Source organism: Silene latifolia, chromosome X (assembly GCF_048544455.1).
Source record: "Silene latifolia isolate original U9 population chromosome X, ASM4854445v1, whole genome shotgun sequence".
Taxonomy (NCBI): Eukaryota; Viridiplantae; Streptophyta; class Magnoliopsida; order Caryophyllales; family Caryophyllaceae; genus Silene; species Silene latifolia.
This window is the reverse complement of record NC_133537.1, coordinates 338,518,102-338,590,190: the sequence shown is the minus strand read 5'-3', so window position 1 is coordinate 338,590,190 and position 72,089 is coordinate 338,518,102. Positions and strand designations below refer to the sequence as shown.

The following is a 72,089-nucleotide window of genomic DNA, read 5'->3' as shown; positions in this document are numbered from 1 at the left end:
TCCTTTATAAAATACAATACCAATAACCATCATCTCAGCATTGTCTAACTTAATGGTAGAACAAGTTTTGTTAGGTATAAAGATTGTACACAAAGCTTTACAATTCTTGAATTACAAATGACACCTACATAACATATATTAAGCTGAAGCATAAATATATAAAACAAATCAACAACCACCAAACTATAACTAAAAACTATCTAAAAAAACACAAAAACATTTCACCAATTTGTTAAAGAAACATCATTAACCAAACAAACAAAAAAAAATACAATAATCAACAATTAAACGATTACCATTCTGCTCATATTTGGATCAAAGGCCCCCTTGTTGCTTCTGGATTTGAGAACTACATTAGTATCCTACTATTCTTAGTATAGTCTAGAAGATTTCAAAGAATATATTAGATTTACTTATACTTTACATAATTAAAGCTAATTTGACTGAAATTGTTGACGATAAAAGCTACTGTAATTGGAAATCAAGGAAATAATAACTCTCTCATTTGTCCAGATTTCACGATAAAAGCTAATTGGGGTTACAACAACCAACAAGTTTTCAATTGACAATTTATTATCTCCTATGCATATTTACTAGTATAATAAGCTATTTATATGAATAATGCATTAGCCTATTAAACCAATTACCCCATAAATAACCCTAATTCATCTACCAAAAATTCTCAATCAAATATAAACCCTAACACAAGTGATATTATCACTTTATGTAAAATCATACTGCATTCAATCAATTAAGGGATAACAAGAGCAAAATCGAAAAAAAAAGGAACTCACCTGATTGGAAAACGCAATAATTAACGAGTAGAGCGAACGAACAGCAAAAGGAGAGCCGGTGGTAGTTTGGCGGCGACAAATGGTGGGTTGGCGGGTTGCAGGTGAAGGAGCAAGTAGACGAATTGGGATTTTAGGGTTGAACTGTAGAAGGTGCTAGAGATGAGAGGGTAAATACTGAGTTGGTGAAATAAAAAATAACTTTTATTAATTTATATTTGGCTGATTGGGTTTTGTGTATCTTGTTTATTTCTTACCATTTATTTTAAAAAAAATGAAAGTATCTCAATGGCGCCACTTTTTTATATAAATAACCATTTTTCACTAAGATGGTTTCTTTGTTATTTCATGTTAGTGGGCCATACCATACATAAGAAATCAATTTTCTCTACAAGATGATTATTATAATCTAAGACACCATTGAACTACTTATATGGTTACTTATTAATGATTCCTTATCTATATTTTCTAGTAGTGCATTTATATTCAATGGTACATGAGGAAATTCTATAAAGTTGAACCTTTGACGTTTCCGAGTTTGGCCGATCTGATCCGGAAATATGGTCAGCCTGCCTTGGAATATTTTAACAAGATTAATAAGGTTTGTTTCCTCGCGCTATTATTATTATTATTATTTCTCCTTTATTTCAATGACTCGGGGTGTTTGTTCGCCATAATTGTTACTGATTTCTAATGAATTTAATATTTGTTTGAATGAATATGGCCCTAGTGTGATTACGAATATGTGAGGGATGTGGCATTAAATGAATGCGGTTTATCCTATCATCTGAACTTCTATGGTCGCCTCAAAGTCTCTTCATCAAGACCGGAATCAGAAGCACCTGAAATACTCTTTTTTGCTGATGGAGTTTTGGAGTGTTGTATTCTTGATTCTCATGAATTCGGTATGTTCTTCAAAGTTTACCCTTTTTTTATCTACCCTTCCGATTGATTTCCCCGGGTGAGCAAATTTAGGTCCGGACCGGAAAAATGGACCGGACCGGACCAAACCTGGACCGAATTATTTTGGTCCGGTCCTCGGTCTTCATTCTCCAAGGTTTGGCCTGCGGTCCGGACCGGCCCGGTCCAAGACCGGTTAATTTAGGTGCGGACCGAATGGCCAAATTTCATGTTTTTAATGGCTCAACATTAAAATATTATGAATCAAATTAATATTTTATCTTCAAAATACATTATAAATTAGTATTTTCAATGATTTTCATAAAAAGAGTCGTCTAATTATTTAAATGCATTTTATTTAACGGAATTAAAATGTAATTATCGTATACGAAATAATAAAAAAACTAATTTTACGTCCATTTCGGTCCAATACCGGACCGGACCAAATATTTCGGGTTTGGTCCAGTCCAATACCAAAAGTTTTAGGTCCGGTCTAGTTCGGTCTGGTCTTGAACCGATTCTTAGCCCTGTTGTAAATAGTAAGCTTATATCAGTATTTGTTGTTGTATTTGTTGCGAGTATTCTACACGCTAACTTGATTTGGTGGTGCACTTGGTTGCGTTCCTCTTTTGCAGGTGATGCAACAGTACTACACCCTCCACATTTCCGCTGTAGTGACCATTGTGCTCCAATCTACTAAGTGTTATGAAAGATGAAGATCTGGATTGTATTTAGTTATTGGGGAAGAATGTTTCATTCCACCAACTTTCGTACACATTGTTTCTCGTCGTGGGTGTAAAAATTTTTAACTTATAGAACTCCTCTAATGTTGTCTATTTGACTCCTCTCCTCTTCCTCAAGTGTGTGTTTGGATTCCGAAATCACAAATTTTCATTTATGACGGGCATATTTGTCTCAAGTTTGCGACTAGTCAAGTACTACCCATGTAGGGTACTATAGCCCTTGATTTGAAATTTTGCATGATCAACCTAAGAATACATCGATTTGAAATAGACTAGAAAATTCAATAGAGTTATCTCTGACTAATCTACTTTTGCTATCCAAGCACACCCTATTGTGGAGAGATTTTGATAGCGAAAGTGAAGGGAAAGGAAGGGGAGGGGGAAGGAGGGAAGGGAAAGGGAGAGAAGGGGAGGGGAGGGGGAATGGAGTGTGGGTGTTTGGATACAATTCCCTTCAGATCTTGCCTATTGTGGAGAGATTTTGATCAGGCTTTGACGAGGAAAATTGGATCCCTCCAAATCTCTCCCCCTCCATTTCCCTCCACCCTTATTCCCTATCCAAATAAGGGATTTTAAATCCCCTACTCTCCCTCCCTTTCTTTTCCTTCCAAATCACTCCATCCAAACACACCCCAAAAGTGGAGGGGAAAGAAGGGGAGGGGGAAGGAGGGAAGGGAAAGGGAGAGAAGGGAAGGGGAGGGGGAATGAGATGTGGGTGTTTGGATACAATTTCCCTCCAAATCTTGCCTATTGTGGAGAAATTTTGATTAGGCTTGGAAGAGAGAAATTAGATCCCTCCAAATCTCTCCCCCTCCATTTCCCTCCACCCTCATTTGATATCCAAACAAAGGATTTTAAATCCCCTACTCTCCCTCCCTTTCTTTTCCCTCCAAATCTTTCAATTCAAACACACCCTATGGGTATGAGATTCTTTTTCCCTACCTCACTTAAGAATCACCTATGTTATAACCCACTACCAGTGTGCCTGCCACCACTATTACCGACACCTTCCACCTCCGCTGCTACAACCGCTGCGACTTGTCATTTCAACCCTTTGAAATTCCTACCCCACCAACATAAACACCACCAAATCAACCCACCAAAACCGAAAACCCTTCCACTATCCCTGAAAACATCTGGGGTGGTGGAGGGGTTTTGAGGTTTGGTGGTGTCTATGTTGGTGGGGTAACTCACTGCCGGTGGTAGGCGACGACAAGGGTGTTCGCTACTGTGGTATATGTGGTGGTTGCTGATGAGTGGTGGGTTTTGGTTCTTGCTTGTGAGTATTGATGGTGGTTGTTTATGGTGAGTTACTGTTTCATGGGCATTAATATTGGGAATAGTTAAATTACGGCTCTAATACTTGAATATATATTATGACATTAATTAATTTTCAAGGGCCTTTAACCATAGAAGTGTCATCTCAGTGTCCATAAAATAGGTGAAGAGACTTCATTGACCGTGTTCTGGTATCGCAAAAAATAGACATGGAGTGTACGACACCTCGACCTCGTCCGCTTATATCTTGTGAGGGTATTCTGCATGCTAACTTGATTTGGTTGTGCACTACTGCACTTGTTGCATTTCCCCTTTTGCAGGTGATGCAACAGTACTACACCCTCCAGATACCTACTGCCCAGTTTGCAGCGGCCGTTGTGCTCCACTTGAAGTGTAATGAATGGTGACAATCTCGATTTTTTTTTTTTTTAATTGGGGAAGGTTTTGAACCGTAAAAAAGTAAACATTTGCTGATAAAAAGTTATCATCAGTCTGTTAGAAAATGACTTCTTTTATTAAATGGCAACTTTTTTCTCATCATAAGAAATAAGTTAAAACTGTCTGAAATAAGAATTTAAGCGTAAAATCAGACTAGTATACTAATTGAAATGCTACTTGTTGCAAATTGAAACTAATGCAACAAAAGTATATTGTACGTTCACGAACCATTATAACCAACATTTTTATGTGGAAAAATTAATGCACAACAAGCCTTTAAGAGTAATTGACCCGTTAATTGAAGTCTCTCTTCTATAGTGTTGCTCAACACTCCCTACTTCGCAATTAAACCTCTATATAAAGGACGATTTAAAGGACTTCTAATTATCAATCAAATATTTCATTAACAATTTGTCTGAGTTTCGACATGGCTAGCCATTGTTGTGTTTCGGTTCTCGTTACCATGGTGGTCTTGGCATTATTGTTAACATTTGCCCTACACTCGGCAGGTATATAATTTATATCTTTATTGATCGGTGTCGAACAAATAAATTTCAAAATACGGAGTCCTTTATTACTCCGCAAATTATTGTAATTATGTACACTGAACTATGTAAAATAAATACGATTTGTATATAATCAAAGTTTCAATCTTAATCGATTCTCTCTAAACAACCTACATTTACCATTAGTCTTTACTCGCAAGTCTAGTTCATTTAATTTGTCGCGTATCATTTTTGAATGTATGTGTCATATACTCGCAAGTCCTTTTAAACTTTCGATAGGTGAACTACTACGTAAAATCAGTTTTGTTCAAAACACAGTATACCTTGTTAGCTAGGTACATATAATAAAAATTTCAATCTTAATCGGTTCTCTTTAAACAATTATGTAATACCCACCATTTATGGAACCCGTACTTAGACTTTGGAACGCGTGAGAGGAAGGAAAAGACGGCCTTACGCTTGACCTGCCCTAAAATCATTTCCACCTTCCTTCTTATCTCTCCAAACTCCGTCCTCTCTCTCTAAAATGCTTCCAATGCTCTTCCTTTGGCTTTCAAGCTTGGATTAATGGAGGAACATGCCTCCTATGCCCCGATCTACCTTTGTAAGTAGAAATCTCTGTAACACCCCCTCATACCAAGGTGCCTTACCAGGACCACCCTACCATGAGAGTGCATTACCATCTCGGTTGCCCGAGGTTAGTACATATCAAAAGCGTCTGAACTGAGCACATTTATTAAGGTAATGTAAAAAGCGAAGTTTACAATATCCGAAACCAAATACTGTCTAATGAATTACAACTTCAAAGTCTTAATAATAAAAGAAAACTCGCTAAGAACTCAGACAGTGATGCTATGACTCGTGGTGGCAATTCTCCCAAGATAATCCCCAAGCTCTCACTAGCAAAACTCGTCAAGCCCGCTCACCATCCCCGAATGGATCACCGCATTCCACAAACAACAACGGGTCGGATTATGCAACAAACAAGACAAACAAATGCAATACTCGTCTGATCATCATCAACTCCCAATCACCCTGTCTCACATAGTAACCGACTACACACTAAAGTGTGTAGCCCTGCCAGATTACCCATCGCAACAGGTAATCCTCGCCGCCAGTGGGTGACCGCAGCCGATCCCACCTAGTCCAGCTCCTCACGAGCGACAACGATCCCTGTCCCTTAATGTGCACATCCCCTCCCGTGGCGGGTTCCACGGAGGGCGAACTAGGGTGTGAAGCCACTCCCGCAAGTGACTCCACCATAATCACAATCACATGACATTACTGTCATCTCAATCCCCTCACACCAACACTGTCACAACAATCTCCATATTACGATGATCAACAGACAACGATAATTACAACAACATGTCATGTAAAGCACGATGAACTCGAGTAGGAAACCCTACCTTAGCAATCACAAAGATAAAGCAACACGGACAATCAAAAAGGCTCCTCTACGAAGTCTTCTCCTATACAAAGATCATACAACACAATTACACTTTGTACAATTCCCAACATCCCCTTCCATATAAATGTATAGCAACCCGAAACGATGCAATAATTACAAAGATGTACTTACCAACAATTGCAACGAGAACTTATACGCAAGAATCACCGCAATTATCCACACAAAGATGCTACGAAATGCTCAAAGGAATGATTAGGGAATGATTTGGGTATGATTAGGGTAACGTAGAAATGATAACGCTGTGAAAAGTGATATTAGAAACTGACGCGGAAATATAAAATACCCTAATCACTCCTTAATCAAACCGTCGAAATATAACTTCGCCAAACCGGACACTCGGTCGAGTGCAACAACACTCGGCCGAGTGTCCAATACTCGGTCGAGTATTCGCTATACTCGGCCGAGTATTCCTCGGCAGAACCGAAATAACACGCACTAAGAGCACTACTCGGCCGAGTAGGCTCTACTCGGTCGAGTAGGCTCCAAAGAAGATCCGTATTGTTACAATCTTTCCCCCTAAAAAGAACTTCGTCCCGAAGTTCACACTCTACTACACACAAGCACAACACCACGACACAAGACTCTAACAATCACATGAGACAACTCCAAGGAACTACACAAAACGCATCTCCCGACACGAATCAAACAAAGCAAAGAAAACACAAAACACTATCGCGACCAATCGCGACCAACTCCTACCCCCCTAAAAAGACAACGGTTACGTCCCCGTAACCAAACATACCTGATCAAAAAGGTTAGGAAAGCGATCTCGCATAGCTTCCTCGGGTTCCCATGTGGCTTCCTCCACATTATGATTAGACCAAAGGACCTTGAGTAAGACCGTCTCACCATTCCGGGTCTTACGAACCTTGCGATCAAGAATCTCCTTAGGAATCTCGGCATAGGACAAGGATTCATCAAGTTCGATGTTCTCCATCTCGAGGATGTGCGACGGATCACTCACATATTTCCGGAGTTGAGACACATGAAAAACATTGTGCACTCTATCCAAAGCTGGTGGTAAAGCTAACCTGTAGGCTACCTCGCCAACACGGTCCAGAATTTCATAAGGACCTATAAACTTTTGGCTTAGCTTACCCTTTTTCCCAAACCTCATAACACCTCGCATAGGTGACACTTTCAAAAGCACCTTGTCACCTACCGCGAACTCAATGTCCCTGCGGTGTAAGTCGGCGTAGCTCTTTTGACGATCTTGAGCTGCTCTCATCTTTTGGCGAATCCACTGGATTTGCTCAACCATATCTTGAACCAATTGTGGCCCTAAGACCACTGTCTCGGAACTATCATCCCAACAAACTGGACTTCGGCATTTCCGGCCATACAAAGCTTCAAAAGGTGCCATCCTAATGCTTGTATGATAACTATTATTGTATGAAAACTCGATCAAATCAAGTCTGTCTTCCCAACTGCCTCCAAAGTCCATAACACATGCCCTTAGCATGTCTTCTAAGGTCTTGATGGTCCGTTACGTCGACCATCGGTTGCTTGGATGAAAAGTCTGTACTCATCTTCAATGTTGTACCCATCAACTCTTGCAGTTCTTGCCAAAACTTTGACATGAACCTCGCATCACGATCGGAAACAATATCTTTCGGAATACCATGTAACCGAACCACATGCTTTCGGTAACCCAATGCAAGCTGCATCTTAGACCAAGTATCCTTCATGGGGACGAAATGGGCTGATTTGGTTAGCCGATCCACAATCACCCAAATCATGTTGTTACCTTGCTGTGACCTAGGTAACCCCACAATAAAGTCCATGGAGATCGACTCCCACTTCCACTCAGGCACTGTCAGAGACTGAATCTTACCTTGAGGTCTCCTTTGTTCACCTTTGACCCTTTGACAGGTCAAACATCTAGCCACAAACTCAGCTACGTCTCTCTTCATGTTCGGCCACCAAAAAGTCTTCTTAAGGTCTCTGTAAAGCTTGTCACCACCCGGGTGAACTGAATAAGGAGTGCAATGAGCCTCAGACAAGATCATTCTCCTTAACTCGCATCGTCAGAACACACCATCTCCCATCAAAACGAACACTCCCATCCGGATGTATAGAGAACCCGGAAGCGCTCCACTCTCTACCTTTGACTTCCACTCCTGGATCTTAGGATCAAGCTCTTGCTTACTTTTGATGTTTTCATACAACTCGCTCGATCGTCAAATCCCCGATGGTACTCCCTCTCGAATCATAAATATCCCCAAACCGGACATCTCATCTCTCAACTTCAAAGAAGGACATAGCTGTACATAGCGAATGAACGCTCTTCCTACTCAAAGCATCTGCGACAACATTAGCTTTACCCTCGTGATAGACGATCTCCATATCATAATCTCCAATCAGCTCCATCCACCGCCTCTGTCGCATGTTAAGCTCCTTCTGAGTGTAGATATACTTTAGACTCTTATGATCAGAGAACACCTTAAAAGTTGCGCCGTAAAGGTAGTGCCTCCAAATTTTAAGTGCGAACACAACTGCACCCAGCTCCAAATCATGAGTAGGGTAGTTCTCCTCATATTGCTTCAGCTGTCTCGAAGCATAAGCTATCACTCTCCCTCCTTGCATCAAGACACAACCCAAACCGTTCTTTGAAGCGTCGGTATAGACCTCAAAGTTCTCACAACCCTCTGGCAAGGCTAGGATAGGAGCTGTGGTCAAGCGTTCTTTTAAGGTCTGAAACGCCGTTTCACAACTCTCATCCCAAACAAATCTGACTTCTTTCCTCATCAAGGATGTCATAGGCCGTGCTATGGTAGAGAAATCCTTCACAAATCTCCGGTAGTAGCCGGCAAGGCCTAAGAATCTCAGCAACATTCTTCGGCGATTCCCACTTGGTAACGGCCTCAATTTTACTAGGATCCACAGATACCCCCTTCTTGGATATTACATGGCCTAGAAAAGCCACTTCCTCTAACCAGAACTCACACTTGGATAATTTGGCATAGAGCTGATTTTCTCTCAAAGTCTGCAAAACTATCCTCAAGTGCTCTTCGTGCTCTTCTTTGGTCTTGGAATAAACTAGGATATCGTCGATGAAAACAACCACAAACTTATCCAAAAACGGTGTGAAGATCCGGTTCATCAAATCCATAAAAGCTGATGGCGCATTGGTCAACCCAAAAGGCATCACTACGTACTCGTAGTGACCATAACGAGATCGGAACGCTGTTTTAGGAATATCTTCGTCTGCTATCCTCAGCTGATGATACACCGACCTCAGATCAATCTTAGAGAATACACCAGCTTCACTTAACTGATCGAACAAATCATCAATCCTCGGCAACGGATACTTGTTCTTCACTGTAACCCGATTGAGCTCTCTGTAGTCAATGCACAATCTCATACTCCCATCTTTCTTCTTTACAAAAAGAACTGGAGCTCCCCACGGTGACACGCTAGGCCTGATATAACCCTTGTCTAACAACTCATGTAACTGCTTCTTCAACTCAGCCAACTCTTTAGGTGCCATACGATAAGGTGCTTTAGATATAGGACCCGTTCCCGGCTTAAGCTCCACGCTGAAATCGACATCCCTCTTGGGAGGCAAACTCGGTATTTCCTCCGGAAATACATCTTCAAATTCTTTCACCACAGAAATCTCAGAAGTTGTCGGCGGCTCTACTCGGTGATCTCTCACATGACAAAGGATTAAGGGACACTTTTTCCTTAAACATGACTTTAAAGTCATAACCGCTATAAACCTACACTTAGGCTTTACCACAAACCCTCTATAGGACACCTTAACACCCTTGGGACTCTTTAAAGACACTCTCTTCTGTCTACAATCTATCCTGGCATCATACCTACCTAGCCAATCCATCCCGACAATCACTTCAAACCCATCCTTAGGAAACTCTAACAAGTTTACTGGTAAATCTACCCCTCCAATCACCATAGATATACCCTTATATAACTTGAGACACGACACAGACTCCCCCGAAGGTATGAACACATCATCTTTTACAACCTCAAACTTACCCAAACCCATAGACACAGCATGACTTTTAGACACAAAAGAATGTGTAGCCCCGGAATCAAACAAAATAAAGGACGGTACATTATTAACAAGAAAGGTACCGGTAACTACATGAGCATCATCCTGTGCTTCCTGCTTATCCATCATGAAGAGCTTTCCACTATTCTTCTGTCCTCCACCCCGAATCAAGCATTGGAGGTACTAGGCTTAGCGCCAATCCTGGGTGACACTTTGTTATTCGCGCTGGTAAGATCCACCACCACCGCGGTTGTAACCGCCCGGTTACCCCCGTCCACCTCTGTTGCCCCATGAACCTCCCGGTCGGCTACTAGCAAAACTCGAGTCGGCCCCCGAGAGAAATTTCCCGATCGAGCTCTGAACCATTGCGGGCTTGTAGCTCGTGCATTCCCGCCTTTTGTGGCCTATACCACCACAAATTGAAGCACGTAAGGTTGGTGTTGTCACTTACGACCCGACCTCCATTCTTTCCCCACCACGAGAACCTCCCGAGAAACCACTCCACTAGAGAAAGCTTTAGCATGGTTGAAATTCCCTTTCTTGTTGGTTGGGCGATTGTTGTTCCCACTATCGGCCTTCCTCTTTTCTCGTGATCCTCTCTCCTCGATCTCCCTTGAGAGTTCCACCATTCTCTCAGCTTGACCCGCTCTCAGATACACTTCCTTGAGGTCAGTAGCAACCCCAGCCGGCATACGACTCACAATCTTAGCAGACAAACCCCTCTCAAAACGGAGAGCCAAACCTCTTTGTCCGAGCTGTAAATCTTCCACATAACGAGATAGCTCCATAAATCGATGATAGTAATCAGTGACTGTCATCTCCTCAGACATAGTGAAAGATTCAAAGTCGGATCTCATCTTGTGTCGGATATGCTCCGGCACAAACTGCTCTCTCATAGCACTCTTCAATCCAGACCACGGAATAGCCCCTTCCTCCTGGTAGTAAGCTCTAGCATCATCCTTGACGTTCTGCCACCAAACTGCAGCTTCTCCTCTAAGGTAGTATACAACCTGTTCAACAATCATATCCTCGGGGCACTTAACCATTTCCATGAGAGCTTCAATCTCACGGTGCCACTTCTCGAGCAGCTTTGGTTCGCCTACCCCGTCATATGTGGGAGGGTGGAAAAGAGCAATGTTGATGCTAAGCTGGGTTGCATCCATCGTCTTCTCGTTTCCTTTTCCCACATTTTTGAGAGCTTCAAGGAGAGCCTCTTGTTGCTCAATCATGCGAGCAATCTCATCAATAGACATCTCCGAAGCTTGGATCTGAGCAGGAGTTCTTTTGGGCGGCATTTTGAGCTGATAAGAAAGAAAGAAACGTAAACACATGCTCAAAATTTAACATCCCTCTGCCATAAGAACACTCGGCCGAGTGTACATCATACTCGGTCGAGTATTGATAACTCGGTCTAGTACCTTTGCAGATACTCGGTCGAGTATCGACTCCAGAGACAAACGCCAAAACACCTAAAAGAACACTCGGTCGAGTGTAACAACACTTGGCCGAGTGGCCTATACTCGGTCGAGTACACTCTCATACTCGGTCGAGTAATCACAAACAGTAACAACTGCTACTTCTTATCAAACAACACTCGGTCGAGTCTTGTCCACTCGGCCGAGTAGACCATACTCGGTCGAGTGTCTACCCTGCTCGGCCGAGTTACGCTATAAAAAGATTTACAGAATACGATTTCCCTATCATGCTCACTATTCCGCAGCAAATACTTAAGGATTTTAAAACCATGTTATAATCACGTCAGCATGCAATGCTTATATTAAAACTTTAGCACCATAATGCATATATTAAAACTTTAACACCATATTGTAACCATATCAACATCCAATTTGCACATACGCTAGATCCAACGTTGAAATCACAACCCGTTTCATCAACTACTTCTCCCATCACAACAGTTAAGAATTTCATCACACATATATACAACTATCGACTTTTACCAACATGTATCTTCACATACGTGCACATACAAGGCCTAGTCCTCATCACACTTTCCCCCAAGTTACCGGCTCGAGTTAGTAAGGGCCAAGGTGCGACTCCGGGACGTCTCCCGAGTCTTTGCGGTAGCTCCAAACAACTCTCCCCGGGTTCATTTTAGTTAGACTCCCTAGGTTCATTAAATTCATTTGTTTAGGTGCCGGAATCTTCGGCTCTGATACCACTTTGTAACACCCCCTCATACCAAGGTGCCTTACCAGGACCACCCTACCATGAGAGTGCATTACCATCTCGGTTGCCCGAGGTTAGTACATATCAAAAGCGTCTGAACTGAGCACATTTATTAAGATAATGTAAAAAGCGAAGTTTACAATATCCGAAACCAAATACTGTCTAATGAATTACAACTTCAAAGTCTTAATAATAAAAGAAAACTCGCTAAGAACTCAGACAGTGATGCTATGACTCGTGGTGGCAATTCTCCCAAGATAATCCCCAAGCTCTCACTAGCCAAACCTGTCAAGCCTGCTCACCATCCCCGAATGGATCACCGCAGATTCCACAAACAACAACGGGGTCAGTATTATGCAACAAACAAGACAAACAAATGCAATACTCGTCCGATCATCATCAACTCCCAATCACCCCCGTCTCACATAGTAACCGACTACACACTAAAGTGTGTAGCCCCCGCCATTACCCATCGCAACAGGTAATCCTCGCCGCCAGTGGGTGACCGCAGCCGATCCCACCTAGTCCAGCTCCTCACGAGCGACAACGATCCCTGTCCCTTAATGTGCACATCCCCTCCCGTGGCGGGTTCCACGGAGGGCGAACTAGGGTGTGAAGCCACTCCCGCAAGTGACTCCACCATAATCACAATCACATGACATTACTGTCATCTCAATCCCCTCACACCAACACCCTCACAACAATCTCCATATTACGATGATCAACAGACAACGATAATTACAACAACATGTCATGTAAAGCACAGTAAACTGAGTAGGGAAACCCTACCTTAGCAATCACAGCAGTAAGCAACACGGACAATCAAAAAGGCTCCTCTACGAAGTCTTCTCCTATACAAAGATCATACAACACAATTACACTTTGTACAATTCCCAACATCCCCTTCCATATAAATGTATAGCAACCCGAAACGATGCAATAATTACAAAGATGTACTTACCAACAGTGCAACGAGAACTTATACGCAAGAATCACCGCAATTATCCACACAAAGATGCTACGAAATGCTCAAAGGAATGATTAGGGAATGATTTGGGTATGATTAGGGTAACGTAAAAATGATAACGCTGTGAAAAGTGATATTAGAAACTGACGCGGAAATATAAAATACCCTAATCACTCCTTAATCAAACCGTCGAAATATAACTTCGCCAAACCGGACACTCGGTCGAGTGCAACAACACTCGGCCGAGTGTCCAATACTCGGTCGAGTATTCGCTATACTCGGCCGAGTATTCCTCGGCAGAACCGAAATAACACGCACTAAGAGCACTACTCGGCCGAGTAGGCTCTACTCGGTCGAGTAGGCTCCAAAGAAGATTCGTATTGTTACAATCTCACCTTTTCCTCCTTGTCTTATGAGTAAATTCGAGTTAGGGTTTACTAAGAAAGATTTATTAGTAATTAGTTATGAAAAGTAAGTAGTTAATGACTAATAATAATGGGTTTTATGTTGTATTATAGTATAGAGTGAATTGTGATAGTTACTACATGATTTATGTAGGATAAGACGATTTTGTGAGATGGATACTTGGTGATTTCGATTAGTTTGAGGATTATGCTTAAAGGTAGCTTATCCTACTCGGTTTCAATGTTGTATAAGCATCTTTGTATGTCTTCCTTTGTCATATGCATCCATAAATTGGTTAGTATGTCATGTGGATATTGGAAGGGTTTTTGCTCATAACATGGGGGATGAAATTCATGAATTGGTCATATGCTTAATGTGGTTCTCCATTTTCTATGTATAGTTGTGAATGTATTATGTTGGAGGATTTGTGGATGTTGTTTTTTATTGTGTTGGTGTAATACCCCGTATTTTATATAATCAATTAAACGGATATTATTATATATTAGTTATTATACATTTTATATTACTAATTAAGTCGGGTTATTTGGTGAGTCGATAATTACGTTAAGTTATCGTAAGTTAATTGAGACGGGTTTATAAGGAATACGAAATATGAGCTAACCCATTTAAGTTGGCCCAATAACATGTTCAGCCCATTTAACCCTAAACCCTAACCCTAATTATAACCTAAACTCTACCCAAACCCTTCCCTCAACCCGCCTCCCTCACGCCTCCCTCCTTTCAGCAGCTCCAACTTCAACCCTCACACTTAGAGAGAGAGAGAGAGTGGTCGTGTGTGTTGGCGGCACAGCAGGGATGAGCTAGGGGCTATTGTCGACGACCGTGGGTGGCCCTGGTGGCTGTTGTGGTGGCGGAAAGGTAAGCATTCAACCCCCCTCCTCTGTTTTTCGCATTGATGTCGGGTTTTCTTAATCGTATAATTCGTTTAATCTTTTAATTATCATATTGGTTATTCAATTTAATTCCGAGTCAGTTAAATAATTCAAGTCGAGTTTCGAGTCGAGATGGTTAAATGGAAAACTGCTATATCGGGGAAGTTTCCATTTAAGGAAACTTTCCATTTAGGGAGTTCTATTTTTAGTAACTTTCTATTTTGGGAACAGGAATAGTTAAGTGATTGTTTATCATTTAATTATCTTTCAGAGGGCGAATTGTTGTGGAATATTACTGGACACCCGACTAATTGACTGCAGTACTGAGGTAGGGAAATACACTTGACTTATTATCGTTGTTGTTGAATTGTGTTGACTTGATTCATGGTTGTTGATTTACGTTATGATTCATATACAGGAAGGTGATTGACTGAATTGATCGTATTGAGTATGATGTCACAACATTTGGTAACCGACATGATTTTTATGATTTAACAGTTCAATGATATATATATATTGTGTTGCATTAATTTCTTTTGAGCATTCATATGCATTGGAGATGGAGGATGTTGTGGTGATGTGGTGTGGTGATGATGATGTTGTGATAAGGCCCAGGCGGGTTCTGCAGGACTTGCCCTGGTGTCCTCAGCTGCGAGCTGGCAGATCGACTACGGTCGATATATATATAGTCTACCGGGGATCGGTATGGCTAGGCGTTCCGGGTTATGAGTTATGAGAAGTGAGATATGAGATATGAGTTGAGATGGAGATGGAGGTGAGGGAGGATCATGCATATCATATTTTGTTGTTTAATTGTTTTCCCTACTCAACCTCGTGGTTGACCCTGTGTATTCGTGAACACCTGTGATGACCCAAATATTGGCGAGCAGACTTGACAGGTTTAAGAGATAGAACGGGAGCTTGGTGGGCGTGAGACACTGGATCAGAAGACTTAGTAGCTAGATCATCATTTAGAAGACTTTCACTTTTATTTATGTTAGTTCTTTGTAATTTGATGTAGAAGAGGTTTTGTAATTATTAAGTTAAAACAATTATATAATTTTGCCTTGGAGTTTAATTTGTTATTCACTACCTCGGGAAACCGAGATGGTAACAGTCCGGTTTATTAGGGAATGTCTTGCTAAAGGCTCCTTCATAAACCGGGGTGTTACAAAGTGGTATCAGAGCGAACGATCCTCAGGCCTAAACCAATGAACTCAATGAACGTAGGAAGTGTCTAAATAAAATGAACCCCTGGGAATAAACTGTTAGGAGCTCACAGTGCGGTTAAGAAGGCGCCCTTAATACGTGCTCTTTTGCCCTCTCAGTTTTGAACCAGGTAACCCGAGATAAATTGAGTGAATGGGGTAGTTAGAAGGAAAACCTTGGATATAATCGAGTTGATGTACACCTCGAGACCCATATATTCTAACCATGCTACAGGGCAACATTACGGTAAGTATTTTGTATGAATGATGACGTGATTCTATGATGTTGTAGAGATGAGAATAAATTTTCGTGTTCAGTTTAATAATCAATGAAGTGTTGGATTGTGGTAATCGTGAGCGTGAAAATAATTGCGAATTGATGATAATTATCTGGATAGATGTTGAATGATGTGTTGATAGTACTACTATGTCTAGTAATATGCGGTTATGTGATCCCGAAACCATGCTAGTATAGTATTGTGATAGTAATTAGAAACACTATTGAATTGCTTGTTTATAGTCATAGCAATCGTGATTTAGATGTAAGGAATAGATCGAGATGCGAAGGGATTCTATGCGGTAGATGTTACGAAGTACACAGTGTGAGATTTCAGTTAGAATGGGTTAGTCTCGATAGTATGGTTGTAAGAGTTTGGGACATAGAAAATGAAAGACTTAGTGCTGAAACTCGTTTTGTTGATGTTACTCTTTAATTGACCTTACTGCCATTTCTTTTCTGTTTATTACCTATGGATGAAAATTTTATGAGAGATAGGCTCGTGAGTTAGTGTTCATTTGGCGTTGGTTTCATACTGATATGATATACGGGTTAGAAGTAATAAATATTTTAGTGGGCTGTGGTCAGGGAATTCCTGTGCAGTGATGTTTTGACAAACGATTTTGAAAAAAAAAAAAATCCTCATTTAAATTGTGTTAATAATTTTTGCATAATTCCAACTCCATCGATCAGAAAATTCGCATACGTTTTCAAATTGATAAGCCACGAAAGTTCTTGATGTCTCTATATTAAATGGTAAGTTTTGCAAACTGACCCAAGTTTCAGACCAATTGCTGTCACATACTTGTTTGGACCAACTGAGTTGTAAAATTCTTTAAAAATGGAATTCTTGTGCTTTAGACCTAACTCTTTTTCCCCTGTGTTTTTAGCTCTCCGTATTTTATAAAAGTAATATGAATCAAGTTTTAATCGAACGATTATTTATTCGTGATCTTTAAAAGTTACAACGTGAATCATGACTTGTAAAATGTGTGTTCTAGGTTGAGTTTTCATACAGTTGTTTGATTAATTCATGAGCTTTAGTAATGTGAATTTATAATGTCCTTATATGATGATAGTAGCAGGCATGTTCAGTAGTTATGTATCTTAACCAGTGATAAAATTAAAGTTTAGTTGATAACATTGTTGGCATGATAGTATGAGTAAAATTGAATAGCTTAATTTGATTCTTAATCAAGGGTGAAATATTTTATACGAGTCCAGTTGTTTGCATATTTTATATATGTTTGGCATGTTGTAATATCTCTGGTGTGTTCATCATATTTGCATAGTGGTCGGATATATATAAATATAAAACTACATTGTCATATCTTGGTAAAGTTGATGGCGTTAAATGATAATTTAATTGTTCTAATATACTCGCATGAATATTTACAATAATTATGTTTAAATGTTTACACATGGATGGTATTAAGGATTATGTCTAAATGTTCCCACATGTAGGATGTCATCTGAGTTCTAAGGTCCTTTATGTGAGTCTGTGTGCCTATAGTTATACTTATTGCTTTCATTGCATTAAATTATTTCAGTTGAACCTAAAACCTATAACATGATAATAAACAGTGTCGTTATTCCTTATTGAATATGTTCGTTATTATATTGTCATAAAACGCTAAAGTGATTCTTGCAATTGTAGCACGGCATTTGACATATCTATATTCTCGAGTCGTTACTATCAATTATATTATAATAAAGATTGTTTATGATAACTATGTTGGCAATTATAATGGGATAACCCTTTGATGATTCACATGATATGCATTAGTTTAAATGATAGTCGTTATAGTTACGTTTAATTGAGCCTACGAGTTGCCTAATTATTCAAATCGTGCAAATCAGAGAAGTTGTTCAAGTTGCTAATTTTTTTTTCATAGCTAGTGTTTTACAAAGTATATGATGGCAAATGTATATGTTTAAGCTATTTATACGATATCTTTTGTTTTGCTGAAAATGAGTATACTAAGTTGCTAGGCACAATTGAATGATATGGTTGCTAAAATGTGAAAAATATGTGTGTTATGGAAGTAATGTTGTCGTTGTCATAGATCATATGTAGTTACTTTTATGGGGAAACATGTTTTCAGAATTGATATCGTGCAAACAATTTTGATAATTTAAAATATGAATTATGAGTATGTTGTTGATTGCTTAAATTCATCGGCCTAATTCGTGACCTAAACCAGTGAGTGAGTAAATGGTGGTACGAACATGTCAATAAGATCCTGTGATTGTGATGAATAGTAGTGGTAGATCTATTTTCGGTGATATGTTTACAAATGTGAGAAGTTTCTTAAATTGTTTTGTTGATTTTACTCTCGCTTGTTCATGGTCTGTAATTGATCATCAAATTTGTTTAGTTGTGAAACCGTGTAAACCTTGGTTCCTTTCTTGTTGTTCTTTTAGTTTGATGTTGTGTTTTTAAGTTAAACATGAGCTAAGTAATAAATGTTACTTGTTGACAATCAGTTAATTCCATAATAAAACCTTGTTTCGACTTTAATGTTAATACGCAATCTCTTATTATGTGTTCTTTCCTGTTACATGTGGTTGATAGTAATTTTGTTGCATATGTATATGAAAGTTGAAAAGAGGTTACGAGGACGTAACCATGTTTCTAGTTGGGGAGGATTGTAAAATCTTAATGTTTATGTTGCACTTGTTTGTCGATTGTAGTTTTGATCAAGTTGATGTTTCGTTGTGGGGTACCTATGCAAATGAGTTCTATACGTTTTGTTCCTACTTCTGTTAGTTGGTTGATGTGTAAAAGGAGAGTGTAGTTAAACTACTGGTATTGAGTTATGAGTTAGCCTATGAGCCGAGTTATGTTACGGGAGTTATGTTTACGGTCCAGTGTGACCATGGTTATTGGGTTATTTGAGTTGAGATCGGAATTTAAATGGAAGATGACGGTATTCTCAGGTGATTATTTAGTTGTTCTTCATTTGTGTTCTCAGGTAGTTATTAGTTGTAGTTAGTTGGGTTAAGTGAAGATGAGTTAAACTTCGGGACGAATTTTATTTTTAGGAGGGCAGAATGTAACATTTCGTGTCTGTTATGTTTAATTGATGTGTCAAAAGTGTGTGTTAACTGTGTTAGAAATGCGTGACGTCCGTATGTACGATATACAATACCCTTCTGAGGTTTGAGTACGGGAGCGAACTTCGGGACGAAGTTCATTTTAAGGGGGGAAGACTGTAATACCCCGTATTTTATATAATCAATTAAACGGATATTATTATATATTAGTTATTATACATTTTATATAAGTCGGGTTATTTGGTGAGTCGATAATTACGTTAAGCTATCGTAAGTTAATTGAGACGGGTTTATAAGGAATACGAAATGTGAGCTAACCCATTTAAGTTGGCCCAATAACATGTTCAGCCCATTACCCTAACCCTAATTATAACCTAAACTCTACCCAAACCCTTCCCTCAACCCGCCTCCCTCACGCCTCCCTCCTTTCAGCAGCTCCAACTTCAACCCTCACACTTAGAGAGAGAGAGAGAGAGAGTGGTCGTGTGTGTTGGCGGCACAGCAGGGATGAGCTAGGGGCTATTGTTGACGACCGTGGGTGGCCCTGGTGGCTTTTGTGGTGGCGAAAAGGTAAGCATTCAACCCCCCTCCTCTTTTTTTCGCATTGATGTCGGGTTTTGGGTGTTGTTTCGTGTCTTAGGGAGGGGATGCTGGTGGTTGTTGACGGGGTATATGAGTAGTCTGGTGTGTGGCGAGTAACGTGGTGGTTTTTGGGGTGGTTGTAAGTGGTTAGGGTGGCAGAGGTAGGCAATATCGATTAAGGGGGCAAAACGGGTTTGGTTACGGGTTTTCAGGTGGGTTTAGAATGCTAGGTTTTGGGTGGCGCCACCGTGGACTCGGGGGAGGTCGAACCGGCGGCGCCACGATACCTGGGTACGCTGTTCGACGGCGAGCAAGGTCGTGGTGGTTTGGCAGGGGTAAGGTGAGGGCTACGGTGGTTGTGAGTCGAGGACAGGGGACGTTTGGTGAGGCTTGGCGGTGAACCAGGCCAAATGGCAGCCCTGGTTCGACTCGCCGGTGGCAGTCGACCAGGCTGGTGGTGGTTGTTGGTGGTGGGGTCGAAGTGGGGAGCTGGCCTGGTGGTTGTCGGGGTGGTTCAGGCGGCGCGTGAGGGGTGTGGGCGAGAGTGAAGGCGTGGGTTGTAAGAGTCGGGTTATTCGAATTGTTTTGAAACGGGTTTTCATAGTTTAATCGTTATAATTCGTTAATTGGTCGTATTCTTAATTAATTAATTTAATTCCCGAGTTTTTTTAATTAATTAAAGACGGGTTTTGAGTCGGGTTGTTGAGTTGTTCAAAGGTTTGATTCGGGTTTTCTTAATCGTATAATTCGTTTAATCTTTTAATTATCATATTGGTTATTCAATTTAATTCCGAGTCAGTTAAATAATTCAAGTCGGGTTTCGAGTCGAGATGGTTAAATGGAAAACTGCTATATCGGGGAAGTTTCCATTTAAGGAAACTTTCCATTTAGGGAGTTCTATTTTTAATAACTTTCTATTTTGGGAACGGGAATAGTTAAGTGATTGTTTATCATTTAATTATCTTTCAGAGGGCGAATTGTTGTGGAATATTACTGGACACCCGACTAATTGACTGCAGTACTGAGGTAGGGAAATACACTTGACTTATTATCGTTGTTGTTGAATTGTGTTGACTTGATTCATGGTTGTTGATTTACGTTATGATTCATATACGGGAAGGTGATTGACTGAATTGATCGTATTGAGTATGATGTCACAACATTTGGTAACCGGCATGATTTTTATGATTTAACAGTTCAATGATATATATATATATATATATATATATTGTGTTGCATTAATTTCTTTTGAGCATTCATATGCATTGGAGATGGAGGATGTTGTGGTGATGTGGTGTGGTGATGATGATGTTGTGATAAGGCCCAGGCGGGTTCTGCAGGACTTGCCCTGGTGTCCTCAGCTGCGAGCTGGCAGATCGACTACGGTCGATATATATATAGTCTACCGGGGATCGGTATGGCTGGGCGTTCCGGGTTATGAGTTATGAGAAGTGAGATATGAGATATGAGTTGAGATGGAGATGGAGGTGACGGAGGATCATGCATATCATATTTTGTTGTTTAATTGTTTTCCCTACTTAACCTCGTGGTTGACCCTGTGTATTCGTGAACACCTGTGATGACCCAAATATTGGCGAGCAGACTTGACAGGTTTAAGAGATAGAACGGGAGCTTGGTGGGTGTGAGATACTGGATCAGAAGACTTAGTAGCTAGATCATCATTTAGAAGACTTTCACTTTTATTTATGTTAGTTCTTTGTAATTTGATGTAGAAGAGGTTTTGTAATAATTAAGTTAAAGTAATTATATAATTTTGCCTTGGAGTTTAATTTGTTATTCACTACCTCGGGAAATCGAGATGGTAACAGTCCGGTTTATTAGGGAATGTCTTGCTAAAGGCTCCTTCATAAACCGGGGTGTTACAAAGTGGTATCAGAGCGAACGATCCTCAGGCCTAAACCAATGAACTCAATGAACGTAGGAAGTGTCTAAATAAAATGAACCCCTGGGAATAAACTGTAGGAGTTTAATTACCTAGCTCTCCCTAGGTAATTGCAAACTCCTCCATCTTATCTCTCTAAATTTACCTATTTACCCTTAATAAAAATTTGAGGCTAGTAATATTATTGAGGGATATATTGGTATTTAGAAATTAAAATCGGGTGAATTACATAGTTTAACCAAACAAACCATTGGAGTTTAATTCATGGGAAAAACAAACTCCTCCAAGGCAACCAAACATGTTTTTGCCATTTCATGTGAATTGGATATGGGAATTGAAATCCAGTGAATTGTAAACTAACACAGGAGTTCAATTCCTGTATGAACCAAACGAGCACTTAATTATGTTAATCGTTTCTCAATTGCGACTCCGATTTCACTAACATCTCCCAATTACCTTGACCGGGTAAAAGGGGGTGTTACAAATTCGTAAGTCTAACTCACTTGTCGCATAAACTTTTGGTTTGTGTAATATACTCGTAAGTTATTCGGGTGAACTACGTAAAATCTATAGTCAGTTTAAAATACGGAACAGTTAGAAAAATGTTTCCTTAATACTAACTGAATGATTATTATTATTATTGTATGCAGAAGCGGCCTTGTGGAAAATTTATGGTAGGATCTCAAGTGTTTCGGAAACAAATTTGTGTTAGCCACAAGCGATGAGACGGTCAGATCAACCAATCTATACTACACATTAAGGACATTAAGGTTGTACTTGGCTAGCTCCTTGACGTCCTTGTACTTGTCCATGACGCTTATCATGCACACAGTCTGAACACAGCAAAGACATCAGAAAGTGGGGTTCGTGACTGCATGTACCACTTTGTGTGATGAAGGGACACAGCAAATAATGAAGTACACTTTTTTGGGGTACGCAGAATGGCAAGTACAAAAACGTACTTCGTCGGATCAATCAAATGGCACATGATCATGATTAGTCCGCTTTACAGCCAAACGTGAACACTATTAAAACACAAATGGTCATATATGCCATTATGCCTGTTTAAAGTTTCAGACGAAAAGCAATTGTCTGAAACAAGAATTTGCGTTTAGAAAAATTAGTCAAAGATTAACTGTATTGAATTTTCTAGTCTGTTTCAAATCGTCAGATGATTCTACTCACTTTCGCTCTAGTCAATCGATGTATTCTTAGGTTGATCATGCAAAATTTCAAATCAATGGTACACTCTACTTTTGTCTAATCTACCCTACATAGTAGTACTTGATTCGCCCTATCACTGTCCATAACTAAATACAATCTAGATATTCATCATTCATAACACTTAGATTGGAGCACAATGGCCACTACAGTAGAAATGTGGAGGGTGTAGTACTGTTGCATCACCTGCAAAAGGGGAACGCAACCAAGTGCACCACCAAATCAAGTTAGCGTGTAGAATACTCACAACAAAAACAACAACAAATACTGATATAAGCTTACTTTGAAGAACATACCGAATTCATGAGAATCAAGAATACAGCACTCCAAAACTCCATGATCAAAGTGCACATCAGCAAAAAAGAGTATTTCAGGTGCTTCTGATTCCGGTCTTGGTGAAGAGACTTTGAGGCGACCATAGAAGTTCAGATGATAGGATAAACCGCATTCATTTAATGCCACGTCCCTCACGTATTCGTAATCACACTAGCGCCATATTATTCATTCAAAAAAATATTAAATTCATTAGAAATCAGTAACAATTATGGCGAACAAACACCCCGAGTCATTGAAATAAAGGAGAAATAATAATAAGAGTAATTTGATAATTTATACCTTAAATAATTCACTTTTTCAAATTTTATACCTAAGATAACTTTCTTTAAAATCTTATACCTAAAATAACATTTTCTTCCAAACTTGATACCAAATCTGAAAAAAAGTTTTGAATTGACAATCTTACCCTTACTTATTAAACATTGTCATCCTTTGACTCACCTATTAAGACACATATCTACCATTATCATCACTAAAACCATCAAATTAGTAAGGGCAAAATCGTTAATTTAGGGATTTTTTTAAGATTTGGTATCAAGTTTGGAAGAAAATGTTATTTTAGATATAAGATTTTTAAAAAAATTATATTAGGTATAAGATTTGAAAAATTGAGTTATTTAAGGTATATATTATCAAATTACCCTAATAATAATAATAATAGCGCTCGGAAACAAACCTTATTAATCTTGTTAAAATATTCCAAGGCAGGCTGACCATATTTCTGGATCAGTTCGGCCGAACTCGGAAACTTCATAGGATCAGCTTTATTGAATTTCATCACGTACCATTGAGTATAAAAGTAAGGATGTAAGAAGTCTGCCTTAACCTCAGTTCCTAATGTCATGAACCATTCACCATAATATCCCGGCCACAAGATATCATTTTCATTAGCTTCTAATGACATGAACCACTCAACATAAACTTTCGGGAGTATGTCTTCAGCGTCTATTTTCTTTAATTCTTTAAGCCTGATTTTCTCAAATTCTTGACTGAATGTTGGGAAATACTCAAATACAAGCAAAATTTAGAAACTTCAGATACATGTTATCTTTTAATCAAATAAAAAGAAAACAACAATGTTGCAGGCGGACAATCGAATTAGACAATTAAATTATTAATACAGAAGGATATACATAACAGTATGTAAACGATATCGAAATATGAGCACAACGTTGTTATAGTTAATATTTAGTTTTTGTGAAAGGTTTGCAATTGTGATCGCCCATGAATTGAACTCCCTCTGTCTCGGTCATTTGCTGTCCTTTTTCATATTTGGGTGTCTATTTTAAGAATGAACTTGATGAGCAATTTGACCATTCACACTTAATTTGTTCCACTTGTCATTTAGTAATTAGCCTCTTACTCTTTCCTTGGTTTTTGTGCCAAAACCAAAGGATAACAATTAACCGAGATGGAGTGAGTAATATTTTAGCTTATTACTCCTGGGCAAAAAAAAAAAAAAAAAAAAAGAAAAAGAAAAAAACTTACATGCATGTCATTATTGTATTTTTATGTTATTGATAGAGAAATAAATATTTTTATTTTGGTGTTGGTCTCACCTGAAACGTCTCAAGCCAAATTTTCGCTCAAATCTCAAATCCCTTTAATAGGAGATGAATTGAGATGTGGTAAAAATTTGAATCGTGTAGAGTATAGACAAACATTAGCACTACCGCCATCACCGCAACAACAATAATACTCCAATAATTAAATAAAAAAGAACTCACGTAGTAAAAACGAGAGCTCGACGAGGTCGCTTGTGGGGAGGAGAACCAGAAGAGCTGCAAAAAAAAAAAGAAAAATAATAAGAAAAGGAAAGTGAATTTCAAATGGATATGAAGGAGATAGAGAAGTAGGAGGATTAAGAAGTATACTCGGTGCTGGAAATCGAATGTCTGCTTGAATTATCTTCCTCCTCCGAAAGCATATTCTTGTATTTTTCCCTGATTTATTAAAATTTAAATTAAATTACGACATCTATACAAATAAATAAATAATAATTATGAAAGATGAAGCAGAAGAATACACAACGAAACGAGAGCAGGAGATTAGATATTCGTCACCGATCTCCATCGACGACATCTTCTCCAATTGTTAGGGTTTAGTTACCGAGAGAAAGAGAGAAAAAGAGAGTGTATTGTAAATTAGTTATGTATGCGGCAAATTTCGGTTTTGTTTAAATTTGGGATTTGGCAAAAGCCTTTATATATAGACCAGTAAGTCTGATGTACTATCTCCAATTCTATAGTTTTTTAGCATTATAATAAAGTTTTTGAGTTTTATTTTAAAGTTTCTGAGTTTCACTATAAAGTTTTTGATTTTATTCACTTAAAAACTAAGCTCTAAAAAATTACAATAAAACTCAAAAATATTAAATATAAGTTTAGTTAACTTTTAGTTTTGACGGAAAAAATATTAAAATCTAACTTATAAACTTTAATATGCTAAAAAAAATACACATATGCTTAAAAACAAATAAAGTTTGAGGTAATAAGCTCAAAAAAAATACATATATGCTCAAAAAACAAAAAGTTAGAGGTAGTTAGGGATGGCAACAGAATCCAGATCCTGCCCAGATCCTGGGATCCAGATCCTATGGACCGGATATGGATCGCAATACTTGAGATCCAGTGGATAAGGATATGGATATGGATCGTATGGTCGAGATCCAGATCCTACCCTTAGATCCATTTTTATTTCATTTTCTTAAACAATAAGTTAAGTTAAACAAATAGTAAAACTATATGTTTTGTCTTTTAATGTTTTTTCATAAATCAAACCATGATTTTTCTCTGATTAACATTTTTCAGTTAAAAAAAGATACCTTTTTAGTGTTATTGTAATTTCATAAGACTTTATTTTTATGTTTTAGAATTTTAGCTTTATTATTTCTATCTAATAGATAAAAATAGTATCTTACATCGTAGTAAAATCCAAAAATTAATATTTTCATATTTTAAGAGAGATTTTTCTTTTATTATCAAAAGGATATGGATATATCCTGATCCAGTCCAGATCCTGCGGATCCGGATATGGATACGGAAATTTTAAATCCTGTAAATATGGACCGGATCTGGATCTTATAGGATCCTATCCAGATCCTATCCATTGCCATCCCTAGAGGTAGTACATCCGATGTATGTTCCTTTTTCTCATATATCAGTGACGCTAAAAAAAACTCCCCGAGTCGGAATGATCCTCTCTTTTTCTTTTTATGTGTTTTGCGGTTTTGATTTGTATATATGTTGGATTTGAAACGATGTAAATAGGTATAGTGACTGGGCAATAAACTGTTGTTTTCAGCCCGTTTTGACGGAAATTCCGTCTGTAAAGTCAACGAAATATTGATTTTCCTAACGATATTCCGTCAGATATAAAAGGCTTGTGACGGAAAATCAGTCAGTAAAGTCAATATTTCGTTGACTTTGCTGACGGAATTTCTGCTAGAATGATCAATTTTCAAATTTTATGGAACCACCTAAGATGCCATGTAAAGTGAATATTTCGTTTTTACTAATGGAATTTTCCGTCAAGACCATCAATTTTCAACTTTTTTTATGGAAGCACCTAAGATGCACGTGTCAGATTTCTGACGGAAATTCCATCATTAAAGAGAGGTCCTGGCGGGAAATTTGTTAGTAAAGTGCTTATAATGTAAGGTGGTTTAACTGTCAGTATTTCGTCAGTATTCCTAATTACTGACGGATTTCTGTCAGGATCGCGATTTAAGTGATGAATTGTAATGACACGTTTTCCTGACGGAAAAAGGCTGTTACTAGTTTTCCGCGTTTTCTTAGTAGTGATAGGGTGGAATGAAATTAGAATCCATTCCAACCAAACACCCCCTGAGTGGTATGAGGTTGGAACCCATTCTTTATACTTTGTGTTTGTTTCAAATTTAAGTGGTATGAATTTAAAACTCGGTTAATGTTGAAATATCTAAAACAAAATATTTTCAATAATAATTTTTGATGTTATAAAATCACGAAAATCATCTTTTACACAAATAAGTATATAAAAAACCGATTTGCATTATGCCATAATTTTTATTTCCTTGATCATAACGCATGCATCTTCAAAGACACAAAATTTTAGAAAAAGTTGGTTTTTTTTATTGAGATGAATTCTCTTGGTTTTTGATTAGCTCTTTCATGAGACATCTATGGACTGTCTCCGGTCTTTGGTGCTTTGTTACAGTAATCGATCTGCAACGCGTATGTCTCTTGGAAGAATGAGGGCAGCATTAGGATGAATAAAGTAGAATAAAGTATTGTAAGTTGTGAAATTTATAGGTGAGAGAAAATAATAAAGAATGAATGATGAATAAAGAATAGATAAAGTAATAAGAGTTGTTGATTTTTTAGGAGAGAGAAATTAATAAAAAATGAATGAAACTTATCAAAAAAGGAAAGAGGGAAAATAATTAAACTTGTGTGAAAAAGAAAAGAGGTAAGATAATAGGAAATTGGAGGGAGTAGTATTCGTGTAAAAAAACCAATGACCATGTTTTTGTGAAACATGTACTATAACTGTTAGGTTGTAGAAGGCATCATTCTTAGATTGAAATCTCTTGGTCTAACATATGGATGGCGATGCTGAGAAATTTTTTGTTGTCAGCATCGCCATCCATATGTTAGACAACGAGATTTCAATCTAAGAATTTCTCAGCACCGCCATCATTCTGTTAGGTTCACTTGATTTTTTGGGGAATTATGTTTAGCGGGTTCTTTGTTGTCTCGTTGAGCTCCGTCTGTACTTGGTAATATTTTAGGTCTGCCATGCTGCTGGCATGTAGGTAGTAACAATCTACGCTGATTGTGCAAAGCAAAATTAATTAACATTTTGTAGACTTGAACGCGTGCTTATTTGTTATCAATAGTTTTCATTTAAAATTGTTTTTTATATTTTCCCTTTTCGACTATGATCACCTATTGGCTGCCGTTGAGGATGATTCTGTTACTTGGAAATATAATGAACCCAAACAAATCATGTAAACTGCTTTATCTCCCTCGTGAAAGCTATGACTTTGCCATTTCACATTTAAATTTATCGTTTTAGTTACCCTTTTAGGGGGTGTTTGGTTCAAGCATTGTAGGTATAAGGTATGGGTTTGGAATGAGCTAAACCCATACCTTTTGTTTGGTTCACTGTTTTTGTAATTTGATACCCATACCTCAAACCCATGAGGTATGGGTTTCTCATACCCAAGGGAGGAGGTGGGTATGAGAATGATACCTTGGGTATCATATCAAAGATGAGTATTGGAAAAAAATTAGCATTAAAAAAAAATTATTTTTTCCTCACAAAACTAAATATATACATAATTATTTTTTTCCCGAATTCTTTCTTTTCCGTGAAAAATACAAACGATGATTTTTCTTGAACATTTTTAATAATATTTAAGAATAGAAATAATAAGATATTAAAAAAAATTAAAATATGTAAAAAAAAAAACTATATTTAAGTTTTTAACTAATTAATATATGAAAATTTAAAGGTGAAAAATACATAAGTAAATGGTACAATCAATAATATAGACATACAAAAAAAAAGTTCATTCCTCATTCCGGGGTTGAACCAAACACAAGGTATCAGGAATGGAGTTCCAAACCCATACCACCCTGGTTTGATTCCTGATTCCATACCGATACCTTCATGTGAACCAAACGCCCCCTTAATAATATTATATAGATAGGTAGATAGATAAAAACCCTTAGTAGGGGCCGACTTAAGAAGATAAATCCGATTATCCGAACATAAACATTACAAGTATAATACGCAACATTTCTTTATAATAATGACAGTACTACCTAACTATGTTGATTATCGCGATAAGTATTAGTGTGTCAAAATCAATAGTCAAATAAATACGAGTCCTTACGATTGAGCTTTCTTATCATTAAGCTGGTTTGCATCGAAATCGTTTTATTAACAATTTGTGATCGTTAAATTTCGATTTTATGAATTTGAACTCTTTCAATTGAAGATACGATGAACAAGGCCTAACATTGACAATACATATTTCAAGCAAATCCAAATTAGGGGCACAATAATCTTAACGTTATTGAACGAAAATTCAACAGTGAGAATCGACCACAAGACTAGTACACTAACACCAACTTGATCAAAATGACAATATTGTAAACCTCCGTACAGTAGGAACTAGAAGAATCATTTACTAGTCGTAGGACGTAGGCCCTGTTCTTTTGGACTTAAAGTCACTTAATTTAAGTTCACTTCAGATCCATTCGATTCGATTCGGATCGATCCTATAAGTTCGATTCGATTCGAGATCCTATAAGTTTAGTTCGGATTCTATAAGTTTCTGGTTGATTCGAGATCCTATAAGTTCAGATCCTATAAATTTAGTTTAGAAAAGTTATATACAAAGTATTATTTTTAAAACCGACGCAAAAACATTTGACATTATTAATTATTCGATACATATATACATTATTATTTTTAAACCAAAATTATAACTCTTCTCATTATTTTTTATCGTTATATAACCGTAGTATAATGTATGAACAAACCAATGTATATAAAGCGGAAAAATATTATTATTCCACCTTGTGTTTTAAACTATATTTTCTTATCAGTGTTCTCTCTTGGTTGTCCACTAATTTTTTGTAAAAATTTTGTTTAATCTCGATAAAATTTTGCGTTTATTTTTATAATAATAATAATAATAATAATAATAATAATAATAATAATAATAATAATAAGATGAATGTGTCATTGTGGTAATAATAAATGCACCTCAAGCAAGAGATCCTGGGTTCAAGCCTCATGAACAACATTTTTCTCGGTATCTCAGGATGCGGGAGCTCGGGTGGCCGCTTACATTTTTACTAGACTTAGTTTTGCTGTTGCTAAGGGTGTGGGAGCGCAACTTGTTTCTCGGCTCCCCACCAATTTCATGTAAACTTTTGTTTTTCATCTAATGAAAGCTGCGCGCATCCTTTTATAATAAAAAAAAAAAAAAAAAATAATAATAATAATAATAATAATAATAATAATAATAATAATAAAAATTGCGGTTTTATAAAAAAATAATAGTAATAAATAATAATAAAAATAACAACAAGAACAAGAACAATAATAATAATAATAATAATATTTAAGTTAAATTAATTTAAGTTAATTTAAATTCAGATCGTGTAAGTTCAGTTCAGATCTTATAAGTTAAGTTCAGATCTTATAAGTTCGATTCGATTCGATTCGAATCCTATAAGTTTAGTTCGATTCGATCCTATAAGTTCGATTCGAGATCCAATAAGTTCGATTCGATTCGATCCTATAAGTTCGATTCGATTCGATCGATCCGTTTCACCAAAAGAAAGGTCGTACTAGTTTTATACCCGTGTAAAAAATACACGGGTCGTAATAGCAGGCGCTATCATTAGATACACGAATAAATAATTGAGTGTGATTAAGTGTTCAATACCGTGATAATATAAATAGTTCATATTTGGAGATTCGAATATTTGATAAATATTAGATTTGAATATCAGATAATATACAACCTTATTTTATTAGACTTATATTAAAGATATTTGACATGTTAGACCGTTGAATGTATGTAAATAGCAAAATTTTATTTAAATTATGGCATTTTAACTTATGTTTTAACATAAGTAATTAAAATAGGATTAAAAGATAGGAATAAGAATTGGGTTGAGAAGAGAGGGTAATTAAGTATAATAGAGAACATGGGGGTCCCACATACAGAAACTTATCAGCCAATCAGAAGCCAAGAAAAAACTTAGCTTTTATACTATGTAGATGTTTTAAATACTACTAAATTGAAAGCCGTTCAACTCGACTTTATATTGATAATCAAATGTAAAGAATCATATAAAATCTTATTTGCATAGTTGCATGGTCATCAATTAAATGAGAGAAAAAAGGGTTGTACATCAGATGTACTACCTCGCACTTAATGAGTTTTTGTGTATTTTTTTTCCTGAGTTATGTAGAATTTATAAATTACATTTTAGTTTTATGACGTCAAAAATCAAATTTTTTTGAGCTTATATGTAATTTTTTTGAGTTATAATATAACTTTTTGAAATTAATATATAAGTAAATGAATTCAAAAACATTATAATAAAACTCAAATTTTTTAAATTAAAACTCAAAAACTTTATTTTAGTGTACTGTATAATTCACTTACTAAATAAATGAACCCAATGCATGTAATGTCCAACGACCTTAATCAAAGTCGACCACTCTAAAAAACAAGCAAGTCTCATTTCATGCGGATAAAATATTGATCATTTTACGATAAAATACGAACATTTCCAAATAAAAATTACTACCAGTTTATTATTAGAAAATGAGATATTTAGTTATAACTTTTTATTATTATATAGTTACTTTTTATTATAACATGGTGACATTATTTTTCTCATCTTAAGTTAATACGATCTGAAATGAGAATTTGCGCTCAAAAACAGACTAGCTAGTTTACTAAGTTTACTAATGGGAATGCTATTTATTGCAAATTGAAACTTACGCAAGAAAAGGGTCCATATATTGTACATTTTATGTGGAAAAAATAATGCACGACAAGTCTTAATAAGAGTAATTGACCCGTTAATTGTAAGTCTCCTCTCTTCTATAGGGTTGCTCAACACTTCAATTAAACCTCTATATAAAGGAGAACTTGAAGGACTTAAAATTATTACCACTAATATATTTCATAAATATTTTGTACGTCTGAATTTTGATATGGTTAGCCATTGTAGTGTTCCAATGCCGGTTTTCGTCACCATGGTGGTCATGGCATTGTCATTGTTCTGCCTACACTCGGCAGGTATAATACTTCCTCTGTTTCGGTTATTTGTTGTCCTTTTCCATTTTTGGGTGTCTCAGTCATTTGTGGTCCTTTCTATTTTAAGAATGAATTTGATGAGTAATTTGATCATTCACACTCAATTTATTCCATTTGTCACTTAGTAATTAACCCCCTCTCATTTCCTTGGTCTTTGTACCAAAACCAAAGGACAACAAATGACCGGGACGGAGGGAGTACTTTTCTCGACCTATGTTGAAGCCATATATTACAAAATACAGAGTTATTTCTTATGTGCTTGTAGGTTATACTTATTTATACTCGAAATATTATTTCTTATAAGTCTTTTACTCGTAATTTTCATTCGTCACATAACATTTTTATTTGTGTCATGAACTTTTTATAGGTGAACTACGTAAAATCTATAAAGAGTTCAAAACACGGAATAGTTTGAGAAATATGTTAAACAAAGATGAAATAATTTTTACGTACTTAATTGAATGATTATTATTATTATTGCATGCAGAAGCACAAATTGGAGTATGTTATGGAAGGAACGGCAACAACTTACCTTCAGAGCAACAGGTAGTGAACCTCTACAAATCGAAAGGTATCGGATTTATGCGATTGTACGATCCAGATCAATCGGCTCTTCAAGCATTACAAGGTTCAGGCATACAACTTCTCTTAGACGTCCCTAATGACCAACTCCAAAATATAGCTAATAATCCATCCCAAGCAAATCAATGGGTCCAAAACAACGTCGCGCCTTTCGCGTCTTCCATCCGCTATATCGCGGTAGGGAACGAAGTCCAAGACCCCAATAAACCATTCGTCCTACCCGCCATGCAAAATATCCAAAATGCAATTAACGCGGCCAATTTAGGAGGAAAAATTAAGGTCTCTACCGCGATAAATTCAGCATTTGTTGCAAACACGGTCCCACCCTCTAATAGCGTATTTGGTGACACGTCGTTCATGAGTCCTATAGTAAATTTTCAAAAGAGTAACGGGTCACCCTTGTTAGTTAACATATACCCTTATTTTTCGTACACTGGTGACGAAAAAGATATTCAATTAAACTACGCATTATTTACTGCCCCTGGGACCGTGGTAACTGATAATGGCAACGGGTTACAATACCAAAACTTGTTCGATGCACTAGTGGACTCAGTCTACGCGGCCTTAGCTAAGGCCGGTGGATCAAATATCCCGATTGTGGTGTCAGAGAGCGGGTGGCCTTCAGATAGTGGTGATAGCGCGACAGTGAGCAATGCCGGGACTTATTATAGGAATTTAATTAACCATGTTAAAAATGGGACGCCTCGGAAACCAGGACGACTTGAGACATACTTGTTTGCTATGTTTGATGAAAATCAGAAGCCTGGTGCAGCGACTGAGCAGCATTTCGGACTTTTCACTCCTAATCAGCAACCCAAGTACGGCCAACTCAACTTCGGCTCGTAGACTATAGCCAAATATAGAGACGGATAATTACTGTTTCATTTATTTCATTTTCATACGTTTTTTCAAAATCTGTGAGGGAGATTTTGGAATAACTTTATAATAATGGAAGGAATAAATAGAATACAGATGTCATACATAATACATTAATACACAAAATGTACTCACTTAAAAATAAACCGGACTTGTTTAAGTTTCGTGTATAAAAAATCCTACGAATATCTATATTATTGGATATTCTTCTTTCTTGAGTTCTTTAATGAAAATTTAAATTTTTATTTGGTACCTTCATACGGAGTATAAAATTGTTGTATGCAATCTGATTTGAAAGCAGCCTATATATCAAGAGGGTTAAATAGCATTTTATTATCCTATAGAGATTTTCGCATTTCAGAGCTAACACTGCAAATTGTTGGGTATAAAATCGATCTTGGGACTATAACTATGAGCTGAAACTTTTAGTTGAAATGACTACTTGACATGGTATCAGAGTTAGTGTGATCAAAATACATATTCATTAATATTTATCCATAAATTATTGATGATTAATAATCATGTTAGATTATGAGAAGAGAGATAACTGAATGACGTGTCTAGTATTAATAAACTGGTTACAATATATAGGAGACTTATGTTAGAGAATACTCCAAGAATATTACTAATAATATCCTACCTATAATATAATATCCTAATAATAATATCTCATAATATATTCTCTAATAAATCATTAAGCTGGTTTGCATCGAAATTGTTTTATTAACAATTTGTGATCATTCAATATCGATTTCATGAGTATGAACTCTCTCAGTCGAAGATATATGATGAAGAAGGCCTAACATTGACAATTACATGTTTCAAGCAAATCCAAATTAGGGGTACAATTATTCTTAACGTTATTGAATGAAAATTCAACACTGAGAAATGACCACAAGACTAGTAGTCACTAGTCTAGTACACTAGTGATTACCTAAGAGTAAACCACACTAAAAGGACTCAAACTATTCTTTTATATTGCTTTAAGGACCTTAACTATTATTGTGTATCTTTAATAGAGGTGGCAATCGGGTCAGTCGGGTCGGGTTTGGGTCGGGTCACGTCGGGTCGGGTCATATCGGGTTCGGGTTATATCGGGTCAGCATACCCTTTCGGGTCGAGTCGGGTCGGGTTCGGGTCGTTATCGGGTCGGGTCATTTCGGGTCAAATGATGTATCGGGTCGGGTCGGGTTTGGGTCGGGTCATTATCGGGTCCGGTAACTTAATCGCATTACTATAATTTTTTACCATTAAATTTAGTTTTTAACCTATTATTTGGTTTAATTAATCCATTATCAAGTCAAACATATCAATCTAAACACAAAATCACTTTCATTTTGATCAAAATTAAACTTAATAATTGTCGGGTCATCAATTTAATCGGGTCAGTATCGGGTCGGGTCAATATCGGGTCGGGTCTGGGTCGGGTTCGGGTCACTGATAATCGGGTCGTGTCGGGTTATGGGTCGTCATCGGGTCGGGTCGGGTCGGTTTCGGGTCACAATATTTTCGGGTTCGGGTCGGGTCGGGTTTGCTCGGGTTCGGGTCGGGTCAATCGGGTCGGGTCAGACTTGCCAGCTCTAATCTTTAAGGACCTCATCACGTGCTTTGGACCAAACTGTCCTTATCTTTATTTATACATCATAGATATTTTCTTAAACATGAGAAAGACGTAAAAAAAAAAAAAAAATTCAAGTCAGAGTTCTAATATCTTTCGCGAGTTACTATACATCATCGTACCAAATAATGTTATCTTCATCTATAAGTTTTTCTAAATTTTTTTTGGAAATGTTGAAAAATCTTTTGCAAGTTGTTGCATGTATACTTTCATTAATTTTTTTCTTTAAAATTTCAGATTTTTATAAAAATCTTATTTTAATTTGTTTTCGTCAAAATCAAGCTCATTATTAATATTTATTGGCGGGCATTGTAACTAAAATTTAGTATTCGTTGGTTACGTTAACCATTATGAAACATAGTATCGATCAATATTGAGATGTTCTGATTATAATTAATAAAATATTTATCTTTTATATTGCCTTTCATTTATTATTTCTTCGCAATTTCTTTCAGAGGGTCTCCAAGATGGGACTATGTCCTTAAAATTCGACTTGTACATATAACTTGTCTTTATTGAAAAACTACTTAGAATTGTATTTTCATGATAAATGTAATTATTTAGTTTTATTAATTTATTAATAATTTTAGTTTTGTTTATTCATGATTAAAGTTGTTAACTACAACACTAAAAAAAATTGGGAAGAAAAAATGAGAGGGAATAATAAACACGAGGGTGTTTTGGTCAAATATATGTAGTGAGGTCCTTAAAGCTACCTATCAATAGTTTAGGTCCTTAAAGCCATATTTGATGATAGTTTGGGTCCTTGTTGTGGACTTTACTCGATTACCTAACTAACACACAACTTGGGAAAAATGACAACATTGTAGACTTCCGTACTCTAGGAATTAGAAGAATCATCGTCATAAGTTGAAGACGAGATAAAATGTAATCATTTTTAAATAAAAAGTTAATAGAATAGTTTTCTAAGCTATGACAGTTTGTTATTAAAATGGTCACATATATTTTGTCGTTAAAATGACGACATTTAGCCCGTCTTTAGTTTATAACAAAAAGTGTCATTCTATAATGAGAATTGGTGATTAATTTGTGTAAATTTGTTGGGAAATTAGTGCCAATCTCCCACGCGCAACGGAAGCAACCAAGTTGACAAGTAAACCGTAAAAGTAAATAAATGTAAGCAATAATAAGATGAGACGGTATTTAGGGTAAAGCCCAGGGCAAAACCTTCCAAACCGGAAGTAAAACCCACTAGCCAAATCGACTAGAATCCACTATAATAATATAGTACCAGTACAACGTAACCGTCCCGAATTAATACCAATTCGAAACCCACAATAATATAAGATAACAACATCTAGCTCTCCAGTAATATTAGTCAATGCCACTAATATCACCCCTAAAGTAACCTCCTAAATTATTGTATAAAAACACTCGTTATACTGCCTCTCACCCCTCAAACCCGACTTGCTATTTTCTACCAAGCTAAGTCACCTTGTTTGATATTTGTTGTGAGATACATTTTTCCAAAGGAATTGCATCCTTTATATAGCTTGTGAAATGACGTTATAATTTAACATCATAATTCACCTCACACGTTATTCCCAAATGAATTGAAAACAATTCATAAGTTTGTGCACATTCTTACGCAAATGAATTCATATTCATTTAACTCTAACATGTTACATGTGCATTGTAACATTTAGCATTAAACTTAATTTTGTAATTTGTGTTGGATTAATTTACCCAACAAAATTGAAAGACATTCAGCTCAATTTAATACATATGATCAAACGTAAAAAATCAGATAATCATCACTACTACAAATACAGGCAACCACAACGGCCCTTTAACAACGCTTATTCACGAAAATCATCAAAACACGTTGTAGAATTGATTCCGCGAATTTTACCAAACTTAATTAATTACAACGGTTCTGTGTTGTTAACCGTTGTTATTGGTTTTAACAACGGGTCATACTTAAACAACCGTTGTTAATGAAAAAACTAATAACAACGGTTAAATTTTAACCGTTGTTAATGGTTTGGCGCCAAATTAGTGAAAAGTAATCACAACGGTTATATTAGAACCCGTTTTTAATACTTTTTAACAACGGTTGTAGACTCAATAACCGTTGTTATTAATATTATGAAAATCTTAAGAACGACATATTGCTTTATTCTGCTATACGCTACAAAACACAAACACAAGCTAATACTGCTACTATATCATCCTCCATTCCTCCCCGATCGTCTCTCTCCTTCTTCATCTCCGTCATTGTTGTCACGTCTTCTCTCCCTCATCGTGTTTATCAATCCGGTATATATATGTTTCTTAGCAACGCTTATAGATATAGGATTTTTTGGGTTATTATCTAATTTGTTGATAATTTAGCTTAATTGCTTTCCTGAATTTCGTTTATTTGTTTGCCTATTATTGTATTTTCTGAATTAGTTGCCTATTATTACGAATGTAGAATAATGACTCGAACTTGGGTGATTGATGCAAATATGAGTGACCGCACCTACAAGGATGGGTTAGCTGAATTTTATGAATTCGTTTCGAACAATTTGAAAGGTTCTTCTAGTATTGCATGTCCTTGTGAAAGATGTGGTTATTTTAGCTATATGGCTTTTCCGGGCGTTAAAATACACCTAGAAAAGTGGAGATTTAGTCGATCCTATACACTTTGGATTTTTCATGGGGAATCATTAGAGGAAGAGAATAACTCTGAAGAAGATGATGTTGAGGTACACGAAAGGCTAACTGGTGATCCTGAGTTTGCCGAGTTTTTTGAGTTGGAAGAGTTGGAAGTAGAGAAGTTGAATGTTGGGTCTATAGATAATGAAGAGAATGATGATGAGTCCATTGCTTTTGAAGATGTAGGTGATGACACTAGTAATTGGGATGACCTTAACAACATGTATGAGAAGTTGTGTGAGTCCTAAGCACCTCTCGTATCCTGGTTGTAAGTTCACAAAAATGTCGGTTGTGGTGAAGTTGTATAATATCAAGGGGGCAAATGGGGTGAGTGACACGTGTTTCACTAGTTTTTTAGCCTTGATAAAGGAGTTGCTTTCTGATGGTAATGTTCTACCCGTTAAGACATATGAGGCGAAAAAACTAATAAGAGGAGTGGGTATGAAATATGAGAAAATACATGCATGTCCAAATGATTGCATATTGTATCGGAAATTATATCAAAACTTAACCAATTGCCCTAAATGTTTGGAGTGGCGTTATAAGGATAAGGAAGGGATCCCGGCTAAGGTGTTGTGGTATTTTCCATTGATACCAAGAGTCATAAGGATTTATGCGAATCCCGATGATGCAAAAATGTTAACTTGGCATGAAACAGGGAAGAATAAATGATGGAAAGCTAAGACACCCTAGATGGTAAGCAATGGAAATCGTTCGACGATAAGTATCCCGAGTTCGGCAATGAACCTAGAAACTTACGTCTAGCGCTGTCCATGATGGAATGAACCCACACGGAAACATGAGTAGCCAACATAGTACTTGGCCGTAGTGTTGGCTATTTATAACTTACCTCCATATGTGTGCATGAAAAGAAAGTATTTGATGTTGTCGTTGTTAATTTCCGGCCCTAAACAACCTGGAAATGATATAGATGTATATTTGGAACCTCTTCAAGATGATTTGCGATTGTTGTGGGATAGTGGGATAGAAGTATTTGATGCATATAAGAACGAAACTTTCAATTTGAGAGCGATGTTATTGTGTACAATAACTGACTATCCGGCTTATGGCGACCTTTCTGGGCACACAGTTCATGGGAAAGAGGCTTGTCCATTGTGTGGGGAGGATATCGAGTCTGAATACTTGAAGTCTTCTCATAAGTATGTGTATATGGGAAATAGGAGGTTCTTGTCTCATGACCATTGTTATCGCAAGATGCAGAAAGCATTCAATGGAAGACAAGAACTTCGTCAACCTCCTAGAATTTTGAGTGGGCATGAAGTTTATCAGAAAGTAAAGCATATTAAGATAGATTATGGGAAGAAGAGCGGCTCTAAATTGTCTACTCGTGGGTATAAGAAAAGATCCATATTTTTTGATAAACTTCCATATTGGCCGACTGGAGGTCGAGCATTGCCTCGATTTCATGCACATTGAGAAAAATGTCTGTGATAATATTATCAATACCCTTCTGAATGTTCCTGGTAAAACAAAGGATAACGCCGCAGTTAGGGAAGATATGAAAATGATGGGTATTAGGCTAGAGTTGGCACCACAGAAGAGAGGTAATCGTACATTTTTACCGCCAGCAGCTTTTACCCTTTCACGGAATGAGAGAAAAGAGTTCTGTGCATGCTTGAATGGAATTAAAGTGCCACATGGTTATTCGTCGAACATCAAAAGCCTAGTGTCGATGCAAGACCTAAAACTCACCGGGTTAAAGTCACATGATTGTCACACTTTGATGCAACAATTACTACCTGTGGCTATTCGTTCCATTTTACCTGAAAAGGTAAGATATGCTATAACTAGATTCTTTCTCTTCTTCCAGTCCATATGCGAGAAAGTCATCGATCCCGATGACGCGGATTCATTGCAGGACCTCGTTGTAACCTCTCTTTGTCAGTTGGAAATGTATTTTCCACCCTCTTTCTTCACTATCATGATTCATCTGACCATTCACTTGGTTAGGGAGATTTTGTACCTTGGGCCCGTGTACTTGAGATACCAGTATCCTTTCGAAAGATTGATGAAAGTCTACAAAGACTATACATCTAATCGGTATCGTCCGGAAGGTTGTATTGCTGAACGCGCTATTTTAGACGAAGCTCTTTCATATTGTTACGCTCATCTCTCCCCTGAGGAGTTGATTGGCGTTCCTAAGAATCGTCATAGTGACTGGATGACCGGAAAAGGTATTAGGGGCCGGGTTGAAAAAATTGTGACACGTGAAATGTTGCATTTAGCACACATGTATGTGCTAAACAACGAAGATGAGGTGCAACCTTATATTCAACAACACAAAGATGAGCTCAAATACGATCACCAAAACAAGACCGAGAAGTGGATTGCGAACGAGCATACGAAGACGTTTCCGTGTGGTTTAGGAATATTGTCTTACGATTATCTTGATCAAACTGGTGATGACATCTCTCCTAGGTTACTACATCTTGCTTTAGGTCCACAAGCCAGGGTCACCTTTTACAACAGTTTTGTCATTAATGGATATACTTTTTACACCCGCGAGCAAGATGAGGTGAGCACAATGCAAAATAGTGGTGTGAGTTCTGAATTTGAGGCAATGCACTTTGCTACTTCAAAAGATAAAAAGCCTATTTGGGGAAAATGCCTTTATTATGGTGTTATTCAAGAAATATTGGTACTAGATTACATTGATTTCACAATGCCTTTGTTTCGATGTAACTGGGTTGATAACAACATCCATTGTGTCCGAAAGGATAAGATGGGATTTACGTTGGTCAATCTGGGTAAGGTTGGCAATAATAAGGATGATCCTTTCATAATGGCATCCCAAGCTAAACAAGTGTTCTATGTCACCGATCCTATGGATAAGAAGTGGTCTGTTGTACTGTCTATAAGGAAAAGAAGGAGTAGTCCATCCGATAATGGTGATGATGATCAAGATGTCGTTTTTGAGGGAATGGATCAGTCTACCACTGTATCTTATTTCGACGATGTTGACACTGATCATGAGGACATTGAAAGCATCTATATGCGTGATGACCATGGTGAAGGTATTTGGGTTAACGAAGAAACTATGACATGCAAGAAACGTCCCCGATCCTGAGATAGTTCATCAGGACACAGTATGCATGCATGCTGGTGTTGTCTTATTTTCTTGATCTTATTATTAGATGTGGATGCTGGTGTTGAAACGGTTCTTCTTTGAGCACCCGTTGTCAATAGTTTGTCCGAATAAAAAAACTAATATAGAAACCCATACAGCATGCCATACACAAACACACACAACATTATTAGTTCAACCGTTGGTATCCTGTGTTAATTCTTCTCTCTTCCTCGCTTTTTACATTCTCGTCGCCGGCCGTCGCCCAGTTTCCGAAACCCTTATTCCGTTGCCTTCCCTTATCATCCTGCTCGTTCTCTTTATCATCATCATCAACAGGTATGTTCACTTTAATTTTGTGTTTCGTCATTAGGGTTTTAAGACGATCAACTTGTTTCTTTTTCATGCATCTGTTTGTTTTTCGTCTTCTTTGTTATCTTTATCATCCCGCATCATCTACTTTACTCCTCTTATTAGGGTTTAGGATTTTAGAAGCTCAATCTGTTGTTTTAAATTTTCATTCCAATTAGGGTTTAGGGTTTTAGATAATACTCTGCATGTACGTTGTTAAGTTGTTCATTTCCAGCTATATCATTCATATTTGGGTTTTAGGATTATCATGGGTGAAAAACGTAAAATAAGTCAAAAGAATAATGAGCCTGGTGATAATAAGCCTGGTGAGAGGGGTGCTACGAAGTGCAAGAAAGTCCTTGCAGCTATAGCCGCTAAACAGTAGTTCCCAAATAACATGGAGTGAGATGGGTTTCCCTCTTTGGTCCAAATGCGGGTCTTTTCTTGATTGGATTGGTGCTTGCACAAGACAGTTTGTGCCTATCCATTTAGATGATGTTAGAACTTTGAATCCAAAATTGGCGGAGTTATACTTGGCTCGTGTAAAGGAAGGCTTTATTATACCCGATAAAAGCCATGATGAGTATTTAATGCATAAGGCAGCGGATGTCCACAGGCAGTGGAGGTGTGGCGTTGCTAGGGATTGGTTGTATGTGGACAAGGCAACGGGGGAGATGCGTAAGAGCCCACCGGAAAACAAGTGTCCCACCATCAAGTAGGAAGAATGGGATCTTTTCAAAAAGATGAGAACTACTGAGAAGTTTCAGGTTAAATATCCTCGCCTTTTAACGATTTACATATCATTTTTTTAATTAATGAGTCCTTTATATAATCTTTTTATTATCTCATCTACTTGCGCTTTTATATAATTATTTGAAGGCCGTTAGTAGAAGAAATCGTGCTAACATTTCATGCAAGAAGGGGAAATTCTATGGTTCTCGAGGCGGTTACAGAAAGATAGAAGATGACCTCGTAAGTAGCATGCATTATTCCCCTGTGAAACTTTATTTTTTTAATCACACTTGGACTTGCATTGATACACATTTACGTGTATAAATGTTACCATGTTAATGTGTAGGTGGCAAAGGGAGTGAAAGAGGTGGATCGGCATGTAACTTATAAAGCAGGGCACACGCCTAAAGGATCCCGGTCGCGCGTGACAAATATGATGAGGAAGTTTTGGCCAACATAGTAATCATTATTTTATTAAGACGAGTTCATTACTAACTTTATTATTTTAGTCACAAATATAATTTGAAGTTTATTTAATATATTATAGGACAACGTAGTGAAAGAGGTAGAAGAAGGGAAATTCACTCCAAGTGGTCGTAATGACGTTCTTGCTAGAGCGATCGGCCGACCCGAACATCCGGGTCGTTTGAGGGGCGTCCCGTTACGGGTTGGAGTAACGAAATATTATGGGAAAACTGCCCGAGATAAAGAAGAAAAGGAAGACTAAGTCTCGAGAACGCGACATGGTAACATTTATTCTATTATTTTCATTTAAGTTCAATTCACATGTTATTGTTGGGATAAAAATTGCGACACATTACATTCTTGGCAAGCGACTTGATTAATGGCATCCGTACTACTAAAGCCGAATCTTTGGAGGTAAGCTTTCCGAAGAAGAAGTGAAGATGATGGAGGATGTCATTTCTAAAGGGGGTAATAATAAGGTACAACAGATTGGTCAAGAGGCCGCTACTACCTTGGCAATACATGAGAAGGAAGTATCGGTCAACGAGATTCGAAAGATCGGTACCTAATAATGCTTCAAGTTGTAACAATCAAGCCAATCAGTACCTAATACTTCCTTATTTTTCTTTTCTTTTTTTTGGGTAAGATCTGGGGGTGTGTTCCCTGCCAACTCTAATGCTATAACTTCTGACATCGTGCCATTGGTTAATTTTATTAGGTAAATAATGGGTCCGAAAAGGAGATGCAACTTGAGAAGACGGTGATGGAAAACAAAGATACATCCCCTTCAAGTCGGTTCCTGTTTTCATAAGGTATGCATGAAGTGTTTAATTAGTTAAATTTATATGAATGTTGAAGTTTGTGCAAAAATCGGCCTGAGACAGAAAGCGTTTTTGCAAAATCTTTTGAATTTTGAAGCGTTTTTGCAAAGATATAATAATGTATGTGTATATTCTTCAGGCCGTAAACAAGAGGCCGTTATTCTTGCTTGACCCTAATAGAATCAAAAAGCCACATGTGCGTGTTTATGGTGGGTCTCGTAGAAAACAAATCTGCAGCGGCGAAATCGTAGTTGTTCATGGCGAAAAACTTTTGCCGAATCATAGAATAGTAGAGATAACTACGTCTTTCCGGACCATGAAAACTTTCAACCGCTGTCCCGATTCGTGACGACATTACCATTCCGGGAGATGCGCTTGGAAGTTTCATCCAATGGCCTGAAACTCACATCTACTTGGCGAAGATATCTCCACCGCCTCGGCGACGGAAAGCGATTGGGGTTAGAAGAAATACCTTTATATATATGTTACATTTTTAATTGTTGAATGTTTTTATATGTTAAATTTATATGTTATTTTTTTTTGTAGGGAACAAAAAAGCCGGCTTTGGCGGATAAGCCTAAGTCCAGAGACATGCCAACGACCTCGTCGAGACAACAACTTGATGAGGTATTTAATTAACTTCTCCATTTTTTAAAAACCTCGCTCCCTTTATTTATATTTTGTCTGTTTATAAAAAGCATGGTAATTTTTGTGTAGGGACAAAAAGACCGATAAGCCTAAGTCCCCGGTCTTACTCGCTACTACTACCTCATCATTGAAAGAGCAGGTTGACGAGGTATTTAATTAAGTACGCTTTTATTTTTATTACTCCAACTGCTAGGATATGTTACCTTTGGATTTTTTTATTATTTTAATTATCTACTACATGTGTAGGCTGGTGGTAGTAGCACAAAATCAAAGACTCATTCTTTCCCGGACCTGAAAGTAGTTAGGAGTTTAAACTCCACACAATATAAAGGGAAGGATTACATGCAAAAAGTAAGAACGGTGACGATGAAGAAACTTCATGAGGAGGCTGCCCATCGCATAGCCAACGAGCAATTGATAGCTATTCCGCTCGAGGAGGATATTCTAGGGGCTGAGCGCCAAGCACATCTATCATGGGATCTGCTAGCCGTATGGGCTGGCCTAGACCAAATTGATATAGCACACATATTTGTTTGGATGAAGTAAGTTTCTTAATAAATAATTTCATAGTCTAATATTCTGACTACTAGATAGTGTTTTAAATACCGGAATTAATACCGTAATAATGTAGGATATTGAAATTGAGAGTGATCCCCGAGAAGAATATTCCATCTGATCAATACGGATTCCTGTGCCCCTATGTTTTATCTTTATTTATTGCGGATTTCTCGTTCGATCAACGGGTAGATTATATTGCTCAGCAATTGGCGACAACCAAGAAGCTGATTTTTGGCGCTTATAATGAAAAAGGGTAATAAACAAATTAATATTACGTTTCCCCCTACAATTGCATTTTCATAACTAATATATGTACTTGTTAATAATGATGATGTCTCTTGATGTAGGGCTCATTGGGTGCTAGCGACATCATGCCGACAAAGAATAAAGTTTTCTGGTTGGACTCTTTACATCATCAACCAAGCGAGACTTTTAAGCGCTTGATTAATATGTAAGTTTATAATACTGATTTATTTATAATAACATTAAGTTTCAATTTTTATTTATAGAAAAAAGCTCATTTTTGCCCCTAAAAAAATGAGTTTACGCCTACTTTTTTTTTTAAAAAAAAGGCCTTTGAGAAGAAAAGAGCAAACGAGCGGATCAACCCACGAAAGATTCGATGTTGGCCCCGATTTTATTACGATAACGAGGGTACGTGCTCAAATACACTAACATTAAGTGCAAAATCTGTGTTTAATACTAATACAATACCTAAAGTTCAAGATTCGATGTGAGCCTTCTCTCGTCTGCTTGTTTTTATGTAATAATAGGTCCTCTTGACCGGATAACATACAATGTGGATACTACGCTTGTCGGTTCATGTTGGAGATTATTAGGCGAAGATATATCATTATTCCTCCAAAGGTTAGTAATTTAATAATGTGTTTATTACTTTTTTTAAATTAGAGCTAATGTTGTCTTGCTTGCTGCTATATATACCATGATGTTGCTATGTTGTCTTGCTTGCTATATATACCATAATGTCTTCTCTTTGTTTTCCGCATGTATGCAATCAACCCGTCGAAGTTGAGCGACTCAAATATAGATATAGACGAGGTAAGAGACATGTGGGGCAACTACGTCTTAGAATATATTAGAAATGCATGATACTCAGAGTTTAGATCAACTTATTAGTAAATTTTTTGTTGAAGTTAGGGAATGATTAGTTCATGTAAATTCAACTCCTTGTAAGTATATATATATATGATGCAAATTTCTTGTTGTGGTTGAATTGAATCTATTGAGTTCGATGGACCCAAATTTGTGATTTATCTTTGGTCTTTGGTATATGGTGTCTTTGACACATATGCAGGTTTTTAAATGGCATGAAACCAATTTATTTTTTCAAAACATTAGGCGTTTGTAATCAAAACGGTTACTAAAAAAAAACCGTTGTGAATACCTTTCACAACGGTTAATAAAAATAACACCGTTGTGAATGACATTCACAAATACCCGCGCATAATATTCAACAACAGGTTTTAATCAAAGAACCGTTGTTAAAAGTCTTCACAATTTTGGAGGTAAAATTACAACAACGGGTATTAAACAAAGAACCGTTGTTACTAAAAATTTCAACAACGGGTATGTACCATAAACCCGTTGTCAAAAGACTTCACAATTTTGGAGGGAAAGTTACAACAACGGTTATACATACGACAACCGTTGTTATATTATTCCCTCCAAAATTTTGAAACACTTTCCACAACGGAGAACACCCAACAACAACGGCTTTTAACCGTGGTGAATACTTTATACAACGGTTTCATTAAATAAGCAAACCGTTGTAAATACCTTCTACAACGGCCGCTTTAACAACGTCCGCTTTTTGATTTTACAACGGTTTTTACCCGTTGTTATAGGCTGTATCTGTAGTAGTGCATGCTTGCAACAATTAATTACCAATTACCTTGCATGATCAAACCTATCCGTCTAAAACCCGTTTTGCTATATAAATAGATGGTCATGCTTACAAGAATTGATGAACTCAATGCATGTAATGAACTCAATAACCTTAATCAAAGTCGTCCACTCTCAAAAACCAGCAAGTGTCATTTCAGACGGTGGTATCCATCTTAAATTATTAAGACGGATATAATATGGCTATCTTACGATAAAAATGTCAACATTTTTTGATAAAAAGTTATCATCGATTTATTGTTAGAAAATGACAATTTTTATTAAATGGCAACTTTTTTCTCGTCATAAGAAATAAGTTAATACCGTCTGAAATTTGAATTTGCGCGTAAAATCAGACTAGTCTCCTAATGAGAGTGCTGCTTATTGCAAATTGAAATTAATGCAACAAAAGGCCGACTAATTAAAGATACAAAGTATCGTTTCATTATGAATAAATTACAACAATAATCAACTTAGTAAAATGTAGTGAGAGAGAGAGAGTGAACCCACAAAAAATCCACAAAAATTAACCCACTTTATAATCAGTCTTATCCTCTTTTCTGATGGCACCAAAGATTTCAACCCACCGACCACCTGAGCCACCACCCCATCTTCCACCTCTCTCCCGTGGCCCCATCCCTAGCACTCCAACCACCTCGAGTCAACACAAGCTTGCACACAACAGTTACTCCCTTACCCAATCAACCACCCCATCCCCGCCTCCACCAACTTCCTTCACCCCAAAAACCTCCCCTCACCTCACCGCCGCCACCTATCGCTCCGCCCTCACCAGTTCTATCCTTGACCCAGAAACCTCTGACCATCAAAAGAATGCCACCCCCTCATCTAACACCATCCCCCCACCTTTTTCCCCAATTTCGACTGAACCGAGAGTCATCCTCCCACCGGCGGTCCAAAATTCGATCAAGTTAACCTGGGAAAATACTCTCATCATTAAACTCACCGGTAAATCTATTGATTCCGCTCACCTTGCGCCTTCCCTCCGCTCCCTCTGGAAATGCCGCGACCCGGTTCAATTGATCGGGTTGGGAAGGGGCTTTTACTCCTGTAAAATCAAGCACGCCTCTGATTTTCTTAATATCAACAATAATGGACCGTGGTTCATTTTGGGACACTATCTACACATCCAAGCTTGGTGCCCGAATTTCCAACCATCTACTGCTACTATCAACTTCGTTCCGACATGGTTGATCTTACCTGAACTACCGATTGAATATCACTGACCCGACATTCTCCGGGCTATTGGTAACTCCCTCGGCCGGTTTATCAAGCTTGATTCCAATGGATTAACCAACAATAATGCTAGGTTTGCACGGATTTCTGTTCACCTCGATCAATCAAAGCCACCACCGTGCAGTGTTTGGATTGGCTCCTTTCGTCAGGAGGTCAGGTTAGCTGATAAACAAGTGTTTTGTTTTAAATGACAAAGTAGATGCAGCGGGTCGTGTATGGTCAATATCCCTACTCCGGCGGCACAAAGTTCTATGCATAGCCATGTTGCTTCCTTTGAGTCTGAAAAAAGTAATCAGTCACATGATACCTCTGTTTATCCAAAAGATTTGAATTGGTCCATTATCCCATTTAAGGATAAATGCATATTCCCCCTTTTTACTCCAAAATCCAAAATCCCCCCTTTTCTGGCTTCCACTTCCCCTAATACTGACCCCTTCCCTCTGACCACAAAAACTTCCCTCCCCTGCCCTCTCTCTTCTGTCAAATTTCAGATTCTTTTCGAACCCCTTTCCCATAACCTGTATCAACCACTTTTCCCATTACCCACCTTTAACATAAAATCTCTCATCCCCCTCATCAAAAAAGCTAACAAAAAGGAAAATTACTCCCCCCAAAATTAGACTACCACCCATGACTTCAACCAACCTCATCCTCCTTCGGTGCCTGTTCCCCTCCTCTTACCGCCCACCCCAACTCCTCTTCCACCCAGACCACAACGATCAGCTTTTTCCCTCTCCCCTGACCGTACTCCTCCTCCACCCAGAGGCTCCTCTAAAGGCCTCCTCCCAACCCCCACCACTCACCAACCCGGAGGTCCCAATCAACCAAACAACTTTCATTCTCGAACCTCGCCTCGTCTCTCTTCAGGCACACGCTCCAATTCTAAGAATCATCCTCGCCAACCCTTATTCCCCCCCTCACCATTGCCTCAACCTGAGCCTGCTAACCACCCGGCTACCTTCCCGATTCATAGCACCAGCTCACCTCCCCGACCTCGCGGACCTCAAAATCCTGCCACCTATCCTCCGGTGCTTTCTCCTGTGGTACGTCCAATTCTTGGGCCACCCGCCCTCTGCTCCAGTCGTCCCACCGTCTCTGGAGTTTCTAATGGACCCCACTCCCATCTTGCCTCGATTGAGGACGGTCTTGTTGTTGACCTCTGTGGAGAGGCAGTTTGTGGTGACCAGTCACTCCAACACTGTTCAAGCTTTCAGGACCTCGGTCACTCTGGAAAACCTGACCATCTGGCTCAGCTGGTCTGCTCTGGACTGGGACCAACGGGAAACTCTTCTCTCCCTACTAGGCTCGGAAGCCGCCGTACCCCACGGCCCACCGACCAAAAACCACGGCGTAGTGGAGGGCGAAAAAAGTCCAAGCCGTCTGAATGATTCAATGTTTCCCAGCTCTCTCCCTGACAATATGAATATTCTATTTCGGAATTGTCGTGGCATTGCCAGGCCGTCTTTTACTACCCACCTCTCGTACCTCATTAACGCCCACAAGCCTCACATTGTTATCCTTTCTGAAACCCGCACCAATTCTCCCAATTCGGTGACCATTGTGCGCAAGCTTCCCTTTGACTCGTGGGAAATTCTTGATCCTGTCGGCTTCACTGGTGGGATTATCATTCTTTGGAATGCTAGGGATGTTGCCATTTCTCTTGTGGACAAAGGCTCTCAGATGATTAACGTGGTGGCTCAGGTAACTCACGACAACTTTGTTTTTCTTTTATCTGCCGTTTACGCTAGCCCTAGATTTAAGCACCGTGTTAACCTGTGGACTGCCCTGAATGCCCTTTCCTGGAACCTCTCCCACCCTTGGGTTTGCATTGGCGACTTTAATGAGGTCACTGACCCGTGCGAAAAATTTGGTGGTAATGGTATTAAGTGGAATCGTGTTAATTTATATAAAACATCTATGGACTCCTGTAACCTCTTTGACCTAGGTTTTTCTAGCCCTAAGTTCACCTGGACTAACAAAAGACGGCTTAACCCTATCCTTGAGAGACTTGACCATGTGTGGGTTAATCAGACCTGGCTTGACCACTTCCCCAATTCCCACAATGTCCACCTCACCCGCCTTTCCTCCGACCATTGTCCCATCCTCCTGTGTCCTACCCTCCCTAATCGTGCTCAGGCTAGGGCTTTCAAATTTGAGTCTTTTTGGGTGTCTGACCCCAGCTTCCTTCCCCTTGTCGAGTCCTCCTGGTCTTCTTCTTCTGGTGATATCCCAAGCAAACTCCTGTCCCTTAGTCTTACCCTCTCCACTTGGGCTAGGAATACCTTTGGCAGCATTCAAAGAAATAAAAATACCCTCAGATCAATGCCCGAATTCGTGGGGTCCAGCGTGATCTTTGCCACGCCCCAAACTCTGACTACCTCAACCAACTTCACGACTCCCTCACCCAGGACCTCAATCGGGTTCTTGACACTGAAAACTCGTACTGGCAAGACAGAGCCCGTATTAACTGGCTCATTGATGGTGACAGAAACACTGCCTTCTTCCAAAAGTCGGTTACTCTTCGTCGTAGCTTTAACCGTATCATTTCCTTAGTTGATGAGGTCGGCCATACTATCTCTGGCCATGATAGCCTTGTGGCTCACATCACTGGTTTCTTCACCACCCTTTACACCACTGATAAAACTTTCACCACCTGGGTCATCCACACCTCTCCCTCACCCATCACTGTCCACACTGTTCCTTCTGAGGATGAAATACGCCTCGCCCTTTTCACTCTTGGATCCAAAAAGGCCCCTGGGCCTGATGGTTTTCATGCTGGTTTTTACAAGAACTGCTGGCATATTGTCAAAATTGATCTCATCCCCTTCATCCAACGTGTCTTCCTCACTAAACGTGTCCCCGAGTGCATCAATAAAACGGCCATTTCTCTTATTCCTAAGATTCCCTCACCCCAAACTATTAAGAACTTCCGATCCATTAGCCTCTGTAATACCTCCTACATAATCATCACCAAAATCATTGTTAACCGTCTCAAATCTCTCATGCACAAAATTATCTCCCCCAACCAAGGTAGTTCTATTCCCGGCCGAGGTACCGACACTAACTTCATCATCGCTTCTGAAATTCTCCACTCTATGCACATTTCTAAATGCAAACTTGGTTGGTTTGCCCTCAAGCTTGACCTTGAAAAGGCCTTTGACCACCTTGAATGGGACTTCATCCGCCTTTGTCTTTCAAATGCTAGGATTGATAAAGATACTATCTCTCTTATCATGCATTGTATCTCCTCCTCTTCTACCCAGGTGGCTCTTAACAGGACTCTCCTTTCGAGTTTCTCCCCCTCCAGAGGCATTAGGCAAGGGGACCCACTCTCCCCTTATCTCTTCATTTTGTGCATGGAAGCACTCTCAACCCTCATTCACCAGTCCTGTGACGACTCTGATTGGTCCCCTTTCCCCCTTAGTAAAGGTGGAGCCTCTTTCTCCCATCTTCTCTTTGCTGATGATATCCTCCTCTTTGGACGGGCATCTGAAAGGAACTTATGCGCCGTTCAGGACACTCTCCATACCTTCTGCTCTTCCTCAGGACAAAAAATTAACTTCTCCAAAAGCAAACTTCTTTTTTCTAAGCACACCTCAACCGATCATATTAACATGTTTGAAACTGCCCTCGGAATTAAAGCCACCTCTAATCTGGGCACCTACCTGGGATTCCCTCTCAAAGGGACCAAACCCAAAAAAGCTGATCTTAGACACATTATCGATGCGATCCAATCCAAACTCTCCAACTGGAAAACCAATTTCCTATCTAAAGCTAGGAGGCTTTGCCTCATCAATTCCACTATTAGCGCCATTCCCTCTCACTCCATGCAATGTGTTCGCCTCCCCTCCTCCATTCTTAGTGATATTGATAAGATTACAAGATCCTTCCTTTGGTCGGGATCCTCTTCCAAAAAGCTTTACCTCTCCAATTGGGATCTGGTGACCCTACCCCTGACCCATGGGGGCCTCGGTGTCAAGGCTGCCCGGCCTCTCAGCGATGCTTACTCTATTAAACTCAGTTGGAACCTTCTTCTGAACAAGAACTCTCTGGCTTCCGCCGCTATTCGAAGCAAGTACCCGACCCCTTCTCCCTATTCCTTCCGCAAAGGCTCCCACATCTGGAAAAATGTGGGCGTGGGCTTCCCCCTCCTTCAGGATCACATCATATGGTCCATTGGTGATGGTGCTTCTATTTGCCTTTGGACCGACCGCTGGTCCTCCCTTGGGCCCCTCCGTGCGGTTATCCATGGTCCCCTCACCTCCCTTTCTTCCAATGCTAAACTGGATTCTATCATCACTAATGGCGCTTGGACTCTTGACAGCCTTGATTTTGTCCTCCCTGATGACGTGTTAAACACCATTCTTGCCATTCCTCTCCCCACCGCCTGCAAACCCGATCTCCTTACCACCATCCTTGCTCCTAAAGATAAATTCTCGATTAGTTCTGCCTACTCCTCCCTCATCGACTTGAGTAACCACCCCCCTCCTTCACTCCTTCCCTTGAGTGGATTTGGGACCTCCCTACCCTTCCAAAAATTAGGGTTTTCCTTTGGCTTGTGTGGTGGGACAAGTTACCACACAAGTTGACTCTCTTCAAAAGAAATATCATCCCCTCTCCGTCTTGCCTTTTGTGCCCCAACCCTTCCCTTGAGGAATCTTCTATCCACCTCCTTCGCGATTGTAGTACCGCTACCTCCGTTTGGTCCCTCCTCAACGTTGACCATTCTTTCTTCTCCCTTGACCTCCAACCTTGGATCCACGAGAATTTTACCTCTCGTAACTCGTCTTGGGCTACCCTCTTCTCCTTTGTCTTGTGGCGCCTGTGGGTTCAACGTTGTGACTCCACCTTTAAGGCCACCCCTCCCAGACCGTCCCTCCTTTTCTGTGATGCCACGGCCAACCTTGCTAAGTCTTGGACCTCTGCCTCGTCCCCTAGTCTACCACCCTCCTTACCCGTGTTTACCTCTGCCTCTTACTACCCTTGTAGTTGGGCCCTTCCCCCGCCTTGTTGGTTTAAAATTAACGTTGATGCGGCTTTCTCCCCCCTCTCCTCCCTTGCTTGTATTGGGTGTGTGGTCAGGAACGATTTAGGGTCTTGGGTGCGGGGTTGGTCTAGTCGGTTACTTGCTCCTTCCCCTTTTGTTAGTGAAGTCTTAGCCATTAGGGAGGGTCTAAGAGCCGGCCTTGCGTCCATGGATAGTTTTATTATTGCCTCTGATTGCCTTAATGCGGTTACTACTATTTTGAGCAAGGTTTAGCCTTGTGGTCAATTTGCTAATGTTATTCTTGAGTGTAGGGACCTCTTGGAAAGCTCCCCCCGCTTGAAGATCGTCTTTGAGAAGAGATCGGCCAATGCTGTTGCGGATGCTCTCGCTAAAGCCGGTCTAGTCGATAGTAGTTCTAGTAATGGTTGTATTAATTGGGACGTTGCCCCTCCCTTCGTTCTTCGTTTTTGTACTAATGACTTTGTTGCGGCCATTGAGCCGCTCCCCCCCCCCCCCCCTCTGATGTTTTCTGAACTCTTTGTTCTTGTGTTTGTTTTAATTTAAGTTCTTCCTTCCTTCCAAAAAAAAAAAAAAGTATCGTTTCATTTATTTCATTTTCATACATTTGTTCAAAATCTGTGGGAGATTTTAGAATAATTTATGAAAATGAAATGAATAAGCGAAATATAAAACAAAATGTGTAATTTTACTATGTACAACGAATATACTCGATAATTCATAATGTACTCACTTAAAAATAAAATGGACATGTTTACCTTACGAATTACGATATCAAAAATTAAAATTAAAATATTGTCGCCTTTATGAAAAATTGTTGAATGCAAATTGGATTTGAAAGCATATCCTATATATATCGAGTTTTTCAGTTTTGTGAGAATTGAGTTTGCAGGTGTTACGGAGTATGATTTATGTATGGCACTCTGACTCGATATCTGGTTCAACTTGTTCAACTTATTTTTTATCTAACGTATTGTGGACAGCGGGCCGCCCACGGGGGCGCTTGGTGAAGGGGCTCGAAAACAAGCGTTTGCATTTTGTAAGGAGTCGCCACCAATTTTTATGGGAAATTGGAACCGTTCGAATACCTCGTGTCATGTCAAGACACAAAGTAGAGACATGAACACTAAGCAATCGTTACCCTTAGCATTCTATGCCTAGAATGACTCTCGTGGATGCCAATGAACACGGGTGCTCACGGAGATCTGGAGTAAGGGGTGAGGGTACGTATTAGGAAGCTCTTTTGATCGAACACCTAATCCCGCCCGCCTCGATAGCGGCCTCTACTAATGATTAGGGAAGTTGTCTATACTCGATATATCGTCGGCTAAATGCATGCAATGCAACATCCAAGTTTTAATCCTAACATGTGAGATTAGACTAAGTCGGTTGACACATAATTAGAAAACAATTGGGTCGAAGTAGGATTTAATGTTCAATTACATGTGAAAACGTACAAATGATGAAAGAAATACAATACCTATGAAAATTACAATAATTACAACGGAATAGGCGATTTATGTCGAAAATACCTTTAAAACGGATGATTTGAATAAAAAGAATAAAAGAACAAAACACGACAGATCAGACGGTGATAATACGGATATTAGTTGATTAATACGTAAACTAATTAAACTATGTCAAAGCAGAAAAGGGGTTCAGAGACAGAACTCAACCTGGAACAGGCGCAGCAGGTACTGCGCCCTTTGGAAGAGGCGCAGCAGTTGCTGCGTCTGTTCCAAGGGTGAGTTCTGGCTGTGAAGCCGGAACTGCAAACCGTTAACGTTAATTGATGAATTTAGGGATTGATTGGATTATATCTACTCGGATGGAAGTGATTAATGGATTATTTACATATGATTGAGGTCATAAAACAGTAAAACATGGATGAGACGTGTGGACAAGGCCCTCGGGAACTGCGTCCGCGGGATCCACACTAGGCATAATCGACTCGAGGTTCTTTCGAATCGAATTAAGACAAATTAGAGTCGCCACCAAGTTTTTTGGGAACTTGGAACCGTTCAAGTCAACTTTACACCTTTCATCGAAAAGCATAAAGCCCATCGACTACGAGTGATTAAAGATAAAGACTTGTACCCTATATCACTCGATTTGAATGACTCTCGTAATCCAATGGTATTTAGACGGATCCACAAACCATAGATCTTGAGTAAGGGGTGAGGGTACGTGTTGGGAAGCCCATAAGGACACCCAACCCCGCCCGTCGATAACGGCCTCTACTAAGTCAAGTGTCGGATTTCAAACAAGGTCATAGCTACGTACGATGTATGATATGCAAACGTTGTTTTAACCCTATCATGTGACAACAATTTCTATGTCGTTTTAGATGCAACTAAACTAACTTTGTCAAAGTTGTAATTTAGCATGTGGGTTGATTGATCTAACGACATGTAAAGCAAACAAACAAGGCTTAAGGGGGAATGGGGGAGCCGTTGGGATCTACCTATTACAAACCAGGCATTTCATGCCGACACAACGATAAATAAATTACAACTCGATCTAATTACAATTGCTACATACAACTCAAAACACGACACAAAACACACGGCCATTGGGCCTTGAAAACCGTGCACAAGGGGGAGGTGACTCGCGGCCTACATGACACACGGCCTTGGGTCACTCCTCGTGTTGCGTGCTCTCACTTAATCTCATCGAATTAGACATAGGGCTACGCACCAAAGCATGCATTAGCATAAACCGGGCCATGTTGCTTTAGACAACATGCGGTTTACTACGCTTCTACAAACATTGGGGAACAACCGTCTAACCAAACAAGACTAAGGTTTTTAGAAATCATTTGACTCGATAAAATAAAACAAACTTGAAAGGTTACAACTCGATAAACAAACGATGACTTACAAGCTACAAAATAAACAAAGAACGAATGACAAACAAGGAAAGAGAAACGAAATAGGAAAGACAAAACCCACGGCCAACTCACGACCCAAACCCACGGCAACCTCACGGCCAAGACAAGGCTAACCTAGTTCCTAAGTTAGATTCATTGGTTAGATCGAATGATTGCGAAAAGGGATAGGAAACAAGTTAGAAAACGAGTTAAAAACGATGTCGATTGATTGTCGCGCAAGGGTGCATTCTACACGGCCTAAAGGGTCTAATTAGGTCAAATTCGCTAATTAATTTAACTCATCGAGTGTCAATAAGAAGGTGCTAATCACGCACTCTTATACTAGCGAGAAATTAGGTGAAAGAGAGAGATGCATTCAATTAATTACAGAATCGTCGATTGATTTTATAACTTACGTCGAAGCCACCTATCGTGTCTAATTAGGTTATTAAATTAAATTAAAGTCATCTAAATACGTCATAGGTTAACAATCAGAGGTTAAACTAACATGCAACGGGTCCTAGGGTCTGTCGATTTGGCCGAAACAAAAAGGGGGTCGAAAACGAAGAACAAAGTTAGATAATTGTTTTATTTATGCCCTACTTTGAACACGAGGATATGTAAATGAGACGGGGGTGTACGACCGACAGAAGGAGCGGTTTATTTTCCCATCTCAAGTCAACGCGGGTGTTCATGGTGGTACTTTAACTCATACTCGGACTAACTAGTTTCGTAGTTAATTTAAAACAAACGATGATTAAAACGAAAAACAAACAAAAAAAGACAATAAAAAAAGGCATAAAAAAACGAAATAAAAAGAGAGAAGAGAAGGGGATTTGATGCACCCTCAACCTACATGTATCGTTGACACCGTCTTGGGTCGTAATCGATGGTAGATTTTATCTCGAGAGGCCGTCGTCGACGAAGTAACAAAGCAACACGCGTTTTGGAAAGTTTCTGGACAGCAGTTTTAAAACAGTGATATCTCCCTCGTTTCACGACGAAAATTCGATCCGAAAGATGTTTTGGAAACTAGAAAGAGAGGAGAACAAGGATCTTAAAGCGACCCCGGCTCGTTTTGGGTTATTGGGCACGAAAAACGAGCACAAACAGAACTGGACAGACAAGAGTAAACCGCGAAAACAGAGTGTTATTTCACTCTGTTTTTCGAGGGATCTCGTGTGCTCTCAAGGTCAATTCGGCTCGTAAATCTTTGTCTAATGTGTAGATGGATGTTATGTGGTTAATTAGGAACAAGAAACTCGAATTTTTATGGTGATTTGATGGAGGAACGAAAGGGTTTTCGAAGGAGACACACAAACAGTTTCAGTTTGTGTGTCAGTTTTGTTTAGGGTTTTTGAAGGATGTTTAGGGTTTGTTTCTGAGGTTTAAAGCTTGTATGTGATGCTTGGATGTATGGAGAACTTAGAGGAATGAATGTATGGTGAAGGGGGGGTATTTATAAGGGTTTAAAGTAGGTTAAAAGGGAGGAGAGGCAAATCGGGCTCAATGAACATAGCTGCTGTCCATCGGTTTTGGGAGGGGTTTTTAGGGTTCGTTTTGGGGGATTTCTTGGTGATCAAGCTAGGATAATATGGGTAGGATACCAGGGTATGGGTTAGGGTTAATGGGTACGGGTCTTGGTAGTGTTTGAAGCGGGTTTGGGCTCGGGAATTGGCTCGCAAAACAGGGGACTGTTTGCGGTTTTATGCGGGCTGCTTGGGGTTGGTTTTGAACGAGAATTTGGGCCATGGTATGGGGGTTCGAACATGGGTTGATGGGTATTGGTATAGGTGGGTTAGTGTACTCGAGATTCGTGCCAATTCGCAAAGGAAACGGGCTTAAAAACCGAGCTAAAATCGAGCTCAAAACACACGATGCAAAACGAGTTCTTCGCTTTTAAAAAACGATTTTTCAAACCAATTAACAAATTGAAATAAATGACTTTTCAAATCAAATATACTTATAAAATTATTTTTCAAATCAAATATTTATTTTATTTTCAATAAAATAACTTAAGAAAATAAATTCAAAATAAAGCTTTAATTTAAATATCATTTAAACTAAATAAAAATGAATTCACCCAAAAAACACATTAATTTTAAATATCATTTAAAATAACAAAATGAACCCACTAAAAACATTAATTTAAATATCATTTTAATTAACGAAATGAATTCACTAAAAACGTTAATTTAAATATCATTTAAATTAATAAAATACTTCATCGACGACGCCCATTCTACCTCGTAAACGAGCTCCAAATAATGACAATGACAACTAAAGAATACATGTGTCCTATCATCATCGGGTGTTTGTCGGGTTCTCTATAAATTCCAATATCGACGGATACGGGTATCTACAGAGCCCCCACTTTGACTGAGGCTTGGACAAGGCGAAAGTCAAAGTATACCCCAGTCCCTCTCGACCGAGGATTCTCTGGGTCGTTTATAGTCCATTAGACTTGCGTATATAAGCTCGCCAGCCATAAGAAGAGATCATACCTGAAACTTCGCTGGGGATTGACTCTTGCTTTTGTTGTGTGAAGTTGTCATTGTTGGTCATCGACCCATGAATTGCATAAAAGGTGGGTTGAGCCTTGTCCTTAGGTGCCTACGTATCCGTTTCGACGGAATCAAACCCGCGTCGTAGTTCGGCAATCTGCCGACACATGCCCAAAGTTTATCATCTGCCGGCGTATGTCCAAAATTCATCATCTACCGACATTGGCCCAAAATTTATCATCTGCACGGCACTTGTCTAAATGGGACGGGACTTTCCGAGGAGGTTGCCGTCGCTTTCATCATTTGCTTTCAGCTAAGGAATTCTTCCATTTCATACTCTTGTAATTGAATTGAATTCTGAGTGGATGTCATCCATTTCATCTTGATAATGGTCTCTGAAGCCAACGGCTTCAGAGCCCCCAGTTTGCCATGGCTCTAAAGTCGAAGACTTTAGAGCCCCCAGTTGAAGCATATCCTGCTACATTTGAAACATAGAAAATGTACTAGCAATAATCATCACATAAGCACATTGGGATCATCGATCTTGGAATTGGATCATTTTGAAGTACTGGGTCATCGACCCGAAAATTGAATTTGAAAATTTTGAATGATTGGGTCATCGACCGAAAATTGAATTTGAAAGACTGGGTCATCGACCCTTAATTTGAACATGTTGACAATTTTGAATTTGAAATGAATCACTTGGATGTTGGGTCGTCGACCCAAAAAGTTTTTGAAATTTTGAAGTTTTGAAATTTTGAATGTTGGAACTTTTGATTGATGGGTGAGCATGAAATGCGACTCAGACATACTATATGATTCGTGAACGTGGGCGTAGCCGCTACCCGCAAAAACAAAAAAGAAAACAAAACCGTAAGTGTGCACGGGTTTTAGTTCAAATATTGACTTGCTGGGGGTAAAAATGTAAATTAGCCGTTCCGGCGCCAAAAGATGGCAAATGGGAATCACAAGGTCGTCGAACTTAGGACGGAGATATCGTATGGCATGGGCGTGCTCCGAGGGCACATGGGAATCAAGATCACTTAGCATTGACAAGGTGAATTAAACTCACGTAGCAACAACGTTGGCTTCGCCCAGACACTAAACACAGACTGATTTTATGAGAACACTTAGACATCACACATGACTTTTGTTGGGAACATTCTGTCACTCTTCTCCTCGCCTCCTTTCTTTTCAAATGAGTTTCATCATTTTTTGCCACCGCCTTCTTTCTTTTCAGCGGGCTTTTACTATTTTTCTTCCACGCCTTCTTTCTTTTCAGCGGGTTTTTTTCATATTTTATGTTCCCAACACGAACCCACATCTATGTGACTCAAAGATCTCTGCCTAAACCGTTAGATAAAGCTCATTTCGAGACTTGATACTATTCATCCGAACCTATATCCTTATCCTAGCCTACATCGAGTGCTAAGACCGACTCAAACAAAGGTGGCTTCATTTGGACTTGGTTAAGACCCGTAATAAACCGACAAGATGACAACTTGGTTGATGAGTGGATTGAATCCCTTATTCTGAAGGACTGCCTACGTATTCGCGTGGAGCGAAATCAAATCCGACGTAGTTCGATCATGGTGCATAAACATGGCATTTTGATTGTGTGTACACACTCGAAGGTTTCACCTAAGGTATCATGTCGTATCCCATTCTAGCCTGTAAAATCTTGTTAAATCCCGTGTTCGGGGTTAGGTGTAAAAGGCTTGGATCTTTTGGGATGTGGAGCTTGGTAATAACAAGTTGGAATGGTTAACCATCATTCTGAAGGTTTGTTTTGTGGTGTTAAGGCCAAGGGCTATGGCTGCTGATGTGGTTGGAATGGGTGTCTCGGGCTTGATGAAACCCGAGTGCAAATGGGTTGAAAAACAATGTGGGTTCAAATCTCCATATCTGGTCCCTAAAGGTTGGGTGTAACAGCACAAGCGGAATGATTCTCAAAATTCCTGACTATCCCCTTGTAACTGTCTCAGGAAGGACTTAAAGGGTAAAGAGGTTAGTACTGACGCTTTTGGGCTTCGCCCATTGAACTTCAACTATGGGTACTTGACTTGACTTATGGCTTCCGTAACTTCGACATCCAACCAAAAGCATTCCGCAATAACTTCAACATCTTTTTTCTTTTTTCTTTTTCTTTCATCTTTTTTTCATTTTTCATTTTTTTTTCATTTTTTCATTTTTCATTTTTCCAATTTTTCTCTTTTTCTCATTTTTCATTCTTTTTCATCTTTTTTCTCTCTTTGAAAATGATATTCTATTCATTCTCTTAGTCACAAACGGATACACCTTGAAAACTGGGCTTCGCCAACTAATTTGGGTAGGAACTAACAATTCTTTGTTAGAACGGGTTGATATCTTCTCTCTTCGAGATGGGATGATTTTGTTGGGGAAAAGGCTTGCCTTCTATCATCGATAGGGGAAACAAGGAGCCAGTCCGGGTTTATCATAGAATCATCTAAAAGCTTGTCACAAACATTGGTTCAGATGAAGGTTTTCTACCCCAGACATGGAATAGGTAAAGGAATCAAACACGGGATCCTAGTGTACCTTCCATTTTGAAACGGGACATATTTCTACCCCAGGGATGCCTTTGAGTGTGTTGTGCATTTTATCATGTTTCGAAATGATTGAGGATTGGAAACAAGACATATTTGGAAACGAAACTGCAACTTTTTTATTGGAATGACACATGCTTAACAGACTCGAAGGAACGATGCCTAGGACACACCCTAGGTCATCGCGGAACAAACGACTCAACTTCAAGAAAAGAAAGTCCTAGACTCGACTCGACTAAGATAAGAAAACAGATCCCGACTCATAATTTTCAAATCTGGTCTTGAGCTTTCCCTTGTTCAGATGTCAACTTAGATGCTCGGCTCTTGTCCTTGATCCCTGTGATGGTTTGCCTCCATCCCGAGGTAGTCCTATGAGGATCTACGCCAGTGATGAAAGTTGGTGAATCGAATTGTCCTTTATTAACTTCGTTAACGAGAGGAGTACATTCTAGAGCAAGACTCCCGACTTGAATTTCATCCTTCGGGCTTGGCAAAAATTTAGAGCAATCCACAAATATTTTATGGATAAGATGGGAATAATCGACACTGTCTTCGACAGAAACAAAGTTGGCGTGATCGCCAAATGGATTGGTGATGTTATTAGGTTTAACAATTTGGGATCGGGAGCGTTCCGTTCTCAATCATGTCTTGAATTTCGTGCTTGATCGATAGCACCTTTCGAGATCATGGCCTTTCCCTTGATGAAAGGCACAAAGAGGCATTTGGTTTATACCATTTACCTTGTTGATCAGAGGGAGGGTCCGGAGTTGGACCAATAGGCTTCAGCTTTCCTTGGGCTATGAGCCTTTGGAGAGCATATGTATAAGTGCATCCGATATCGGTGAATGCCCTAGGTGTTTGGCGCTGCGACTTCTTCGATTGCCCTTCTAAGAGATTGATGGCTTCATCAATATGGGTCGTTGCTGGGGCCTTGGCCTTAGACGATGAGGCCCCTTGGTACCCTTTCGGCCTTTCAGCCTCTGCCCTTATGACATCATCTTCTACCTTTATCCCGATTCTTATCAATTCTTTGAAAGAGCCAAAATTCTGGTATTTCAGAGCATTGCGGTAAATAGGTCGTAGATTCTTCACGAACTTATCTACCATTTCAACTTCATCAGGCTTCTTGGCTAATTTCACGCTTTCAGCGCGCCATCTTGCAAGGAATTCAGTAAAGCCTTCTTTGTCTTTCTGTGTCATCACCTCCAATGTTCTTATGTTGGTTTGAATCTCAACATTATCAAAGATAGTGCTTACAAAACTCCACCGTGATGTCTTCGAAAGTGGGGAAGTTCTTGAGGTCAAGATTGTAGAACCACGCCTTCGGGTGTTCTCCTAGAGATTGGGCAAAAATTTCGGAGAGCATATCAGCAGGTACTCCCTTCAGTGCCAAGTACCCTTTATAGGCCTTAACATGGTGAACTGGATCTTCAGTGCCCTTGAACTTGGGGATGTCAGTGAGTACCATGTTCGTGGGCAATTTATCCTGAACTGGGGCGTAGGTCCTAGCATTCTCATAGTGGATGTTCTTCCCCTGGGAGAGCTTCAAACGGTCCTCGATGAACTTGAACCGTTTCTCCAAATCGCCGAGGTGGGGTAGATGAAGAGGAATCTTCAACTAGCTTAGACTCGATCACATCCATTCGGGTCATCATGAGGTTCACGGCCTCCGTGAGCTTGTTGATAGCATCTTCCATTGCTTGACGTCGGGTTTTTGGCGGCCTTTCTACAAGAAAACCCCGTACTGAGCCAATATTTAAAGTAAGAGCCCCTGCACACTTAAGGACACGACCCTAACTTGACTTGAACAAAGACTCGACTTGAGATTGACTAACCAAAGGTTCGACTCACGGTTTGATTTAGACGTTGGTTCATTTTAGACTCGACAAAACGACATGACTCAAACTGTCATAACTCGATTCTAAACTGGACTTGGTGTGACTAAACCCGTGATTGGGGCTAACATAGCCCATGGGTTCGAGTGAAACGTCCATAAGGCCTAGCTTGGACGTTTTTTGTGGACTATTCTAGACCAAAAGGTTGACCAACATGACTCAAAGCCCAAGAGGTGAGTTTGGGTGACCCAACAAGGTCGTGTTCTAGACCCTTAAAATGAAACATACCCGGCCAAACATGGCCATGACCCGGACACGACTTGACGCATTTCATGCTTGGTTGAGGTTCGAAAAACATTTTGGATTGATTTTGAAAAACGAAGGATTGATTTGAAAATGAGAATTGAAATGGGCAGCATGCCGGCTAAAAAAAGCTCAATTTGGGCCGAAATTCTAGTCCTATTTGGGCAGCATTCCGCGTTTTGAAAATCATGCTAGGTTTGAAAGTAAGTTGTTCAAAAGTTCGGTTTTGAAAAGGACTTTGGAATTTTCGAAAAAAAAGACTCGGGAAAACATATTGCACATTGTCATTCTCATGCTATAAGGATGTATGCTCCTAGACATCTCTAAGTCTCGGCAAGTCTTCTACAAGAAGGTCTATGCCCTCCATCCTTTTGCGGTCTTATAAAGCGAGGTGTCTTAAGGTAAAGTACCTAGAAGATCGTCCCCATTCCCAAGAACCGCGCGAGGCGAAGTGGAAGCGAGCAATGTGCAGCTTCCTGGCATAGTGGGACGTCGCCCCCCACGCATCACGAAGAAACGCTGGGATGGCCCGGGCAAGTCCTTAAGGGTTTATGCATGAATCGTAGCACTATGAGTAATGTTTTACTTTCCAACACTTTCTTTTCAAGTTTCACCTCGGAGGAAAAGACCCTAGAAACACAAAGTGTAACTAGTCCTCTTTTCCCCAGGTGAGTCGCCAAATCAGTGGACAAGGCCCTCGGGATCTGCGTCCGCGGGATCCACACTAGGCATAATCGACTCGAGGTTCTTTCGAATCGAATTAAGACAAATTAGAGTCGCCACCAAGTTTTTTGGGAACTTGGAACCGTTCAAGTCAACTTTACACCTTTCATCGAAAAGCATAAAGCCCATCGACTACGAGTGATTAAAGATAAAGACTTGTACCCTATATCACTCGATTTGAATGACTCTCGTAATCCAATGGTATTTAGACGGATCCACAAACCATAGATCTTGAGTAAGGGGTGAGGGTACGTGTTGGGAAGCCCATAAGGACACCCAACCCCGCCCGTCGATAACGGCCTCTACTAAGTCAAGTGTCGGATTTCAAACAAGGTCATAGCTACGTACGATGTATGATATGCAAACGTTGTTTTAACCCTATCATGTGACAACAATTTCTATGTCGTTTTAGATGCAACTAAACTAACTTTGTCAAAGTTGTAATTTAGCATGTGGGTTGATTGATCTAACGACATGTAAAGCAAACAAACAAGGCTTAAGGGGGAATGGGGGAGCCGTTGGGATCTACCTATTACAAACCAGGCATTTCATGCCGACACAACGATAAATAAATTACAACTCGATCTAATTACAATTGCTACATACAACTCAAAACACGACACAAAACACACGGCCATTGGGCCTTGAAAACCGTGCACAAGGGGGAGGTGACTCGCGGCCTACATGACACACGGCCTTGGTTCACTCCTCGTGTTGCGTGCTCTCACTTAATCTCATCGAATTAGACATAGGGCTACGCACCAAAGCATGCATTAGCATAAACCGGGCCATGTTGCTTTAGACAACATGCGGTTTACTACGCTTCTACAAACATTGGGGAACAACCGTCTAACCAAACAAGACTAAGGTTTTTAGAAATCATTTGACTCGATAAAATAAAACAAACTTGAAAGGTTACAACTCGATAAACAAACGATGACTTACAAGCTACAAAATAAACAAAGAACGAATGACAAACAAGGAAAGAGAAACGAAATAGGAAAGACAAAACCCACGGCCAACTCACGACCCAAACCCACGGCAACCTCACGGCCAAGACAAGGCTAACCTAGTTCCTAAGTTAGATTCATTGGTTAGATCGAATGATTGCGAAAAGGGATAGGAAACAAGTTAGAAAACGAGTTAAAAACGATGTCGATTGATTGTCGCGCAAGGGTGCATTCTACACGGCCTAAAGGGTCTAATTAGGTCAAATTCGCTAATTAATTTAACTCATCGAGTGTCAATAAGAAGGTGCTAATCACGCACTCTTATACTAGCGAGAAATTAGGTGAAAGAGAGAGATGCATTCAATTAATTACAGAATCGTCGATTGATTTTATAACTTACGTCGAAGCCACCTATCGTGTCTAATTAGGTTATTAAATTAAATTAAAGTCATCTAAATACGTCATAGGTTAACAATCAGAGGTTAAACTAACATGCAACGGGTCCTAGGGTCTGTCGATTTGGCCGAAACAAAAGGGGGTCGAAACGAAGAACAAAGTTAGATAATTGTTTTATTTATGCCCTACTTTGAACACGAGGATATGTAAATGAGACGGGGGTGTACGACCGACAGAAGGAGCGGTTTCTTTTCCCATCTCAAGTCAACGCGGGTGTTCATGGTGGTACTTTAACTCATACTCGGACTAACTAGTTTCGTAGTTAATTTAAAACAAACGATGATTAAAACGAAAAACAAACAAAAAAAGACAATAAAAAAAGGCATAAAAAAACGAAATAAAAAGAGAGAAGAGAAGGGGATTTGATGCACCCTCAACCTACATGTATCGTTGACACCGTCTTGGGTCGTAATCGATGGTAGATTTTATCTCGAGAGGCCGTCGTCGACGAAGTAACAAAGCAACACGCGTTTTGGAAAGTTTCTGGACAGCAGTTTTAAAACAGTGATATCTCCCTCGTTTCACGACGAAAATTCGATCCGAAAGATGTTTTGGAAACTAGAAAGAGAGGAGAACAAGGATCTTAAAGCGACCCTGGCTCGTTTTGGGTTATTAGGCACGAAAAACGAGCACAAACAGAACTGGACAGACAAGAGTAAACCGCGAAAATAGAGTGTTATTTCACTCTGTTTTTCGAGGGATCTCGTGTGCTCTCAAGGTCAATTCGGCTCGTAAATCTTTGTCTAATGTGTAGATGGATGTTATGTGGTTAATTAGGAACAAGAAACTCGAATTTTTATGGTGATTTGATGGAGGAACGAAAGGGTTTTCGAAGGAGACACACAAACAGTTTCAGTTTGTGTGTCAGTTTTGTTTAGGGTTTTTGAAGGATGTTTAGGGTTTGTTTCTGAGGTTTAAAGCTTGTATGTGATGCTTGGATTTATGGAGAACTTAGAGGAATGAATGTATGGTGAAGGGGGGGTATTTATAAGGGTTTAAAGTAGGTTAAAAGGGAGGAGAGGCAAATCGGGCTCAATGAACATAGCTGCTGTCCATCGGTTTTGGGAGGGGTTTTTAGGGTTCGTTTTGGGGGATTTCTTGGTGATCAAGCTAGGATAATATGGGTAGGATACCAGGGTATGGGTTAGGGTTAATGGGTACGGGTCTTGGTAGTGTTTGAAGCGGGTTTGGGCTCGGGAATTGGCTCGCAAAACAGGGGACTGTTTGCGGTTTTATGCGGGCTGCTTGGGGTTGGTTTTGAACGAGAATTTGGGCCATGGTATGGGGGTTCGAACATGGGTTGATGGGTATTGGTATAGGTGGGTTAGCGTACTCGAGATTCGTGCCAATTCGCAAAGGAAACGGGCTTAAAAACCGAGCTAAAATCGAGCTCAAAACACACGATGCAAAACGAGTTCTTCGCTTTTAAAAAACGATTTTTCAAACCAATTAACAAATTGAAATAAATGACTTTTCAAATCAAATATACTTATAAAATTATTTTTCAAATCAAATATTTATTTTATTTTCAATAAAATAACTTAAGAAAATAAATTCAAAATAAAGCTTTAATTTAAATATCATTTAAACTAAATAAAAATGAATTCACCCAAAAAACACATTAATTTTAAATATCATTTAAAATAACAAAATGAACCCACTAAAAACATTAATTTAAATATCATTTAAATTAACAGAATGAATTCACTAAAAACGTTAATTTAAATATCATTTAAATTAACAAAATACTTCATCGACGACGCCCATTCTACCTCGTAAAACGAGCTCCAAATAATGACAATGACAACTAAAGAATACATGTGTCCTATCATCATCGGGTGTTTGTCGGGTTCTCTATAAATTCCAATATCGACGGATACGGGTATCTACAAGACGAAAATAAACGAATTAATTATGTGAAGGGTCGATGTTAATGAATGACTAATTAAGCTAAACGAATTACTAACTAAACATGATGAATGATGACGAATTAATGAACAAACAGGTGAAAATATATCAACAATGAATCCCAGGAACTCAACATGAACGAATTGAATCTCTAAAACTCGAATTGAATTTAATGACGAAACCCGCAAATATTGATTATAAGGGATTTGAGTCGGATTTATGACGAATTAAACATGTTAATGATGACGGTTAATATACATATGAATTATTGAACTATCGTGATGAAGGCCTAACAGAAAACAAAACAAAAGAACCAAATTTGATACGAATTACAGAGGACGGAGGAAGAAGAAAAGAAGCAGGAACTGCGGCAGCCTCACGAAGAGGCGCAGCAGGTGCTGCGCTCCTTCGAAGAGGCGCAGCGGTTGCTGCGTCTTTTCTCGACGTCTGTCTACTGGAAATCCGCAAAAAAGGTTTTAAAGACGGTTTTAGAAATCGGTTTTAATGAGGTACTTTCGACATAAACCTTACAATTGATACGATAATAAAAATACAATAAATAGATAAGGATTATACACCCTCAGACTTACATGTTGACGAAACGAGAAGAACTAAGAAGATCGATTAGTGATGCTCGACGCGAATGCAAGGAAAGAGTGCCCTCGTAAGAGGAAAACGATTTAACAAATTGATTAATTAGGTTGATTGAGTGTAGTGGTCAAATTGGTCGGTCATGCAACGGAGAGGTGGTACCGGAAGATCCGAGCTTACGTGGTCGAATGTTCAAGCACGTAGGCGCCAATTAGTAAGAACGAAGTCTAGAATGCAAAGGGAGAAAAGAAGGGCGGACACTCGCGTGAGAAATATGAGGAACGAAAGCTCCTATTTATACTAATCACGTGAAGGAATAGGGTTTCGGAGACTCTTTGGAAGTGAATCTCGGAAAGATATAAAAAGATACGTAAATCATGCAAAGAAGGGCCGGGAAGAGGCGCAGCAGCCACATGCGTCTCTTGGAAGAGGCGCAAGACTGCTTGCGTCTATTCCCAGGAGGTTTCCTCCTGTTTAAGAAAGATTTCCGTGTTTAAGTTATGGTAGGACGGAATTAATTCGATTATCTTTAATATCTTATGTAAATATTACGGGAGATTATTTTGCCAAAAGATAAAATTTGAGAAATATGGAATAGAAATATCCTAACATTCCAACATTCGACTCGGGATTTAACAGTTATCAGAAAATGGAGACGGTTTTTGACCCGGACTCCGAATGTACTCTAATTACTGCCAAAACGACCGTATCGGGACGTAGATGACAACTAAGAGGTTGACATTAATATTTGAGCAATCACTTGACGATAATCTTACGAACTGCCACTAATCGTTCCGCGAATCAAACATGCGGCCCAATCATCACCGGGTGGTTTGCGAGGGGTGCAGAAACGAGGTGTCTACAGAGCCCCCACTTTGACTGAGGCTTGGACAAGGCAAAAGTCAAAGTATAGCCATCAGGTCAATCGAAGATTACAACCTGACGACTATGGCGACGCGAGGCGGCTCAAGGGGTCTGAGCCAAGGACCTATCGTCGGGAACATTTTAGAGTCTGTCGACTATCGGGGAGGGTCGTTTAAAGTCCATTAGACTACGTAAGGAGGCTCGCCAGCCATAAGAAGAGACCATACCTGAGACTTCTTTCTCGAGATGCTTTCGGAGGTGCATAGGAGCTAAGGTTTGAGCTTGGGAGCTAAGGGTAAGACCTAAAAGATATATAAGGATTGTGCTAGGGTGTGGGACCCTAAAGGAAAGCATTGACGGGAAGGAGGCCAAATAATAAGGTCAACTTAAAGGCAACTAAGTATAGGAACTTCTGGAGAATGACACCCTGTCGAACTCCGCGGGGAAACAAGAAACATTGAAAGCAGCAGGACGTCGGTAGAAACTGCTGGGGGGGGAATCCGCTTGTGTCGGTCTCAAACGAACTCAGGCAAGAAAACTTGAGGTTGAGGTTGAATTTGCTTGCGTTGGTCTCAAGCGAACTCTTGTTGGGGAATATATTGACGACTAGGAACATCTTGATCGTCGGGGAAGAAGTCTTGCGTGAGCAGTACTGCAAAATACTACTGCGCTGCGGATAGAATATTTTGAGCAATACTGCAAAATACTGCTGCGCGGGATAAAATGAATCTGGACAATACTGCAAAATACTGTCGCGCTGGATAAAATGCGGACCGAAACGGAAGAAAATCGTCGAAACGGACCAAAATGATAAAATGTCATCGAGGAAGAGGCGCACCAAAGATGGGCCCACGAATAACGAACTCATAACGAATTTTTGAAAATCCGCAAGGAGGGAAACAAAGGAAGAGGCGCAGCAAGAGCTGCGTCTCTTGGAAGAGGCGCAGCGCCTGCTGCGTCTATTCCCCAATTTGGCAATTTCTGCGTAAAAACGCGAAATCAGGAAGCTTATGTTCATTTTATTCGAAACATAAATCCTTCAATTCTCTCTCAAATCTTCACCATTTCCGTCAAGGTTGGATTCAAAAGCTTGCTTTAAATATGACTAATCGAGATATGTGCTTTAATCTTGCATTAATCTTCCATATTTGTCGAATTTTGAGCCGCGAACATTAGGGTTTTCGACCCTTTTGATCGAAAATTTGGGGCTTTTCCCCCAAATGGATTTGTTTTGCCAAATTGATGCTAGGAAGGGATAATAGGTAATGTTAGGAACATAACCATGTATTCACTTTGAATTTTCATAGAGTTTTGAGCCCTTGAGCGAATTTTGAGACGGTTTCACAGCTAGATCGAAAATTGCTTCGAAAATGGCCTTAGGATTGCCCATTTGCGATGAAATTTGATATTTGGGACCCTTGGGTAATGGGTAAACTTCTTGTTATCTCAGAATTTTGGTTTGTGACAACTTTTCGGACACTCTTCTAGGGCATAACCGCCGTTATAGCGAAATGCTGCCGAATTTTCGATTTGAACCCGGAACTAGGCTTTGACTAGGACTTGACTTGACCCAATTTGTCACATGAGTGGTCGGGTTGGCGGGAATATGGCCAAGGATGGCCAGAAAGAACAGTTTCTAGGGCCCTGAAGGCTCAAAAACTTCTTAACCAAGGCTCGTCGTCATATGACGCGGCCTAAATTTGCTTTAATGTTTGCAGGTGACGATGCTTCTACTTCTGGGAGGACTCCCATGGATGTAGACGCCAGTGTGGTTGAGGAGGCTTTGGAGCAGGCCTTCACTGCTGCGATGATGGCTGCTGCTGACGAGGTTCCCGAGGAGGAGACTGCTGACGAGGAGGAGATTCCGAGACGGGCCCACCTCGGACAAGGGGGTCGTCAGCTGAGAGGAGCTCCCGCGTGGGCTGAGACCTGGGAGAGTAGGCACCTTGTGTGGGCTGCAGAGGGTCACTTGTCCTACAGGACAGTGAAGAGCTTGGTAAATAGGAATTCCCTAACTCATTACCTATCCTTTTCCATTTTTGTTCAAATTTCTTTCAAATTCACTCAAAACTAAAGATAGATTTATTTCGAATCATAATAGGAGGCCGGGAACATCCGGTCGTTCTCGGGTTATACGACGGCGATGGAGCATTACGAGCGGCTGTCGGAGGAGGAGAGGGCCATGATCGAGCGTGGAGCGTTCGGTCCTCTGGTTCAGGTCTGGAGGGGTATCGTGAAGAGGAAGTTGCGGGCCAACCTTAGCCTGGTCCGCGCTTTCTTGGATCGATTTTGGGATACGACTTCCACGTTTCACCTGCCTTTTGGTGAGGTGGGAGTCACCTTGGAGGATTACGGCATGATATCTGGTCTGCCGTGTGGGACTGAGGAGATGGTGTGGCCGGAGGCTGGCATGAGGGCGGATTCGGCCGAGGCGAGGAGGTTGATTGGCTGGAACCTGTCGCCGAAGGCTGTTGCGGTGCCGGGTTTGGTACCCAGTACCTACGTTCGAGATTACTTTGCGGGGAAGACCCCGGCATCGGTGGTGATCGATGGGAGGGAGACGGCTCCCCCTCCTTGTACAGCTGAGCAGAGGGCTCCTCTGTGGCTTTGGTGGTTCTTGTCTTCGATTTACCTCGGAGACAAGGGTGAGAGGCTGTCGACGAAGCTTCTCCCCTTTCTTTCGACCTGAGCTCCCTAGGGCGTTGGGACTGGGTCACTGCTGGTTTTGCGGTCCTCATCCGCTTCATGAGGGCCATGGTTCGTCCGGAGTTGATGGAGAAGGGGACTTCTCCTGGTGCCGTCGGACCTGGACTGCTGTTGGAGGTATGAACCTTTCTTTTAATAGCAAATTCTTTAATCGAATTACGGAGGACCGTTATTGATCATTCTGTCTTACAGGCGTGGGTGTACTCCTACTTTCCGAGTCTCGCGCCGAAGAGGACAGAGCCGCTGGAGAAGGCCTATCCCATGGTGAGGGATTGGGTGATGTGCAGGACGAAGAGCAAGCGCTCTTCTCACAATGTCTACCGACGGGACGTGAACGCCCTTCAGTTGAGCAGCGTGAGTATCCCATTTGTATGCACTTATTCTTCTCATACTTTGTTTTACATTGATCATAGGAATGACCTTTGTCTTTATATTGTCGCAGTGGGTGCCTAGACCTTGGGCGGAGTATGCCGAGGCGCCTCCTTTTGTTGCTGAGGTCCTTCGACCTAGGAGCTCGAGTCGGCTGCTGTTGTGGACGTCGATAGGTCCTGTGTGGTATCTAGGCGAGCGTTTGGCTCGTCAGTGCTCTCGGGGCGCATTGACGGTTCCCGTTGACCCTCCGAGGACGATGTTCAGGGAGCCTACTGAGGCTGAGAGGGAGGCGGACCTGGCTGGTGCCGGTGGCGACGACCTTCTTCTGCCTGGCGAGGATTACTCGGCGTTCCTTTACGGGAGGCTGGCGTACTGGCCAGTAGTGGTGAGCATCCTTTATTCTTTGATCGGCTTCGGGAATTACGATGAAAGATCACCGATTAATGAGAGCTTATTTGCCTTTGCAGGAGGTTGAGGCGGCGGGCATCGAGCCCCCAGTGTACCCCGAGACCTTTGAGTATACTGACGCTACCGGGAGGACGACGATCTCCGAGCTGCGTGACTTTGACGTGGCTGTGACGGATGCTGGCCTAGATGACTGGCAGCATTTGATTCGGAGGGTGAGTTCTTATTTTGCATAGTTTTCGTGTAAGAACACATTTGATTGAACTTGTTCAGTTTATTGAGAATTCTTTTGAAACGCAGGTCGCGCCATCTCGGTTTGTGGCACTATGGAGGGTGGCCAACCGGCTACGAGCTACGGCCATCGAGGCACTCGTCGGCGGTCGAGGTCGTCAGGTATGAACCTCATTTGTTTTTCCTTGATCTTTGGTTTTCCAGTTTTGTTTGAATTGATTGACATGAGCCAA

At 39.6% G+C, this 72,089-nt stretch overlaps 3 protein-coding genes across 3 annotated transcripts in view; 2 read left to right on the top strand and 1 right to left on the bottom strand.

Moving 5' to 3' along the window:
- The window catches only part of LOC141622613 (uncharacterized), a 6,668-nt gene extending 4,117 nt beyond the window's left edge, over positions 1–2,551 (top strand). The window contains exons 5-7 of the mRNA XM_074438635.1: positions 1,272–1,392; positions 1,522–1,696; positions 2,327–2,551. Coding sequence (XP_074294736.1) covers positions 1,272–1,392; positions 1,522–1,696; positions 2,327–2,391 — 361 coding nt within the window. The 3' untranslated portion in view covers positions 2,392–2,551. The remainder of the gene's footprint in view (positions 1–1,271; positions 1,393–1,521; positions 1,697–2,326) is intronic.
- A 20,345-nt stretch (positions 2,552–22,896) lies between these two features.
- On the bottom strand, positions 22,897–24,677 carry LOC141621012 (uncharacterized). Its single transcript, XM_074437739.1, has 4 exons — positions 24,667–24,677; positions 23,855–24,167; positions 23,139–23,328; positions 22,897–23,028 (listed from the first exon to the last, which is right to left on the bottom strand). Exons 1-4 carry the CDS (start codon positions 24,675–24,677, stop codon positions 22,967–22,969), a joined length of 576 nt encoding a protein of 191 aa, XP_074293840.1. The 3' UTR covers positions 22,897–22,966.
- Positions 24,678–31,857: 7,180 nt separating this feature from the next.
- Positions 31,858–33,726, top strand: LOC141619271 (glucan endo-1,3-beta-glucosidase-like). The gene is made up of 2 exons (XM_074436299.1): positions 31,858–31,996; positions 32,502–33,726. Exons 1-2 carry the CDS (start codon positions 31,912–31,914, stop codon positions 33,440–33,442), a joined length of 1,026 nt encoding a protein of 341 aa, XP_074292400.1. The 5' UTR covers positions 31,858–31,911; the 3' UTR covers positions 33,443–33,726.
- The last annotated feature ends 38,363 nt before the right edge of the window (positions 33,727–72,089 follow it).

Excerpts from the sequence above, each read along its gene's own strand:
- LOC141621012 (XM_074437739.1), bottom strand. Across the intron at positions 23,329-23,854 it reads ATTTTAACAAGATTAATAAG|TGTGATTACGAATACGTGAG; the intron begins GTTTGTTTCCGA and ends ATATGGCGCTAG. Across the intron at positions 23,029-23,138 it reads TCTTGATTCTCATGAATTCG|GTGATGCAACAGTACTACAC; the intron begins GTATGTTCTTCA and ends CCCCTTTTGCAG.
- LOC141619271 (XM_074436299.1), top strand. The coding sequence starts at position 31,912 with ATGGTTAGCCATTGTAGTGTTCCAATGCCGGTTTTCGTCACCATGGTG. Across the intron at positions 31,997-32,501 it reads GTTCTGCCTACACTCGGCAG|AAGCACAAATTGGAGTATGT; the intron begins GTATAATACTTC and ends TATTGCATGCAG.